Source organism: Haemaphysalis longicornis, unplaced genomic scaffold, assembly GCF_048455015.1.
Source record: "Haemaphysalis longicornis isolate Haplotype H1 unplaced genomic scaffold, Haemaphysalis longicornis Haplotype H1 scaffold_18, whole genome shotgun sequence".
NCBI classification, from domain to species: Eukaryota; Metazoa; Arthropoda; class Arachnida; order Ixodida; family Ixodidae; genus Haemaphysalis; species Haemaphysalis longicornis.
In genome coordinates, this window is record NW_027526282.1 from 6,287,344 (window position 1) to 6,359,432 (window position 72,089).

The 72,089-nt window shown below is 48.8% G+C and overlaps 2 protein-coding genes across 2 annotated transcripts in view; one reads left to right on the forward strand and one right to left on the reverse strand.

Annotated features, from left to right (window-relative positions):
- Positions 1–1,646, forward strand: part of LOC144166548 (uncharacterized) — a 10,434-nt gene extending 8,788 nt beyond the window's left edge. Inside the window, exon 4 of the mRNA XM_077696047.1 lies at positions 1,197–1,646. Coding sequence (XP_077552173.1) covers positions 1,197–1,203 — 7 coding nt within the window. The 3' untranslated portion in view covers positions 1,204–1,646. The remainder of the gene's footprint in view (positions 1–1,196) is intronic.
- Positions 1,647–22,839: 21,193 nt separating this feature from the next.
- LOC144166549 (receptor expression-enhancing protein 5-like) lies at positions 22,840–49,656 on the reverse strand. The gene is made up of 5 exons (XM_077696048.1): positions 49,517–49,656; positions 39,319–39,412; positions 37,442–37,580; positions 33,704–33,951; positions 22,840–23,216 (listed from the first exon to the last, which is right to left on the reverse strand). The coding sequence occupies exons 1-5, from the start codon at positions 49,629–49,631 to the stop codon at positions 23,210–23,212; spliced, it is 603 nt and encodes a 200-aa protein (XP_077552174.1). The 5' UTR covers positions 49,632–49,656; the 3' UTR covers positions 22,840–23,209.
- Between the last annotated feature and the right edge of the window lie 22,433 nt (positions 49,657–72,089).

Sequence of the window (72,089 nt, forward strand, 5' to 3'; positions counted from 1 at the left end):
TGGAGTAGAACTGACATGATCTGCTATTGAATAAGTCTGAGTACTTGCACATATTCCTCCGTTGTCTCATCGACAAAAGAACGTTACAGTACACTACTGTTATAAACTCAGTCTTGGAGGTAGCTCTCTAAGAATGAATGTTCTTCATACTGTTACAAAAAATTTGAAGCTGTGGCTGCTTTTGCGCTTCAAACATGCTCCTTGTCCGCTCTATTCACTGGGACATGTTACGGCGCTTTGTCATGCATTAAAGTGCCCTTTTGCCAACCTTCCACTTACATGTGTGACCAATGTACAGTTCACTGTACTCTGTAACAGATTGATTGATTGATTATTTGAATAAACTTTACCAGTTAACACGCTCATAACTACGCTTCGTTTTTATTGAACAGTCCTTGACTGCCGGGGGGTACTGGAGAACTCGTTTCTGAGGGAAGGTCTCATTGAATTACGCGGGAAAATCGAGTGCTGGATGGGGACCCGGACAGTGCGTGGACGATACGGAGCTGATGATAGGCCCTATGTTTTTAGCGCTGGCCGATTATGTGTAACTCCGGCCCACAATGCGTCACTTCAGCGAGAAATTGGAAAGTTTGTGAACGTTTATTGCGTTTTTTTTTTGTGGCAAAGAAAGTTCTTTGGTGGCTGGAAGGATCAACGTCCACCGCCAAGCACTAGTTCTCTCAAACAGGACGAAGTTGTATTTTGGTTGCGTGGCCGATTTAGTATACGGCCTTATCTCTCGCGAAAGGAGTGCTTTCAGCGTAAGTTTCATTCTTGAAACGGCTTCAGCATTATGAATGAGTATATTGTAGTTAGGTTGGTAAGCCACCCTTCAGACACTTAATGATAAAAGACGTTCAGTATTCGTTTTTCAACTTTGGCAAACCACGCTGTTCAGTTTTATAGCGTAAAGGTTCCGAATTTTACAGAATAGATGTCTGCATACAAAATATTTAGTATCGGACGGGGCTAGTTCCAAATTTCAATGGCAATGCGTTTTACGCAGGTATTTCTGGCACTGTCTGCAATTGAACTATATCGGCCTAGGGCAACAGCAGTCCTACTTTTGTGTTGTAAACAACCGGTCGGAATATTTATCTGTACTCAATTTTAGTTTCAGCCCTCCCAGTCAAATAACTTTAATAACGTCACAAACGTGTCGTTGTAGCCTGTCTTTTTTTTTTCGTTTTCAGGAAATAAGGTGACCACCGGGTTCCGGAAGATGGCGGAACGCATTCGTTTGCTGCTGCAAGAAATAGCCAAAGGCCGCCAGACCGAGCTCCAAATTATGCAACCCGACGTCTTTATAGAAAATTTTCATTTCAAAGCGACTGTGCATGATATTGGTTGGGTGCAATGCACCAGTTATATTTGATAGGAGTGCATATTTTTTAATACAGCGTGATGTACTCGTCTTTTGTTTCCGGCGCAATATATTTTGATACCTTCGTGAGGTGTGCTTCAGAGAAAGGCTTTCATAGGACCTCTGTAAACAAGTCTTTTGATGTACGAGCAAAGTATTTCCTTCGAAGTACGAGCGTGGCCTCGTTATTCCTTTGCACTAGGAAAGTGACAGAAAACAACCTGTCACCCTAGCGGCTTCCCTATTAAAGGGCCACATTCGTAAAATGTTTCATATGTGTTAGCCAAATTCTTCATAACATGTTAAATTAATTATGTAAAACGTTTTAATAAATTTTGTAATAAAGCGTTTCAGCATTATGGTTGAGTTTCAGCTGTGGGTAACCAGAACTAGTTCAGTGTTTATTTTTGTGGGCTCGCTTGTTGGTCGTAGATCGCTAACGGTCGATGTAAAGTGACTGCCGGAATCAGGCGGCGCAGCGAGATAACGGACGCAAGTAGAGCTAGGTGTACCGTCGTCAGGGAGCCACGCTGAGGTCTCGAAAACCGCGCGGTTTAAATAGACATAACCGTTCGAACCTCGTGAACCGCTGGCGCTTATCATACACCTCCCCGTTGTTTGGCGCAAAGAAAGCTCGGTACATTTGAGGAAAAATCTGCGTATAACCGACCACCCCCGCGTTGATGTAGTTAGGAATGTTCGTTGGGTTGGTCTTTACGATAGTAATAGAAAAAAGCGGCCGCACAAGAACAAAATGGCGCGTTTAAAATGGCACAACGGCTCCAGCCGTGCAAGGAAGAAATACGCGTTCGAAATGACACAAAACAGCTCCATCATACGAAATGAAAGCAATCACCAAACAACAGAACTCCCGCTGCTGCAGTTTCCGACAGGTGGCGCTCGAGCACTGACTCCAACCTTACGCAACCAAAGTCAAGTTAGCGCACTAAGAGATACTTGCCTACGACTTCTCGACATACTCAAAAGGTGCGCAAGTTATGAGTGGGGTTGTTCTACCAAGACGCTCCTTCGCCTACACCAAGGTCTCATTCAATCTAGGATACTATACGTCCTACCGCACCTCTGCCCTAGCAAGACCCAAGCTAATAAGCTCGAGGTTTTGAACAGGCGGCGCATAAAAATAGCCCTTGGTCTTCCAGCCCAGACTCCCAGCTTGAACCTCTACACGGAGGCTGGCATGAACACCCTTGCCGACCTCACCTCCGGCAGGCATCTACCACAGCAGCATTGCCTAGCTATGACACCAGCCGGACGTTGCATAATAAAGCAACATCTCAAACAGCAACCGCAAGGACCCGGAAGGCAGTTCCCGCAAGCACCGTGGACAGCAGATGTGCTCGCATGTGCTCCAATCCCTGGACACCGCACCGGCCTTCATGACTGGAGGGCCGAAGAACAAAAACTGGCCGGAGCATCTTTGGCACTTAAATGGCTAGACGAGGAGTATAAAACCGCGGTCAGGGTTTTCACCGACGGCTCAGTTGACCCAGTCATTGGGCGTGCGGGTGCTGCCTTCAGGTGTCCAGAATAAGATGAAAAGCGTAAAATACACCTTTTCGACAACACGACACCTGAGATGGCCGAGCTGATAGCCATTCCGCGAGCTCTTCAGTGGCTCGAGACGCAAGAACGTTTCAAAGAATCGGTGATTCTTACTGACGCGATCAATGCCTTACGCCGTCTAAAACGACCTGATGAAACTTCCGAGGTTATCTTAAATATCCGGCAGCGAGTCAGCACGCTGCGGACCCGCGGACGTCTTGTGACCTTTTTCTGGATACCGGCTCACGCGGGAATCTCAGGCAATAGCAAGGCCCACGCACTTGCGCAACAAGCCGCAAGGGACACATCAACTGGGAAAAGCTGCATCACCCGGCCTTACCCCTTCTCTTCTGAGCATAGGCATTTTCCTGAGCTTCCTTCTGTAATAGTGCCATCATCTGCATCTCAGGATGAGCAGTCGGATGAAAACTGTGATAACACAGCGGAGGAACCTTCACCTACTTCGAGCTCGGAATTCTACACCCGCCGCAATTTGGAAAGGAAGTTGCAACTACGAGCGGCTCTAGGAGTGAAGCGTCCAGTCATACCTCAGCATTGGCCCCGGAAATGGCACACGATCGTTCACAGGATTAGAACTGGCTCGGCAAGAACCCCACACTTTCGTCGCGCTGAAAGATTCGGCAGCCCAGATGACCCCGAGTGTTCGCGGAGCTCAGCCAATAATAACATTGCACACGTCCTGTGGGACTGTCCTCGTTTTGCCGACATTCGACAACAAGCCTCCAAACCGTAGGATTGGCAATCCCACCCAGCCTTAATGATTGGCTTTATCCAAGCAGTTCCAATCAGAGCAAATAACGGCGCCTGCTCGCCGCCCTACGAAACTTCGTTGAGAACTCTGGCCTTCACCATTTCCTTTTATTCACACCCAATAGAATGTACCATTGGATGTATCCTAAATTTTCCCTAACTCCCATTAACTAATCCCTCTCCCCTAGGCACCAAAATTCGCTAAATCGTAACATGGCGTCTTTGTATCCCTTGTACATAAAATAAATGCGTGTTACCACCACCGCCACCGAAAAATTGCGCCCACCTCCCCTCGAGGGGAACCCTGTGTAGATGCGACGCATCGTGGGGTTCACTTGGTGTTTCCGTTCGATTGATTCTGAAATCGCGTGAAACGTGTCGGGAACGCGTATGATTATTATGTTTTATGATTATTATTATGTTTTATTGGCCAATCTTGGTCAATCTCTCTAAGTGGTATGCTTGGGGCTTCGCTGTCGCAACGACCTTTACTCCATCATTGTTGCTGTAAGTGGGAGCTTCTTTTCTTTTATTGCAAGTGTTAATCATTGCCCCATCATACGTTGTATCGGTAGCATCTTGACGCAGTTTGAATGAGTCAAGGGTATAAGGCGCGTTCGTAGCATTTGATTCTGTCTCGGTTTTGTGGCGCAGTGGGAATAGCACCATGTACCTCGCGTTCCGCCCACAGGGTCGTTGGATCGAAACCGGGCGCCGCTGTTATCTTTAAATGCAGATCATTTCAATAACTCACGATGTCACCCGCGTTGACGTCCGTAGTAGTCCGCACCATCGTTGTCCGCACCCGTCCCCCTACACTATATAAAAAAAATACTATCCGGCGCCTGGTTTCGATCCCTCGACCCTGCGGGCGGAACGAAATGTACATGGTGCTCTACCCACTGCGGCACAAAGCCGACACAGAATGGGAGGCTACGAACGCGCCTTATATCCTTGACTCATTCAAACTACGTCAAGAAGCTGCTCATACAACGCATTCACTACCACCAACTCCCCAAACACTAAACGTTAACGCAATACACTCACCCCCTATGCGACGCATTTACTCGAGTCCCCCTCGCGGGGAGATGGGACCGCCAAAAACAACGCGTTGTGGACTGCGCAGTAAGGTGCCGGCACGTGCGAAAACCGCTCGCGCTGTTCGTTCCAGGCAGGGGGCGCGCGAGCACTGCGAAGGCGGGAAATTTGAACTGCTTTGGACAAACCTCCGTTCAATTCATCAAGAGAAAAGTGAGACACGGAGGCGAAGAGCGTGATGGGTAGTAGCAGTAAGCGGATAACGGTGCCACAGGCCGTTATGGCGAATCACTGCTCTGCATTTATGACAGCTTTCACGTTGAGTGGAACGGCTTTAATTTTTTTTATAGTGTAGGGGGATGGGTGTACATACAACGCCGTATGGAGGGACAAGGCGAGTAAATGAGATGCAGTCGCATCTAAAACCCAGTTGATTTCCCCGCGTGATTCAAAAACCGCACGAAGGAATAGCAAAGGTTCCACATTACTGTTGTTTCAGCCAGGGGCATATTTTTGAATACCTCTTTTAACCTCACGTGCAATGAAAAGTGTGTTGCCGCATGGCTCACTGTAATGGTTGACCTTACCACCTCGCATTTGCTGTATCCCCAGAGGGCTCTATGCTTCATTATAGCTGCGTTCCGTCTTCCTTTCGTCTTAAGGTGAGCCTCATGCACCTGTGTGTAATCTTCGCTGTTGTTCAGCCATACACCTAAATATTTATACTCTTTCACCAATGGTATTTCTACTTGCTGCACTGATACTGTTTTGTGCTCCTCGCCGTCATTAAAGACCATGATCCCCGATTTTTCTCTGCTAAAGGATAGCCCTAGGTGCGTCGCTTCTTCACCGCATATATCCATCAAGCCCTGCATACTTATTCGGTTGTCCGCCATCAACAATATGTCGTCTGCATACATTAGTCCCGGAACCCGTTGTTCCACCACCTGCCCGTTTTTTTATGTAGGATAAGTCGAACCCCAGCGTGCTGACTTCTAGCTTCCTCTGTAACCCCGCCATGTAGATCATGAACAGCAGCGGAGAGAGAGGACATCCTTGTTTCAAACCCTTGTAGGTGTATACAGGCCTATTGCATGTTACCCCCTCCCACACTATTTGCACTTGGTTCTCCCGGTATAGCTCCCTGAGTAAGCTAATGAATTCTGCCCCGGGCTGCACCGGCGACGCCTATCGGTGGTACCGATGTGCGACATCGGGTTCGAGATAGCGTGCATGTGCGTGTGCACGTCCACGCTGACATGATCAGCTTGTCTTTGTTGGCGGTTTTGGCCACCGCTGTTACAGAGAGAGAGAGAGAGAGAGAGAGAGAGTAAACGTTTATTAATACGACCCATGTCCGGGTCCGCGCTCAAGGAGGTTGAGATCAAACGACCTCCCCCCTGATGGTGAGCAGGTGCTGAAGGAGAGTTGTCCACGAAGAGGTTTTATTGCCGAGGTGGGCAACCCCGGCCTCCCAGGAGGAAATGTGATGAGGTAGTGAGCGACGTTGCGGTGTGTGGGCTTTGAGACAGGTAGGATGCTTTGGACGCCGGGAGGGCTGTTAGAGGCACCGCTCGTGAGTCGCGCGTCGCTGCTGCGTCATATTGTTGCTGTCGTGCGTCTGCACTCGGATGAAAGCGCCGCGTCATGGTTCTGTCAAACTGCTGCGTGCAATGTCGCGTTGCGGGCGCCGAGTTTATGCGCCGGTTTTGGTAGTTGGTCGATGGCGGCGACGGTTGGATTTCTTAGAGCGGCTTTTATCGTTCACGCGGTCACGCTTTGAGGTCAATGAGCGCAACGAACGGAGAGGGAGCGGAGGGTCGTGCAGGATGATGCTGCGTATCTCGCATAGACGGAAAAGAGCTGCTGGAGCACAACATCTTTATATTGATAACTGTATTATTTGATAAAATGTATCAACGTGATCAATGTAACTGAGATAACGAAAAGTTTATTTGTCTAATCATTCCATGGACCTTCACAGCCCTTGAGCGAAAACCGGAATTCATCAGGCGTCGTATTAAAAAAGCCCTTGGACGCCTTCAGGGAAATAAAGGCAGTTGGAGCAAACCAGAGGAAGGTTTAGAATTAGGCGGTGACACTGCGAATTAAGGAGGATGAAAAAGCGAATTAGGATTAATACTAGTGCATTAAGAGACATCGAAGTGAAATAACCGAACAAAAGTGAATTAACAAGACACGGGGATTAACAAGAATTAGTGCGAGTTAACAAGGGCATTAAATTAGGCGGATTTCTGATTAAATCAAGGTAACTTCAAGTTAATAAAGATGAATTAAACTTAACTGACAGATGTCAAGGTGTTCTAAGGTGAAACCAAGGATTGAGCAGGGAGCAGGCGGTCATCTATAGGCAACTCCAAACAAAGATGGTCCCGAGCCCCTACCTAAAGCACAAGATGTACCCGGAGACATACCCTGATGTCACCTGTCGGGTATATCGCAAAGCTCCAGCAAGACTCGAGCAAATCGTCTGGGATTGCCTCGCATACCCGGACGAATCAAAAACAAGAACGATGCCATCTGATGCCACCTGCCTTCGAAGAGGCGGTGCGCACTAATGACCAAAATGTTCAACTCCAGGCTGTCCAGTGAGTCATCGTGGCGCTGGCCAGGCAGGAGGACCCCGGCGACCCGGTGACGGGGAGCGGAGGACACCTAGCCCGGTTGGCTGCAACTGCGGTGCCGACTCCGGCCAAGTCATGAAGACCTAGCGATAGGACTTCATTCGCAGGCCCCAAAGAAGTTTTTGCAATCCCATCCAAGCCTCTTAAAAATGAATACGAAGCGAATTAAATTGTGATGATGATGATGATGATGATGATGATTGGTGTTTAATGGCGCAAGGCCAACGAGGGCTAAGAGCGCCAGAGAAGTTATTTAATGGTTGAAGAGAAGCGATTACCACAAAAAAGGTAGGCATAAAAACGTGTAAACCGGATATAGTAAAACCAATTAAAGATAATGGTCATGACTAGTGTATAGGGCCAGATTTGATTATGCATGATAGGAAATGAGGTTTAAAAACTTAGCATCTGACAAATACTTAAACACGCGTTTCACAGAAACCATGGCATTGTCACCCAGAAACAACGATGGGTGTAGCGGAATGTGTTGTCTGTAGAGTTCTCTGAAGTGTTTGTGTCGTGTTGTGTCGAGTGCCTTACATTGAATGAGTATGTGAACTACGGATAGGGCCTCTCCGCACCTGCTACACACAGGTCTTGAAGACCCTGTGAGCAGATACGAGTGTGTGACATGTGTGTGCCCTATCCGTAGCCGAGAAAAGACAACTTCTGTGTATCTGTTGCGTGTGTGGGTAGTGTACGGTCCCAAGTGTGTTTTCATTACGTCTAGTTTGTTGTCTGTCTGTTCACTCCAGTGCGTCTGACATGTTTCGCGAAGCTGTCGTCTGATGTGTGGCTTTCTGTAAGTGTAGGGTAATGTTGTTATGTCTACAGTATTCAAGAGTGCAGCAGCAGCAGCAGCCATTTGTTCTGCGGTTTCGTTCCAGGCTATCCCACAGTGGCCAGGAACCCAGCATACTGTTATCTCGAGACTTGAGGTGTATGCCGACATAAGGGCCTTAAACACAAGACTTATTACATAATTTTTTGAACGTTTTCTGGACAAAAGTGCACGTACAACGCTAAGAGAATCTGTAAACACTATGGATGTTGAAATTTGATGTTGTACGATGTGATGTAAAACAAGTAAAATGCTATGTGCTTCAGGCGTAAAAATGCTGTTTTGAGAGTTCATTCTTTTACAGACACTAAAGTTCGGCCCGTGCGCAGCACAAGACACAGCCGTAGCTGTCTTTGATGCATCGCAGTAATACTCCGCGCTCTGGTGCTTCTCCTGCAGGAAGAGGAAATGCTGCTTAATAGCTAATTTTGGTGCACTGTTTTTGTTGAATTGCAAAAAGGACAGGTCACAACACACAGCCCGGAGTTGCCACGGCGAAATAAAATCGAAGATGGGTGTCTTGTGGATGTCTGAAAATGACACTCCCAACTCTGAAGCTTCTGCTCTCAGTCTGAGAGGGAAAGGCATGGAAATTGATGGATGGTTTAAAAAGAGTCGCTATAACATGCATCCTGAATGGTGAAGTTAGAAGGATGATTTGTCGTGGACATGATTTTGGATGCATACAACAGGTGAGTGTATATAATCTGGTAATATAGGGACCACTTGTGACGCTCTGCATAGAGGCTTTCAACGGGGCTAGTGCGAAAGGCACCACAGGCAAGACGAAGCCCCAAATGCAGTACCGGGTCAAACATTTTAGTGTCGTTTTCGTCGCTGACCCATACATGACACTGCCATAATCCAAGCGAAATCCTACAACTGCAGTATAAAGGCGTAGGAGGAGCTGCTTGCCAGCACCATACGATTGGTGTGAGAGGATTTTTATAATAACCATTTTTTAGGCATTTCTGTTTTAACTGCTTCAAGTGAGGGATAAATGTGAGTTTACTATCGAATATTAAGCCCAAAAACTTCTGTTTCCCTCTGACAGGGACTACTAACTACCCCATTAATAGAGATATCAGGGTCAGTAGGAATCCCGTGCTTCCAGGAGAACACAACACAAGTACTTTTTAAAGGCTGCAGTTTAAACCCATTTGTGTCTGCCCAGCCAGCAAGTTTGGTCAGCCCAAACTGGACTTGGCGTTCACAAATGAGAAGTTACAAGACTCGAAAGATATTTGGACATCATCTACATATATAGAACAGGAAATGGTTGGTGGCAATGCCTTCCGGGCAAGTTAATATTAACAATAAATAGTGTGCAGCTCAACACACAACCTTGAGGAACGCCATTTTACTGCGCGTATGCTTTCGAAAGAGGACTCCCAACCCTCAGTCGAAAGGTCCTATCCGACATGTAGCTAGCGAGGGTGTTCAGCATGTTGCCGGAGACACCAAACGACTTGAGGGCACTCAAGATGCCGTACCGCCAGGCCGTGCCATAGGCCTTTTCCATATCGAAGAAGACTGCTATATAATACTGGTTGTGGATGAAGGCACCTTTTACATATGATTCCAACGCAACCAGTTGATCGTTGGTAGATCGCCCCGCCCTGAAGCCTGCCTGGCAGCTCTCGATAAGACCATTGTACTCTAAGAAGTACATGAGTCTCCTGTTGATCATCTTCTCTAGAAGCTTGCACAGGCAGCTTATGATGGCGATGGGTCGGTAACTGGTGGGAGAAGGAAGGTCCTTCCGCTCCTTCAGGAACGACACTACAATAGCCTTCCTCCAAGATTTTGGAATGTGCCCCGAAAGCCATATTTTATTCTATAGCTGTAGGGGTGGTTCAAGAGTGTCTGGGTTTAGGTGTTGTAGCATGATGTATGTAATATTATCTGCGCCTGGAGCTGCAGGTCTACATGTGCTCAGGGCAGCCCTCATCTCACAGAGTGGGAATTCAGAATTGTAACCAGATTTTGACCTGTTATTGTCATGTAGGAGCTTCTTTGCCCAAGCGGTTTTATGTTTCAGGAAAGTGTTTGTGTAGTGTGCAGAGCTGGAAACGTGTTGACAGTGTTGTGCAAGTGTGTTAGCTTGGTGTTCGAGTGTGTCCCCTATTGTAATGACCAGGGTCAGGCTATGTGTATGTTGTCCTTTAAGTTTGCGTATTCTTGTCCATACCTTGTTAGTGTCTGTGTATGAGTTGATGGAAGTGAGGAAGGCTCGCCAATTCTCCCTTTTCGCCTCACGACGCACACGATTCCCGAAGGCCTTTGCCCGTTTAAAAGAAATGAGATTATCCTAAGTGGGGTACCGGCGTAGGACACCCCACGCTTTGTTCTGGGCCTCTCACGCCTGCCTGCAGTCCACATTCCACCAAGCCCTCCTTGGGTTGCGGGACGCACTGGAGGCCTGGGGAATGGACTTTTGGCAAGCGTTGAGGATGTGCGCCGTGATGAGTTGGGCGGCTTCCTCCACGTGTAGGTGTTTATGGATGTGTGGTGTAGTTTAAATGTTTCTGTGCATGTGCTCCAGTTTTCATTAAACCTCTTATGGGAAGATAGACTGCTTGGGCCTGTACCCATATACGTTAGTGAAGTGGGGAAATGGTCACTACCATATGGGTCCGTGCCCACACCCCACTCAAGTCATGGAAAGAGAACTGCAGAACCAATAGCCAAGTCAAGATGCGAGTATGCATTGTGTCCTAAGTTATGGTATGAGGCTGTTTTTAGGGGCGAAGCTCCTAAAGCCATGGGTTTGTCCATCCCTTGTGTCTCGTGGTACGTGACCGCCGCATGCTTTCGGAGATGTCGCAAAGTGGGCCGCGTTGCACGCGCAAGAACCGGCTGCAACCGGCAGCGCAAACTCGGCACCGGGAGCGCGAGCTTGTCTGTGTTCGCCAACGGAGGCGCGAGCGCACGTGCACTGCGAGGGGGAGATCACGCAAGAGATCACGCCACGAACGCAGGCAGTCGTTCTCGGAGATCGAACGAGACGCAAGGACCTTTGCTTGTTTCCTCTCGTCTTGTTCGGGCACAAGTTCACCCTAAATAAAAGTTCTTTCTTTACCGTTGTGTCCCATCCTACGTGACAAATTGTGGTGAGGTGCCGGGTAGTCCTTGATGGCGCGGGGTCTTTCACCAGGTCTGGGCCTGGGAGCATTGACTCCGAAAATAAAAGTTGATTTGTACAATGCACGCACACAGTCTTACGTCTTTCTTAATGATGTAATGGGCGAACTTTCACGGGAGAGTTACGGTTACCGATGATCTCCCCCTCTCGAGCTTCGCCCCACTTATCAATTATTCCGTGGATATGGCGTGATTTTTTTTGTTGTTGAAAAGGCATGCTCTAGAGGATGTTAGAAACTTCTGTGTCAGGTGACCTCGGGCATCCGTTCGGAAGGAGCCCCAAAAAGAGTTGGGCGCATTAACGTCACCTGTGAGGATATATGGCTCGGGTAGCTGGTGAACCAGTGCCTCGAAATCGGAACTCAGAAGTGCAAAATAAGGAGAGATGTAAATGGAGCATACCATTATCAACCTATTAAATATTATCGTACGGATCCCTACAGCCCCAAGAACAGTGTTTAAAAAGACAGGGTGGCATGCTAATGATTTCTGGGCGACAATGGCCACACCGCCCGAAGAGTGGGTGCAGCCAACCTTTCCTTTCTGAATACCATGTACTTATCTAAGAAATTGTCTCTTTGGAATTCAGGTGAGTTTCTTGGAGACACATGATACTTGGCTGACTGGCATGCAGCATCTCATATACATCGTGAAGTTCTTTAAACAGGCCTCGGCAGCTCCATTGGATGATGTTTTCTGTTCCCATTATTTACATTTAAGAACGACTGGAGTGTGTGTGTATGTGTGTGTGTGTTCATGTGTCGTCTTTCAGGGCTGTTACTCTGGGATCGGGCTTTTTGGGCCTTTCTGTAGGCTTGGACGTCGCAGGCCGCTCCTTGAGCTGCGTTGCAGGCAGGAACGGCCCGACATCCATCTCCTCTACAGATGTCAGAGGGGTGCCCGACGGGCCGGGCACCCTGGAATTGGACCCCCTTCGGGGACTCTTCGTTGGAGGCGCCGCCGCTGAGGTCGTCGGGGGCGCCAGAAGTGACAGAAGTGGCGATGCGGTGGCGGTGGGAGCCGATGCGGGGCCCCCGGTGTCCATCCCCTTGGAACCCTCTAACGCACTGGAGGACGGAGAGGCAGTGGCGGGAGCAGCATCGGTCCCAACTGAGACGGTTGGCACCACAACCACTGCTGCCTGAGCAAGCGGCGTGGTGACAGGTTGGGGGGCCGGGGGAGGGACCAGGTCAGACTCGCTGAACTGGGTCCCTGTGCAAACCAGACGCCGCTCAGCCTCCCAGCGAGCTGCGTCGGCGTACCTCCCCAGGGAGAAAGAGGCGAACCTCTTTCTCGCCTCTTGAAAGGTGATATTCTTAGTGACCTTGATGTTGATGATCTTCTTAATTTGAAATTTTTCTCATTTTCGGGAGTGTACTGCATGCGGCCCCCGCATTTCACACAAGTGAGGGTGCTAGATGGACAATTGTCACTCGGATGATCTTGCGCCGCGCATGTTGCACAAGGTTTTCGACCATGGCAAGGGTTTCTACCGTGCCCAAACCACTGGCTCTTAAAACAGCGCCGCGGGTTTGGGATATAGGGATGGGTGGAGCACCGGATAAAGGCAGCATTTATAGACGGTATTCGTTGAAAAGTTTAGCGATCAATTTCTTCGCTTGGCAACGCTGGAAACGGCCACAGACATGGCCGATGCGCCACGGGCACGGCGCGGCTTGGGCTACTGCGGCCGCACGCCGAAGAAAAAAAAACCGGCCTGCGTCATCTGCTCCGTTCCAATCCGATTCTAAACGGTGGCGTCAACAGAGATGTTATTAACTGCACTCACATTGAACTCGAAGCAATACTTTGCGTTCGGAAGAGTTTACAACGTGAAACACAGTCACGTGTTTCACAGTCGTGCTTAGTATGGACAAGTACCGCCATCCCGCGGAGCCCGACGTAACGAGTGACAGCGCACTCGCACGGTTGCATTTCTTTCCTCCATGCACGGTTTCATGGAGAAGAGGGGTGCCTGATCTGGGGGCCGTGCGCACAACGTCGCCTAGCGACAGACGCTTGGCCACAGATATGGCGGCGCACTCCTATGGTTGCCTGCATGCAATCCACGCAATTGAATACCGGCTATATGTTGTGGAAGAACTGCGCGGTCGAAAGTCAAGATGATGTGCCTGGTGGGAATCTCCTTGTCGTCTCTGCGGATGGTGATGCGCCTCACGACAGTGACGCCCTGATCCTTCACTCCCGCAAGGAGATCCGCATCCGTTTCATTCAGAAGATCTGGCTCGGATATAACACCTTGCGAGTTGTTGAGGCTCCGATGGGGTGTGACCCTGATGTCTAGATCAGCCATTCTAGTCTGAGCTAGAAGCTTTGTGGACTGCTGCTTGTCAGTTACCTCGATGAGGAGTTCACCAGACCTTTGTTTTTTGGCCTTATACAGTTTTCCTATTATGGCTTCAAGAAAATTTGCGATCAAGAGGACTGACTGCGATGCAAGAGGGTGGGCTGGACTGAGGGATTCCATGACAAGAAATCGAGAAAAATCATCCGGTTCAAGAAAGGTTACCGATGGCAATGGGGGAAACGATACTTCGGTGCGGCCCCTTATCAGGGACCGATCATCTTTTGGGCGTGTTTTTGAAAATACTATATAGCATAGTATAAAAGCAGGGAACGGGGTACTTTCTTCTTAAACCTTACCCTGATAGCGTAAGAGGTAACGGAGCTCCGTACCTGGTAAACAGACAGGGAGCCCATCCGCCGGAGCTCGACCTGGGCTCCGAGGGCCACCGTTTGAGGTTCCTACCCTTCACCTTAAAAACACATCACCACGGTAGGTTACAGCTTATGTTGGGGGCTCGGGGTCCATGGTGTCGCCAATACCATCACCAAGATTACTTACTCAAGGTGCCCCGTGCGGGGTAAATTATGAGTATTCAACGCCACCAACAGTGAATTGGGTAGTGAATTAAGGTAGATAAAATGAATTATTATGAACCCAACTCAACTCAGATGGACCAAAGTGAATTACGAAGGCAAAGCTGATGGAGAGCAATCAATGCGAATCAAGCGGAATCAGAGTCAAAACACCTGACCGAGAGTAAATTAAGGTTGGTCACTGAATGAATTAACGTGTATGAAAGTGAATTAGGCTGAATTAACTCGATTCAACTGTAACCAAAGTGAATTGAGATAGGCCGAAGTGAATCCTTAAGAAAGACAAAGCAAATTAAGGAGAATTATTCTTAATTAAGAATATTCATAATAAACAAACTAGGGAACAAAGTAGCCCGTGTTAGATAGACTTGAATTAGCAGATAACAATGCCAATCAAAAACGCTGACTTAATTAGAAAGTAGACATAGCAAATTAAGAGGAATCAACGTGATTTGTAAGGAAACAAAGTGACTTAAACATAATGCATGAGGAATTAAGATGCAAAAAAAAAGTTAATTAACACAAACCCTGATGGTTTAAAACCGTCTAAAGTCAAGTATGACACAACACAGTAAATAGACAATGAATGAGAATTAGAAGAAAATAAATAAATTGATTCCTGTTATTCCTATGTGTACTTTCAAATGTGAAGGTCGGCGGAACGATTAGACAAATAAACTTTTTCGTTGTCTCAGTTACATTGATCACGTTGATACATTTTGTCAAATACAGTTATCAATATAACGATGTTGTGCTGCAGCAGCCATAGAGTTTCATACAATAATAACTAGAGGGGAAACTGGCGCCAGTGTCAACGCGAACATGGCAGCGGCGCTTACGCTTCAATGGGAATGATGGGTAGTTGTGGAACCGGATTGCGTAGGATCGAAACAAGCTTCTGGCTGCGCAAATTGTGTTTTTGACAAAAAAAACTCTTAATGTCTGGTTCTCAGTTTACAAATTACATGGCGAACAGAAAAGTTGGTGACGAAAAACTGGTTTTGTACGAAATAAAACGCCGCGTTAAATAAAAAGCAGACGCGGAGTCGAGGAGGTTTGCGGAGCAGGTTTGCCATTTGCCGCCAACTACAGCAGGACGCGGACTTCTTTAAAAACTACTTGTAAAAAGTTTCGGCGCCGGTGGTTTATAATAGGAAGCGAAAAGTTTTGTGCTCATAATAAAAAAGAAACCGATTACCTTTGGAGAAGTTATTCTTGCCCGAATTAGTGACATTCATCAAGCTGCGTTCCTATCAACCGCCGATACTGCTGGTCTACGTTGTAGGAGCCGGCGTTCGCACGGAAGGTGTGGCTGTTCCAAGCGATTCGCAACCGTCGTTAGCTTCGACAATACATTGCTCTGCCGAATAAGCAGCGCCGCAACTCCTTATTCGCAGACAACTTCGCCGCACAGAGCGCCGTCATTTGTGTTTTCGTGCTCGCTGTGCCGGCAACGAATTGATAACCCACCCAATTCGCAACTCTAGTTATAAAACTTTCTACTCAGGGTGGCGTCAGTGCGCGCGCGGCATGCAGTTCAAGGAGAAACGTATCTTTGATAGCTTCTTCCAACACACCGCATAGGCAAATGCGTTCATGTAAATCCAAAACGAAAACGAAACTGCCTGCAATCCATAGTAACTTCCGCAAGCAATTGAGCGCCAATCCGAATCCACAACTACCCATCACGCCCATTGAGGCGTACGATCGCAGCGCCAGTTTCTTCTCTAGTTATTTGTGTGAAACTCTATGGCAGCAGCTCTTTTCCCTCTATGCGAGATACGCAACATCATCCCACACGACCCTCCGCTCCCTCTCCGTTCATTGCGCTCATTGATCTCAAAGCGTACTTGACCGCATGAACTATAAAAGTCGCTCTAGGAAATCCAACCGTCGCCGCCGTCGGCCAACGACCAAAACCGGCGCATAAACTCGGCGCTTGGAACGCGCAATTACACACCGCAGTTTTACAGATCCTTGACGCGGCAGTTTCATCCGAGCGCAGACGCACGACAGGAACAATGACGCAGCAGCGACGCGCGCGCCTCACGAGCGGTGCCGCCAACAGCGCTCCCGGCGGCCAAAGCATCTAACAGTGGTGGCCAAAACCATGGACAAAGACAAGCCGCGCACATGCACGCCATCTCGAACCCGATGTCGCATCGGTGCAGCCCGCGGCACGCCGATCGAGTGTTACAGACAGGGCTATTGCGATCTGTACTGTGCATGTGGTTCGGCCTTTACGCCGACCGACGTCGGAGAGGGCGAGTAACCACATATCGCCGCAACGCGCGCGTAAACCAATTCGCCGCAGTGTATGGCTCGACTACCCTTGACCAAGCTTTGTGGCGACCAGGTCAACTACATTTTAACTCATATAAACCAAGTAATGTTGGCACTTTCGAAGTAGACGAAGGCAATCCAGGCACCTAGGTCAAGAGACGAATAGGAAGAAGACAAAGACTAGTAGCGAGGCGTCAAGATGGCTGCTTTGAAGAACGATTGTCTGTAAATAGTGTAAATATATTGGCTTTTTCTATATGGCCTCCTCCCTTGTCTCCCTGGACGTTTTCCACATAGTGCCGAAACCCAGGATGTCTAACGACACGGAGAGCTGAGCCATAGAGCGGAATACAATTATTCCACCGCATTGCTCACCCCGAAGCCAGGAGGAGGCGTCGAAGCAGGAGAACCGGCTTCTACTTTCCCAGAAAAGCCTTGTTGAATTTAATAAGAAGATTATCGCCGCAGTTATGCCCACATTAGAGGAAACCAAATACGGCGGGCACGCTGTTTCGATTGCCAGGCTCCAGCACAGTGCCGGCCGACTTGCTGCAATCAGCGGGAAGCTGGAATCCCTTGCATGCGGAACACGAATGGAAGGCCAAAAGGACGATGCTTTGGAGTCCGTGAAAGAAGCGTATAGAATTATTCGCTGCCTCGAACAAAGACTTGACGTGCGAAAAGCACATGCGCCTCGGGACCGACAGCTCGTAAAAGGAGAAAGAATGCAACCGCTACGAAAATATGAGTCGAGTCATACAAGTGGCAGTAAAAAGCCTGGGGAGGAGACCGGAACTCAGGTGAAGCCCACGACTCTAACGACATTGATGGAGATTCAAGTAACAGGTAATCAAACCCAAGAATCTTCAAGCTTGGCTACATCCCCAGGCCCAACGACGACATAAGCCTCTGTAAATGACCAGTCGGCTGAAACGGCCCTTGAAATACGACAGACAACTCTGCATTCGTTGGTCAGAACTGAAGACGATGTTACACTGGGAACACCACACCAGCGGCAAGGAGTAACACAGGAAGAATCAGGGTGTAGGTTAGAGACTGCGTGTCCTTTGGTTACGTATCAGGACATATCGGGGTACTATAAGTGCCAAAGAATGATCTATCCCCCGGTCATGCATCCCTAACCAAAGAGCAGGAGCACTGCCTCCGGCTCCTCCAAACAAATATGTTTCCTCATCCGTCAAAACTTCACTTGCTCCATCCCACTCAGTACTTCCAGCTGTGCAAATTTTGCGATTCCCCGGTCACCCTGTACCATATGGTATGGGAGTGTTCGGCAAACCCCAAAATTCCAAGAATCGCGCACCCTTCCCGTGAGCAGTGGGAGAAGGAGCTGTCCAGCTCCGGTCTCGATTCCCAGCTTAGGCTGGTGGAAAGGGCCGTAGCGGCAGGGGTCTCCAATGGAGTCCTGGAATGAGGGCCCCACACCACATTACGATGCTCCCAATAAAGTTTATCCTCCTCCTCCTCCTCACCTCAATATATATGCCGGCTCCATCAGCAACAGAAGAACACACCCTGCAAGAGGGGTTAGCTTCAGACGGTGACATCGTCAAAGTATACAAGACTGAAGTGCATGAACACTCCCCTGCGCATAAAGTCGTGACATGTCCGGAGCCTGTATGCAAAACGTTTTTTACAAGAGCCAAAATCTAAATCTAGACGACGGTGAAACACGGAGCAAAGTAAGGACAACTGTGCCAGTCAATACGGAGTCGTCCTTAAGATACAAGTTTCACAGTGTTTCCGACATGTCTGAACATGGCTAGACTGCGCACGACATATCAAGTCAACACAGAATACTCACCGAAGAAAGCAACAAATCCGTTATATTAAAAAAAGCTGCTCTCAAGCCCCAAGATGTGCTGTCAGCTACGATAGAGCCAACGAAAGTGAAGCCGCTACCCCACTACGAGGACAGGGTCACACGCCGCAGAGTACTTAAAGGAGTACTGACACTAAATTTCTCGCTTTCAGTTTTTATGCTGTAAAGAATACCTATTGGCCCAGTAATTACGAAACTCGAACCGAAAGTCGTCAGCCGCCAACACAGAATTAATTATAGCACGTTTATTGCAGCCAGTTTCAAATTCGGTCGCCGCGCGGGAAAATGGCCGTTGGAAGGCCAGCCTGCAAGCGGGCCAGTCTGACGTCACCGTCACACTCTCACCAGTGACGTCAGGGACGTTCGCTGCATCGTCTGCTACGATTGCACATGGTCCGCACTCGCCCGAGCAGTCGACATGTCGTCTGAATCATCATACTCGGACGAGTCGCTGCCACCCGACAGACAGAGCAACTTTAGTTGGCCAGGCGATTAGGCCGGCGATGTCTTCACCGTCATCCGTTTTTTAATATCACTGCGGCTCGAACCGGCGCAAACCGTGATAGCAACAGCTTGTCGCCACTCTTCTAATCAATCTGATCGCGCAAAAGAAGTTCCACATGCGAGAAAGTAGATGTTAGTGTGTTGAAAATTGTGCTAGGAGTTGTTATCAGCGCTGAATTTAAAAGCGGCGTTCAGATATATGCCGCGATAGTAAGCCTACGCTGACTGGCAGCGGTGGTTCGGTGCTCTGACCCAGCACTGCCGGCACCGCGGTGCGGCGAGCGGCCGAAAGATGGCCGCACCTGCGCGCTAGAATCAAAACAGTCCACGGCAGATGTCTTGGTCACCGATCGCTGAAACGGCAGTCATCGCCAAAATAAAGCTCAGTATGCGAAAAAGGGGATGATAGTGTGGTGAAAAGTTGTGTAAGGGATGGTCATTCGCAGTTGTACAGATACCGGCGATCAAATATTCGCCACGATACTAAGCCTGAAGTTCCCAACACCCAAGCTGACCCGAGCAACGCCGAGCCCGCCTGCTTGGGCGACAGTTCTTGCGGCCGCCGCCGCGCACGAACTCAGTCCTCGTTTAGCACCGCATGTCGTCGCGTGGAAAATAATGCATCTTGGAGTCGTCATCGATTTGCTCGGACAGGCTTCCACGAGCAGTACTTCGCATACCGCGAGCTTGCCATAGCACAACTTGGGCGAGCTCGGCGACGCGCGGTGCCGGCACCGCGCAGTTTTCGGCACCAGTGCAAGGGAATACCGTGCGCCGGCCACGAGCTGAAGAGCAAAGACATCGAACACGCAAAGTGCGCACAGTTTACAAGCATTGCTCACACAGCTACACCCGTACGTCTACTGCCCAAACGAATACCACCGACAACAGCAGCGCAGGATATTGTTTCCGGTTCCCAAAACGACTATATGACGACACCCTGAACCGGCCAGACACGGCCGCCGATGTTTCATCACGCCGAAAGCGATTTCGCTAGTGCTGCCGATTTGTGGAAGCTCGCGGCGGGGACAATCAATCGATTTTAGATGTGATTCTGGCCTCGTATCGCTGCAAAAATTTCTGTGAGGCATCTGTATAAACTAATGAAGCCAATTATATCATTTTTAGGCGTCACAAGCTGGTGTCAGTACTCCTTTAAATGCATTGCCCAAAACAACGGACCGCATAACCGTGACACGGCAGCGTCACATCAGGCTGGGGACAACTGAAAAAAGCTTCAAATCTTCTCCTAGAAAAAGAGCAACGTGGGATACCCGCGCCATCATAAGGACATCGAGTACCAACCAAGCCTACAAGGGTCTTCGGAAATCAAAGAAGCGGGGAGGAGTAAGTGTAGCCACCGAATGTCCCAGATCCCAGAACGTGAATAGTCAAGATTCAAACCGAAATGTCAAGCGCAAACACAGGACTTCGATGAAGCGACTATCTCAGAAATTGGTCGGCACACAAAACTATGCTGGAAGACATGCCTGTTACTCAATACCTAATGTAGTCTGTCATGCAGAAACACAGGTCGATAGTACGAACAAAAGCAAAGCCTAGAAGAAAACGAAGGCAGAAGATCAGAAAAAAAAATTATTGCAGACACCGGCTGGATGCAAACGACAGACCGACCTATATATTCGCCCAGGACTCGGTTACGCAACATAACGTTTGTTGGTACAGTCTAGACCACTTATAACAATATCCAAGTGCCAAGGAAATCCCATCGTTGTAACCGATAATTGTTATAAGCGGGTTGAGAAATTAAAAGACGGAACAGAGCTCAAAACATTTTATTCGCATATCACCAAGGTCGTACTTACTGCTAATTTGCGGAAAAGAAGCCGCAGTCGGTCACCTTTGTTTGCCACGTATGAAGCTAGCGCAAATCTTTTCGAAGAGTATCTATAGGAACTTCACCTAGCTGAGGTAAATGTCCTTGGCGGAAACAAAGACCCCGAGGGACTGTGTTACGCATTGGGCCTCGTACGAAGACACTACCTGAGTAGGCTGTGCAACCGCGTCATCAGAGTCGTCACTCTTGAACTTTTGGTGCACAATATAACCGGATTCAATCATTATATCCAATATCGTGGCACTGGAGCATCGTAATAAGCGGTTTATTTTACCATAGAAAGAATACAAATGTTGACGGTGCCATAGCTGTTCATCGTTATATCCGATATATTGTTATAAACGGTATTGTTATAAGTGGACTCAACTGTAGTACCAGCACCGATTTCGCTTTTCTCGCTCGCACGAATTGTTGTCGAGCGGAAGAGTTTTCGAAGGCGACGAAGACGATGCAGGCACCTAGCTCAACAAACGAATAGGAAGAAGACGAAGACGACTAGCGAAGCGTCAAGATGGCTGCTTTGAAGACGGTTCTCTGTCAATAGTGTAAGTATACCCGCCGCGGTGGCTCAGTGGCTAAGGCATTGCGCTGCTGAGCACGAGGTCGCGGGTTCGATTCCCAGCCGCGGCGGCCGCTTTTCTGATGGAGGCGAAAAGCAAAAACGCCCGTGTGTACGAGATTTCGGCGCACGTTAAAGATCCCCAGGTGGTCAAAATTAATCCGGAGCCCTCCACTACGGCGCGCCTCATCGCCTACGTTGCGTCGGCGCGTTAAACCCTACAATCAATCAATCAATCATCAATAGTGTAAGTATATTGGCTTTTCCTAGACGACGGCCTTTTCCTTCGCCTCCCTGTACGTCTTGCACAAACAATTTCTATTGTCACAAAAGTACGTATATTTAGTACTGTCACAAACTCGAGCATACGATGTCTAAAAGACTTCGTTTTCTTTTTAGCTAACTGGTCTCTTTGTTAACGCTCCTGGTTGTATCATTGTGTCTAATTTTGAACTGTTCCCAGCATTTGTATTCCTTCTAAGTTACTTCTCGGTTACGTTACTTGTCCCAGTGCTTGTATAGTGTTTTGCCTGTCCAAATATAAGTCATTTTTATGTGGTTCGTTCAAGGCTCTGACTCATTCTTACCGCTCTGGTCGGCGAAAGCCGCACATCAGACGGCCACTCCTTCATCACCTGCGTCCTGTAGATTCGGTGGGGTTGTTTGCTCGGTGAGTCGACTCCCCACATCTTCTAACAGCGCATCCAATTAAGGAAACGGTGGCAAGTACAGAAACAACTAAAACAGTTCTTGGGACGTAAAAACCGTTAAGGATTAGTATGCATACTTGGTAGGCACAAACCCACCCGCTACATTTGGCGTGAACTGCCTTGCTCCCATAGTTGCTCGTTGCTTCGCATGTTTGCCAGATTGTTTGGTCCCTGTATTTTACAAATTACTTCGTTTTATCGCATAATTATAGTAAAGTTAGCTTATTCATCAGTTTGCTGTCTTGTTACGCGACCTGACCGCCAGGTAACATCACTGCCAGAGGTCTACATCAACACCGTGTGCACGAACGTTTGCGTCGGTGTCTGGCGGGCTCTGACTTGGGCGGAACAAGCACTTAGCAATGCATTCGGCGTACACCGGAGTACGCCGGTTCCTTACGCGCTTACGCCGGTTTACATCGTTGCACGAGTACGCCTGTTTTACGCGTGTATGTGGTTGGGCCGTTAGGCTATTTAAACCCCATAGTTTTCGAAGCATCAGCGTGACTTGCTGACGACGATACACCAGGCCCTACTTGGGTACGTTATCTCGCTGCGCTGCCTAACTACTGCAGTCGCTTGACATCGATCGTTACTGAGGTACGACAACAAGGCGTCGACAGAAAGTAGCACTGAAATAGTTTTGCTTGCCTGCAGGTGAAACTTAATCGTTATTGCTGAAACGCTTTATTACACATTTTATTGAAACCTTTCACATATCTCATTCAACATTTTTTGAAGCATTTGGATAACATATATAAAACATTTTATGAATGCAGCCCTTTAATTAGGAAGCATCGAGGGTCACCGGTCCTTTTATGTAACTTTTGTAGAGCGAAGCAAAAACGAGGCCCCACTCGTAATTCGCAGGGAATACTTCGCTTGTACTTTATAGCCATTGTTTGCAGAAGTCCTATAAAAGCCTTTCTCTGAAGGTATCAAAATATATTAAGCAGGAAATAAAAAGACGAGTACATCACTCTGTAATTAAAAAAATATACACCAGGCTCAAATATAACTGGAGCATTGCACCCCATCAATATCATGCCCAGTAGCTTTGAAAGGCGATAATATTTATAGACGTTGTGTTACAGAATTTGGAGCTGAGTCTAGTGGCCTTTGGCTGTTTCTTCCAGCAGCAAATGGATGCGTCCTTCGCATCTTCCAGTACCCGATGGCCGCTTTATTTTCTGAAAACGAAAAAAAAAGACAGGTCACAACAACACGTTTGTGGAGTATTGAAGTTATTTGCCTCGGAGGGCTGAAACTAAAATAGAGAGCAGATGAATATTCCTACCGGAGGTTTACGACACACAGTAGGACTGCTGGTGTCCCAGCCCGAAGTATTTCAATTGCAGACAGTGCCAAAAATACCTGTGTCAAAAACATTGTCAATGAAATTTGGAACTAGCCCCGTCTAATACTAAATATTTTGAATGCAGACATCTCTTCAGTAAAATTCGGAACCTTTATGCTATAAAAGTGCACAGCTAGGTTTCTTTTAGTTGAAAAATGAATACCGAGTGTTTGTTATCCGTAAGTGTCTGAAGGGTGGCTTGCCAACCTAACTGCAGTATATCTGTTGCCTTCTGACTCATTCATAACGCTGAACCCGTTTCAAGAACGAAACTTACGCTAAAAGCGCTCTATTTCGCGACTTATCTGCATAAGAGAGTAGCCGTATACTAAAACCGGCCATGCAACCAAAATACAACTTCGTCCTGTTTGAGAGAACCAGTGTTTGGCTGCTGACGTTGATCATCGCAGCCACCAAAGAAGTTTCTTTGCCACAAAAAACGCAATAAACTTTGAAAAACTTTCCAATTTCTCGCTGAAGTGACGCATTGTGGGCCGGAGTCACGCATCATCGGCCACCGCTAAAAACAAAGGGCCTCCCAAATCATCAGCTCCGTGTCACCCGCGCACTGTCCGGGACCCCATCCAGCGCCCGATTTTCCCGCGTAATTCAATGCGAACTCCCCTCTAAATCCAGTTCTCCAGTGCCACCCGGCAGTCAAGGACTGTTTAACAGAAACCAAGTGTATTATCAATGTGTCAACTGGTAAAGTTTATTCAATCAATCACTCAATCATTCGGTTACAGAGTACAGTGAACTGTACATTGGTCACACATGTAAGTTGCAAGGTTGCCAAAAAGGCACTTTAATGCCTCAAAAAGTGCCCTAACATGTTCCAGTCAATAAAGCGCACAAGGAGCATGTTTGAAACGTAAAAGCCATCACATTTTCACATTTCTTTTAAGAGTTTTAAAACATTGTCTGAGAACATTAATACTTCGAGACCTGTCTGCGAGACTCTGATTATGACAATGCTGTACTGTAACGTTCTTTTTTCAATGACACGGAGCAAATAATATTTGCAAATACCCAGACTTATTCAATATCTGATCCTGTCATTTCTACTGTCATGATTTCAACTTTTTAAAGTTAAAATCATCTGACTTTACTACCTACTAAAAGTAAGACACATCCATACACGTCAATTTTTAAACATTAAGTTAAACATTAAGTGTTAAATATGAAGTGATGAAATAATTTAGAATATTTAAGTTATAAATATGAAATAAGTGGTAAAGGCTAACGCTGGCCACGCATTATAATGCAAGGGATACGATCAAACGAAACTAGACACTTTAGAGTCGAACAATTATGTTGTCTCGCAGTGGCGTTGGTCGGCGCCCACGATTCTGGGACATAACAGTGTGTGTGGGGTTCTGTGACGTCAATCCTGTGTGATTGACGTCACAGATTTTGTGACACTGTTACGTCATTTCGCCGTCAAATCAGCCGGAAAATGACGGAGTATTTGCCGCTGCTTCGTCGGTTTTTCCTAATACTACCGCCATTCTTAATATCTGCTGTATTGTCACCCTGAACGCCAACGAAGCACTACGTTATCGCCGAGCAGCATGAAGCCTTAACCGCGAAGACAGAAGAGGAAAACATTGATCAATAGTGACCGGCGAGCTCGGCTGCCATTGTCCCATTTCGCATAACAGGCGATGCCAAGTAAACCTAGCTCATTCGTCACCTCGCACCAGTCCAGTCCTCAGTACTGCCCGGGAGAATATCTAGATTATTTTTTAAAGGTTGCGATAAAATGGGCATAGTTTTTACCGGAAGAAAGCCGCATTTTTAATAAATCAAACTCATTTTGTTTTTAAGGCGCCGTGGTACAACGTCACAATTTCGGGAGACAAAATTTATCGTGCTGCCAGAGGTGTGGGAGCCGAAAAGAACTTTGCGGAATGCTGAGCAGAACTCGTGGAAGAATTGAAGGCTTTGACGCCTAAAAGGGACGAACTGGGACAAACTGATGGGACAAACTATAGGATAAGCTGATACAGCGAGCGCAGCCGTTACGTTATCCCGATCTCTAGAGAAGAAGGCTGACATTTTCACGTATTTTGAGCAGCAATGTGCTACTTTCGTGGGATCAGTTTATCCCTGTCGTTTATGCGAAACCAGTATAGGCCCCCTGCAACGGACAAACCCTGCTTAAGTGCAGCAGTGTTCACTGGCGAAAATTCACGGCCAGGCTGAAGCGACGTTCCAGCCGGCGAGCGACTGGCCGCATGCTGCCGGCTCTCCGGAGCAAGCCTGCGCGCAACGCTAGGTGGCTAGAATGGCTTTTAGCAACGCTTCGCCCTCGCAGCAGCCATACGAGAAGCGCGCCCAGCGGAGCTCGACCGGTTCTCCTGGCTGACCGGAGGAAAAAGCACCCGGGCTGCTGCAATGTAACTTCGGTTCATGGCTGTTCGCGCGATCAGCTAGAAGATACAACCTCGTCTGCGACGAAGCTATTTGAAAAGTTTCTAGCTACTTGACATCGAATTTCACGGGGCCAGCAGTCATGTCTGACTTGATTTGGTGGCACGTACTGTACATTTAAAGTAAATTTGGCCTAGGTGAAATTTGAGTGCAGTTGGCTGTTAAGGAAGGTTTCTGAAATTTCACTGCAGTTGGCCTTTAAGGAATGTTTCTGAAATATTTAGCAACCAATTCTTATTCCGGCTCGTTTCCGAGCCTCCAGAAGTGCTGCATACGTTAAGAACGCTTTCTTAATTGGTAGGAGGCAACACATGCTTGCCTTCTCTTAATAATGAGACCGTGCAACAGTTATTTAACTTTTTTTCTATATCCTAAATGCTCTTAGACCGTAGCCAGCAAACACATCTAGACTTTGAATAGGAGGCCACAAAGTACCTTAGCCAGAAATTATTGCTCTAAGCCAATTAAGAGCTTGCCAAACTAAAATTTCTGTCTTTCCCGTTCATGAAGCGCTCAAATTACGTCCCTGCAGCAATGCAGGAGGTATTGGCCGGCTCTCTTTAAGTTGGGGCGATAAACGCTTTCGACAGCTACTTTAGAAATAAGAAAAGCCAGAAAGCCACAATCTTCATATAAAAAAGCTGCCTGTAGCGCACTCTGGGGCATTGAAACAGGAAAGGCGGATTCTCAATCCGTTATCACCCACTTCCTGCAGCGTGTCATGCCAACAGACCATGAGGTTGACACTGCCAAAACGTAACGACAGCTCTGACGCATGCATCGTGATGATGGTCGGGTGAAAAATCAGTAGCATGCTGTCATCTTCGCCCACTAAACTGTTCGTTAATCTCGGCTCTTGTTAGTATTATATTACCCACTATGCCTCCTGTATGTAGGCGCCAGTGGTTTGACTTATTGCTATCGTGGGTATTGATATCGGACAAGACGCCTATTCATAGGCAAATCTAATATTAGAAACAGGCCCTGATAAGAAGGGTCTTTTCACACTAGATATGACGCCACGTGCTACCAGGGTTCGAAAGTGGCGCTGCTGCTGCTACTGATGCTGCTGCTGCTGCTGCTGCTGCTGCTTGCGATGGCAAACACCGGTGAAAAAAAAAAGAAGTGGGTTATACCCCTGTGAAACGTGCCTATTTAAGTGCACTTACACAGAGTGCACTCGGCTAAAATGTCATTCGGGAGCAGATAAACGGCAAACGCGAATGGCACTTTACAAGGAAGGCACTTTAAGCTGAGTGCGGTCCCCAAACACACTTTACCGGGGCCAGCTCGCCGAGTGAGTAATCTCGTGAACAGAAGACCGAAATTCGGAAAAATCAACATAAAACCACGAGCGTTTAGATGATAATAAGTAACTTTAAATGTAATTATAGATATATTGCTTATTTATTTTACAAATATTAAAGCAGCGACGAAAAATAAGAAAATAACCTCTCTCAACAACGTGCCAGCGCCGCCTGGTGGGTGTTTTGCTCCATGGTAGCCGTTCTCTGCGGCGTTCTCGTACTTCTCGTAGGTGGTTTCTTGAGGCCCTGTGATTGTGTTCCTGCTTCAGCCTATTTCTGTTGTATGCAACGCTTTCAGATAATTCCCTCCAAACAATAATGCTGCTTTCATTCACTGCGCAGTGAACAACAGTGAAGATATCAGCGCTGGTGTTCAGTCGCCGTCCGGGCTGTTTTTTGTCGTCTTATGCGAAGCGCCGATTTCGATTTTAAACAATGCAAACACTACGAAATGTTTACATTGTTCCTCACGTGATAAAGAGGGGCAATTTCAAGTAATTTTGCGTAATATTTACGCCGGCTATCATCACTGACATTACGGCTGTAGCGAAAGGGAACCAGTAAACCAGACGTCCGGCTATCAGCGATGCCTACGAACGACTGCCGCGAGAGCCGCGCTCGTGGGGCTAACCCCCGCTGCCTGCCTCGTGGCGCGCTTCTTTCTCTTTATTCAACATACTTCCGCGGCCCCAAGTTGATCAGGGGTTTGCTTCAAAAAAGCACAGCCGCTGCACTGGACGACGTATTTCCCGTCGCGATGACAGGCGTAGGGAACACGAGCGCACAACTCCGTCGCGTCCGGGAAATAGTTGAAGAATGCGCCAAAGTTGCCAGAAGGCCGGCGGCGAATTGTCCTGTACGAGCACTACGTCCCCCACTTGGAGCCTGGAGGGAACCTGCGCTGTTGCCTCGTGAGCGGATCGGAGCAACAGGAGGTACTCTCGTTTCCATCGACGCCAAAGACGCTCCGTTACGATTTGACGGTGCCGAGCTCGTCTGCGTAGCTCGCTGCACGTGGACAGCGGTTCTGGAAGGCCGAGTTGCTGAGGCAGGCACGTGTTGCTTTTTCCCAGCCAGAAGTGCGCTGGGGTCAGCGGGTATGGCTCAGCCGCGCCTGCCGAGAGATACGTAAGGGGCCGGCTGTTAATTACTGCTTCGACTTCGCAAAGCGTCGTCTGCAGCTCTTCAGCAGTCAGGCAACTGCGGCCGAGGATTCGCCGTAATGTCTCCTTGGTGAGCCGAATTAAGCATTCCCACCAACCACCCCACCACGGAGCTCTTTCGACGTTAGATTTCCAGGAGATGTTGCGTCCGCTGCAAAAATCAAGGACGGGGTCTTCCGGAGCCGAACGGAGAGAGCGTGCGCAGTGGTGGAAGGCTAAGGCGTTATCCGAGTAAATTGTCGATGGAATGCCGCGTCTAGCGATAAACCGCCTGAAAGCAGACAACAAGCTCGATGACGTCATCTGAGATGTAAGCTCAAGGTGGACGGCTCGTGTCACACCACAGGAGAAAACGGCGACGTAGGCCTTTGTATGCGCAGAATTCTTCGTGCGACATAACAGCGGTCCACAGAAGTCAACACCGACAACGTCGAACGGACTGGATTCGGTGATACGATCTCGGGATAGAGGCGCAACTGGAGCTGTTTCTGGTGTGAGTTTGTGTCGACGACAAAGCAAGCATCCGTGCAGCACTGTCTTCACCACTTGACGACCCTTGATAATCCAAAATCGGTCTCTCAGTTCTGTGAGAGTGCTGTCAACACCCGCGTGCAACAGGCGCTGGTGGGTTGCGATGATTAGTAGCCGGGAAAAGTGACGGCCCGGCAGGATGACGGGGTGACGGGTGTCGACCGAGGATCCTAACTGCTGTAGGCGTCCGCCGACACGCAGGATTCCATCGTCGTCCAAAAACGGCCGTAGTAAAATGAGGCGAGTTGCAGTTCCGGCACGCTGACCACGTGACAACGCTCGTATGTCCTCCGGAAAAGCTTCGTTTTGTACGAACCGCAGCCAGTAGCGTTCCGCTTTGAGAACTTCATCGCTCGTCAGTGGTCCTTTTGCTGAATGCGTTAACTTTGGCGTATTTTCGAAGAATCGATGTATCCAGGCAGTTACCCGAAGAAGCCTGGAGTACCGACTGTACGACTTGATACTCAGCAACGGCTCAGCTGGCGTTGTTACTAGCGCGCATGAAGCTGTCTGTAGAAATGGCGGTTCACCGACGTCCGCAACTCCTTCCCTGTCCGTTGGCCTATCCTGAGATTGCAGTGCGAGCCAATGTGGGCCATGCCACCACATTTCTGTGGCTGCGACAGCGGATGCGGCAAGGCCTCGAGTAATCAAATCGGCTGGGTTATCCTTGCTGCGACAATGAGCCCACGTCCCTTGGCCTTGTGTCAGACGTTGTATCTCGGACACGCGATTTCTCACGAATGGCGGCCATCGGCTCGGTTCCCCCGCAATCCAATGCAGGGCGATTTTTGAATCGGTCCAGAAGAAAGACCGAACTTCTGACAGGCACGGCAGCCGTTTCAGGAAATCAAATAGTCGGGCAGCTATCAAACAGGCGAGGAGCTCAAGGCGTGGGAGAGAGGTGGTTTTGATCGGTGCAATGCGGCCTTTGCTGAGCAGCAGGTTCACTTCCCATCTTCCGGTTTCCCATGATAACGACCGGACGTAGACTGCAGTACCATAGGCTCTCGGGCTTGCGTCAGCGAACACGTGGAGCTCTCGAGTGTCGTGTTCCGTGTGAAGGCATCGTGAAGGCATGCCGTGGCATCGTGAAGGCATGCCGTGGCAAGCAAATGCGTCTAAGGTCGCTGAGCTCGCCGCACCAGCTGTTCCACGCATTGAGTTGAGCAGTCGGCAGTGGTGAATCCCACGGATGCTGCAGTTTCCTTAAGTCTTGGAAAATGATCTTCGCTCGAACGGTGAAAGGGGCCAGAAATCCTAGAGGGTCGTAGAGCCGCGCGAACGACTGGAGCATTGTCCTCTTTGTCACTGGCTTTGTGGTTACAAAGGTGGCGACATTGTCCGCACTTAGCACGACACTGTCGTCTGAGCGGTCCCACTGCATACCGAGCACCTTCATGTTACAAGGGTCCCCTCCTTCCGTTTCGAAGGCCACGTTGTCTTCAAGGAATTGGGTTCGCAGGGACGAAAGGTTGGAGGCCCATTTTCTCAGTTCCATACCAGCACCCGCCAAAATGGATCTCGACTCGGCGTAGATACGCTTGGCTTGCTCGGCGTTGTCGACCCCGACGACAAGGTCGTCCACGTAAAACGCGTCGACCAGCTTGGCGACCGTGTCTGGGAACTGCTCTTTACATTCCTTTAGGTGGTGACGAAGTGTTGCGGCGAGTAGGAATGGGCTAGACGTGGCTCCGAATGGCACTGTTGTCATGCGCCAGTGGACTATCTGAGGAAGAGGGTCTTCTTCATTCGGAAGGTGCTCCACCCAGAGGAACCTTAAAGCGTTCCGATCTTCCTCGCGAATAACCATCTGCAGGTACGCTTTCTTTATGTCTGCCACGAGAAGGACATGATGGCACCGGAACTCAACCAGCAACTTCAGCAAGTTTGCGTCTAACTTTGGGCCTTTCAGTAGCACGCTGTTCAAGGATGGATGGCAGGGAACGTGGGACGACGCGTCGAAAACAACTCGAAGCTTGGTTGTCACAGCATCACGACGCACGACACCATGGTGTGGCATATAGTAGGTGTTCGGTTTCCCATCCTCTTTGTCGCAGGTCACTCGTTCCGCATGGCCCTCATCAAAGTATGTGCGGATGGTCTTGTCATATTGCAGTAGTAAATCTGGCTGACCGCGGAAGCGTTTGAGCTGCATACAGAGCCTCTGCTCTGCAAGCCGATAATTGTTATCGGAGACATCGAGCCCTGGCTCTCGAATTAGAAGGGGCACTTCATAGCGGTCGCTTGCTTTGCGAACTCCATGCTGGAACTGGAGGATGGCGGGGTCATTGAATCCTGAGTTTTCCGATGATCCCTGAATGCCGATTGCTTCCAGGCGCCCCATGGACGACAATTCAACGTCAGCGGCGGCGTCTTCATGGGGCGCTTCCCCGAGCGACAAAAACAGCGCGCTGGAGTGCGCGGTCGAAGGACTTGGGCTTTCAAGTTGGGCACCTTGCACAGTCCAGCCCAGAACTGTTTCCACGGCTGTTAGCGAGGGAGAAATCCGAGAAATTTGTCCCGTGGCCACCTTCCAATATGCGTCCGACCCGATCAGCACGCTTATCTGATGCTCCTGAAACGTGGCCGAAAGCCGGGCATCAGCCGCAACTTGACACTTAGCGGCCATCGAAGTGAGAATCTCTTCGCTGACGGGCGGGCTTGTGACGTTACAGATATTGGGGACTTCTAGGGCCTCGATTGTGATGCGCTGGCCATCGTGCTGACTTTTGAGCGTCAAGGAGACCCGGTTGCACGAAACAGGTGCGCTCGTGCGAGTGTTTCCGAAAGTAGCAATGGTAAGACGTTCGACCCCGTCGACGGGACAATCGAGTGCGCGGGACCCATAGCGTCCGATGAAGGTTCGCTGACTGCCAGAATCTAACAAAAAGCGGACGAGCAGCTGGCGGCCTGTGCCGATGCCCCATGCACGGCCTGTCTGCAGAAGGACGGGCGTAAGTCCTGCAGCACTGGTCGAAGCGGACGTCACTGCGTTGGCTGTGCCGATTGTCGCCCTGTCGCTGGGACTGGGATCTGGTCTTCTGCTGGGGGGTTCGAACCTTCCAGCCGGGCGTTGAATGTCGCACAGCGTCGTAAGGTGCCGACGTGAACAAAAACCGCATACCAGACTGTTCGCTGACCTGCACTGCTTTGCTAAGTGATTGCCCTTGCCGCATCTGAAGCAGCACTTGCTTGCCTGCAGACGCTTCCGTTTCTCCTCGGACGACATTGGCGCTCTGCAGTAGGCGATGTCATGGTCCCGAGCGTTGCAAAGTTCACACCCGTGTAGCCCCGAAGACGGCGATTGGGTACCGAGACTCATCGCAGTTGGCGGATCGATGCGCGGAGGCGAAGACTGCTGTCTCCCCTGGCCGCGGCGCGTGGACGGAACCGAACAATCGGATGTGCTCTCCTCTCGGATCTCTACCTGGACGCGGAGAAAGTCCAGGATCACCTTGATTTCCTTGGATCTGGCGGAAGGGGACGCGGACACCTCGGATGCGTCCTGGTGCTCCTCCTTCAGCCTTTGCCGGTACAGGAGGCCCAGGTCGTGCGGCAAGGTCCGAAGCAGTACGCGGTGGAGCACGACGGAGTACTGGTCCGGGGAGACGCCCAGGCCCTCCAACGCGTTTATGCGAAACGTGACCGTGTCGTAGAGGACCCGCAATTTGTCGGTGTCGGCCGAATTCTGCACCGGCTCCAATGCGAGCAATTTGTCCAGGTGGTCGTCCACAAGAAGGTCTTTCCGCCCAAATCTGTAATGATTTTAACAGCGATGTCGTAATTGTTTTCGGCCAGCCTGATGCCCTCGATCGCGTCCTCGGCGGGACCGGTCAAGTACGAGAGCAAGTACTTAAACTTTTCGATGCGTGGCAAAGCCGTGTTCGAGTGGATGCTGGACTCGAACTGGTCCCAGAACCCTTGCCAGCCGCGTCGGTCGCCCGAGAAGTTCGGTATCTGGAGCTTCGGGAGTGCGGCGAAGCGGGTCCCCTGCGTTGTCTCAGGGGTGCCCGGTCGAGGCTGAGAAGGTGCGCTCCCGCAAGGCTCACCAGACTCGGCTGTAGCTGCGCTGGCTGAAGGGGCCGGGCTCGTGACGGAGCGCACGTGCGTGCGAAGGGCGCAGATGCGCTCGTCGTAGTCAATGGCACCCAACACGTCCGCGTCAAATTCCTCTTCTGTGACAGCCGCCTGAATCTGGCTGTCCAGCTCGTGCAAGGCTCGCTGCTTGTCGAGAATTATGTCCTGAAGCGTCTGCAATTCGAGAGTCGGTGCCGCCGGGTTCTGCAGGAGCGCGTCGAGTGCCGTCATCTTCTTCGTGACGGTGGCGCGAAGAATTTTCGCCACCAGAGAATGTGTAGCGAAAGGGAACCAGTAAACCAGACGTCCGGCTATCAGCGATGCCTACGAACGACTGCCGCGAGAGCCGCGCTCGTGGAGCGAGCCCCCGCTGCCTGCCTCGTGGCGCGCTTCTTTCTCTTTATTCAACAACGGCCAAGGGCACTTTATTTCGTTGTTTAGCAGCGCGTAGCCTAAGTGCACATGGGAAGCCCGAGTGCACTCGGTGGAAGTGCGCCTAAATAGGCAAGTTTGACAGGGGTATTAGCTCGGCTTCGCCAGGATATCCGTAGCGTGAGCTAAGGTACAGCTGGTTATTCTTAGGTAACGTGGTTGTCTAGGATTTGTTGATTATCATGCTTATTGCTTGCAGAAAGATTTCCAATCCAATCCAATCGTGGCGGCGGGGCGGCTACGGCGCGCCAGCTGTGCGCTATGAGATGTCACTGCTCTTCGCGCATGCGCAGCACGGTTGTCCAGGAGCCACAAGAAAATGTTCACGATCAGCCAGTGCAGCTCACGCTACAAAACATGCCTGTAAGACTCACCCCTTGTGCGGCTTGCCGCCAGAGCTGGCCTTCTTCGGGGTCGCCCTGGCCGTGGACGCAGTCTCGGTGTTCTCCACGGTGAACGTGGAAGCAGCAGGGGGGTGCGCGGCCGAAGAGGCGCCTTGTGAGTAGCCACCCTGCGCCGTGCCTCCCCCGTCCAGCCACACCCGGTGCCGGAGGAGCTTGGCGTACACCAGCCGGGCGGGACAGAGGTGGTGTGGAGCGGCGCACGCGGCGAGCACCAGCAGCTGCTCGGAAGGAGACAGGGAGGTTAAGGCCCGAGTGAATCTCTAGTTCACACCGTCTAAGAAGGCGGGGAAGGCGATGTCGCAATTTCACTCGTGGCTACGGAGCAAAAATGCGGCGATACAGAGGCCCATTGTGGCGGCCGCGGGCTAGTGACCCGGTAATGTCCCAATAAAAAATTCATGCATCTCCACGAAGGGAATCATGACGAGTGGGGGTAGCACTGGGGATCGTTCTTGCCTTAAATGACCCGTGACACTGCTTAACGCTGCTAAAACGATTTCCAATCCATTCCAATCGAATACAATTCAATTTAATCCGATCTAATCTAATTCAAACACAATTCAATCCCATCCCATCCAATCCAATCCAATGCTCCTCGCGCATGCGGAGCATGGCTCTTTTGTGAAACATTTTTTTCTCCTTGTTAACCTTTTGTAAACATTTTGTTCCCAGATGTTTCCATTTACGCGGTGCTGTGCCGTAAGCACGGACGCTGCACGCCGGACAAGCCTCGGCCTTAAGGTGCTTCGCCCCTTAAAAACGTCGCGGACTTGGAAACTTCGAATCTAGAGCAGAATTCCGAGTTGTGTTCGTTTCGAAGGCGCCCATTTCGCATTCGTTCCAGTCGTGCCAGTCGTGTCCGTTGCGGTCCAGTTCTTGCGAGCCCTCTGACCAAAGAGCGTGCTGCGTCCCATCCAGTCATCTGCTTTCGGCCAATCGGGACTCGCTCGAAAGTGACATTATGAAACGGACGTGAAAAGGTCAACACTCGATGTTCCGCTCCTGAAATGAGTTCATAGCGGCACCTCATGGACCGAAAGATGGGGACCAAACTCATTCAGTGACGACGCCAGGCTTTGGCGGCGCAGAGAAATATCCGATCCCGGATCCGAGCAGTTTCATCTCCCGCAACAGATTTCGCTTGCTTAACCTGACACAATTGCTTCTGAAGTTATCTGGCCGTCCCAGGAAGAGATGTTTTCCCTCCTGCATTGGTTTTTACTCCGGGCTCGTGGCTTTCTTAAAGAAGTTCTGTTCATCAGTTCAGCTTGTTCTAGCTCGCTTATTTTTGAAATACTGTCAGTCTCGCTTTAAGGAGGTCATGAAGGCAAAACACGTTTGGTTCATTCAAAAGATTGCCTAGTTAGAATCAAACTGACACCCCGTTTAACGTAAACGTCACTGAAATAAGCTATATAATTAGGAAAAAACGGAATGACCATGCGACCCACTAGCTCATTTCCTGAAACAAAAAATTACTCCTAACTCCCCTCGCGGGAACCCCTGTGTAGATGCGACGCATAGGGGGTTCCGTTGTTGTTTCCGTTAGGTTGATTCTCGCATCGCGTGAAACGTGCCGTGAAACCCCTGCCGCGGCTATGACGCAACACAATTCAACCCAATCCACTTTAATCCAATCCAATACAAATCCAATCCAATCCAGGCCAAGCCAAGCCAATCGAATCCAATCCAATGACCCACGCGAGAGAGTGTTCGGTATCGGAGAGGAGAGGGGGTGAGCGGCGGAGAGCGAAGCTGGCGCGGCGAGGAGAATGGGGGAGGGGTGGACAACGCCGCCGCCGCCGACGACGACGCCGACGCCGGAGGGACAAGGCGAGCAAATCAGATGCTCTGCATCTAAAAAAAAAAAAAAACGTCTCGCCCGGGGAGAATCGAACTTCCCACCTCCACAACGTGAAGCCAGATTCTACCTATCGTCTATCCCAACAGATTGCGCATTCTTGCACAACAGTCCTTTGCATTAAAAAAGCACACAAAGGAACAGGAAAGCTTGCGATTAAAACTTTTTTAGCTGGGGGACAAGTTTTTAAATATCGTTTTTTTATTTTGCATACAGACAAAAGTATGTTGCCGAGCTACTCTGTGTCATGGTTGCCAGCATTATTTTTGGGAGGGACAGATAGGGCTCGTAGATCTAAAAATTTCGATTTAAAAAGTTCTAGAGCGTTATCAGCAAAACCGTTTCTCGTCAAGGTGCTTTAAGTCATGTCCGAAGGAGGAAGAGAGCAAAGGGAAAGCTGGGCGGCCGGCGGCGCGTGGACATTATCGGCCCGAGCAAAAGAATTTTTCTGGGCCACAGTCGGCGCTCCTCTTTATATCTTGCTCCGTGGCCGTGACGCCCGCCGTAGTGGAGGGCCCCGGAATAATATGGCCTTGTAAGGGTCATAAACGTGTGCCCTAATGTCAGCATGTGGGCGCTTGCGTCTTTCGGCTTCACAAAAAAAAAGCTACCGTTGCGGACAGGGTGGAACCCGCGTCCTTGGGTTCACCAGTCAACGCCTAAGCCACTGAGCCCCCGCGGACGGTGAATTGCAGGCTACTACTGGACACGGTAGATTTCTATTTTACTTTCACAGGCGTGCCATTACAAATAGAAAAAAATGTAAATGTAACACACCCGCAGACAACTTCGACAGGCTGCCCCATAACAAAAGAACACAAAGAAGAACTTTTAACCTTCTGTAGAAATAATCTCACAAGAAGGTTACCTGAGCTAATGAACAAACAGAAGTGTTCAAAATTGTATAAGAAATGACAATGCAAGTAACGGTAATAGTCAACAGTTCTAATCACTCAAATATGTAAGTGCAAAATTTCACATACACGCAGACACGTAATATCAAATTAGGATAGTGTAATTATCTAGTTATTACATTTAGTTTATTTCTGCTCTAATTTTCTTGGTCTAATTACCTGTGTCATTTGTTTTCGATTTGAAAGTGAAACATACAACTTCAATGTATTTTTTTCTACCCGTTATATATTGGTGGTACAGGAAGGGTCTCGACGCATCAGCCCGTTTAATAAAGAAGATAGTGCAAAGCTTGTGTGTACAGAAAAAAAAGAGCTTCTCAAGCCTTATCTTCTCCTCCACACCCCTTACTCCTCTTACCCTTACTCACTGGGGTGGACTGGACTAAAGAAGACTGGACACACACGACCCTTGTAGTAACGGTTTTTTGAAACGAAATACGCACACATATGTGGAAGCTGCGCTTCGCGCTGGGGAAAGAACTGCAGTCTGAAGCACAGGAGGGCGTTGTTGAATGCGTAGAAGGCGTTGTGTACAAAACTCCACTCCGGTGTAAGAGATTTTATCTTGGGCTCAACATTTCGTCGAGTGGTCGTGTGTGTCCAGTCTTCTTTTTCTCCGTGTGCCAGCTGCACTGAATTTCTACTGATTATGTTAAACCAACACGCCCCAATAGCCACACAGTGCATGGTACGTCTCCTACATCTCTCAAGCCTTGAAATTGGGTGATGATACCAAGAATATCATTTGATTTTCTTGGTTATTGGTTCGTGACGAGGCGGAAAAGAAATCGACCCAGCGGCAGCTTGACTCTGCGCCCGCCCGCAGTGAACTGGCAAGCATTGAACACAGCACATTTAAAAGAGTATCAAATGGAATAAGGCGCAAGTAAAGGAAATTCTTATACGATCTTACCTTTTATAGTTATTGCTCACCTTTATTAGGTATACCCTTCGGAATACTCTTTGAAAGCCGACAAAAAGCCAATCAAAGGTGTTGAGGGACGCGTAAATAATCCAGTATCCAAGCCATTTCTGTTGCAAGTCCGGGGATTGCCTGTCCATGGCTCGGAGGCTGTAAAGCAGGATTACATGCGCAGAATGAGTAGGATGAGAAAATATTATTTAGGGAAGTTTGCGCCAAAACATTTACTATTGCACCTTACGTCTTCAACTTCTTAGAAGGCCATTGACACGAGTATACGCAGCCATTGAAATAGGCAAGACGTCGCATGTCATGCCGCAATGAACATTTTGAAGATATCGTTAAGCACACTTCTGATTAGTATAACTTAAATATTCCTCAAAAACCACCCTAATATCATGGTCTCCAGTTGACAACAGAGAATAGCAGACTTTGGGTTATAGTTCATATTGCTTTGAAGCCGCTGCTTTTATTTTGCGAGCATTCCCACCAGGATTCCCGCTATAGAGACGCACGGCCATCGTCATTGTCCTGTCTTTATTTTCTGTCCCTGATTGGGGGTAAGAGCATCGTATACACCATTTGGGTTGTTAAACATCCTCCGGCAGAAAATACTTTCCTGTCTTTGAGGCATGCCGAGCTAGCTGGGGAGCTGCACAGCAGCTTCTCTACCTGCACAGCGCAACAGCAGAAGCCTTCAGCGCGCACTGTGTTCGTTGGAGATGTTCAAGGTACTCGTGGAATCCTAATTTCACAGCGCGCCAGGCGAGGAGGCCACCATGTTGGGCGTTCGTCCGAGGTGTCGCAGTGACTCGCGCCGTGTCTCGGAGTGCAAGATGCTTCGACGTCGGCTGCACCGCCTGTTTCCGCGCAGGCTAAAGGCCGATCCACACGGTGGGCCAAAACGATTATTTGAACCGCGGTCCGCGCATTACGTGATACGACGTCATGAGTTCGCGCGGGCCGCCGTTGCACCGAGCAACGCTGCGGCGCTCGCGGTCCATATATTCACCGAGGCTTTTCGGTCCAAAGTCTCGACGGCGAACCGCGACATCAATCAGCGTAATTTGACAGCGGCCGCGTCGCGTCGGCGGAGTCGGTTCCAGTTGCGCCAATAGACAACGGCGCGGGCAGCACGGCTGTTTCGAAGCGCTCGAAGGAGCCTGTCAATCATGCCCCCGGTGGGATAGGCAGCGGGCTAGGCTTACAATCGCGACGCATACTCAATCCGCGCGTTTACTAGCGAATTCGATTGCTTTTACTAGTGCGATGCTAGCCTTCATTATCACATTGTTTCACGCATGTGGACCCCAATTTACGGAAAGAGTTCGGTTCCAGCGAGCGGTGACGAGCCGTATGCAACCCGGGTCGCCCCGCCGTCGCTGCTCGTCGTGTCGCCTTCGTGCGAACGACGCCGGCGGATGCGTGATTGCGCCCGCCCGGTTGCATGCGGGTGGCTGTTGTTGTGGGGATGAAACGTTTCGTACAGGCTTGTGCGTTACAACGACGCCTGTGTTCAACCTTCTAGCTTGCGAGTTCAGACTGTCGGCCATTCGCGGTCCGCTCGGACGGCCCGCCGTGTGGATGCACTCTGCTTCGGATCGGACCGCGGCGAACCGGGACGTCGATGGGACCGCGGACTCGGTCCGTCGTGTGGATCGGCCCTAAGCGGTGGCTCTCAACCACGCAAGTAAGCCACCAAAGCCGAAACCCAGGAGGCAGTTAGTGTCAGCAGTAGGTAGGTCACTTCCAAGTTCAAGCTAAGTGAGCATGCTTAAGTGCCCCGAGGAATTCTTGTTTCTTGGCCGTTGAGACTCTGCTTTGCATTATCGCCAACTGCCGCTACCCAAGCACGTGGAATTTTCAAGGTAACGACTGTCGGGCTTACCTGCCTAGTATGGGCCAGAACGTTGTAATGAAGTGAGTCATTCCCGGCCCGGCAATCTTCAAGACGTACAGGATGACGGTCAGGGCGGCGAAGGCTGCAAAGGAAAGTAAGCCGAGTGTGAGCCACCCTTTGATGCGGTTCCAGCAACGTGAAAGAAGGACTATAAACCTGTATACAACCCAAATAGGTAAGGAAGCTTCAGGTATATTCCGCACTCTCTATTCACGGTGCACGCTCCTGATTGTCTCCCGAGTTAACACTAAGGCACGAAACCCCTTAAAGAACTATTTAAACGGTCACTGTTAAAAAAGTGGCGATATACCGCCTTCAAATGGCATAGGTTATTTTTTTTTGCCAGACAAGTACGCACATACCTCTTGTCCCCTTTTCAGAGCTTTGAAGTTTCATCGTTAGCGCCATCCGATCCCGACAACGGAGTGATCTAAACTTGCCCATTTATACAACGATACCTTTATTAGGGTCATTCAGCAATTTTCTCCTGGAATTACTCGCAACTTATCAGCTGGGCTCATCCTGCGTTCATAGGAACGCTTCGTCACTGGAACTTACGCTAGCATCAACATTACGACCCCGAGCTCAGAAAAAAAGTGACAGAAACTAACGCTAGGGCTACCTCACCGGAAGATACGAACTGTAATAGGTCTTCCACGTTTTCGACGTTAAGGAGCGTCAGTGGCGGCTAATTGACGCCGCAAGCTCTCTTTGGCAACCGATCGATGTAGCCATTGCAGACTTTTGCTAAAATACGGTTAAGAGGAGGCTTTGGTGTAGCGGCGCAACAGGGCAGAGTTGGTGCGAATAAAACGATGACGTAACATCTAGGTTAAAGGGACACTGCACTGAAATTGTCACACTTTTTTTTGTTCACATTGCATTGACTGAATAACATGGACACTTTTTGCATCGTTCATCCGGTCCATAAAGCAGTATTTAATCTATAAACCCTGAAAGTCTGCGCCGGTCGCAACAACTAAAAGCACTAATGCGTATACTAGGTGCGATGTGATTGGACGATATTCAAGATTGGAATTCAATCAACTTTTCGGCTCGTTTCAGTGCAACAAACTATAGCTGGCATACGACGTTATCGTTGGTTGGGCATTCTCGACATCTCAGGAATGGGCATGCTGCGCTTCTTGCGTAACATACACCTGCCAGCACCGCTTAGAATAGTAACATTCCCTAGCTGACGCATACACTCAAATAAAAGGTTGTGGCATTCACTAAGGGATCCCTAACAAGTTGCTTGTCACACTATCACAAGGTACTTTAAATGGAGGTAGTAAATGCAGAACTAGTCAGGGTTACTAACTGAAGCAGACAGGAAGCACCACTACCTTCACCAGTATCCCTATACCTAGCGATAACGCCGTTCAGAGCTACATGCGCTTACTTACTGGCCATGTGTAACCTAGTCAGAAGCCCGATCTTAATATAATGTACACTACCTTCCTACACCCAATTAAATTTCCTAACCATGCAGTTGCTAGTGGCAGAGCCTACGTAGCGTACCGCGGGGTAGCAAGGTTTGTGAGAAGTTAGAAAATACGGCCGTTGCTACTTTTCTAGGACCTTTTTATTAAGCGTGTAGGCTGTGGCTGAAGATCGTCCGCGTTGTCAGGCGCGCTGAACTACGAGGCGCTTCTTCCCCACCTTTAGAGCTTGCCTTGGTCGTACCTACGTCGTAAGAGGCGTGTTCGCTCCAAGCCGATTGTCACCTAATTCGGCGCTGTGCACCGCAGGCTTACAGTGCTTATGGCAACATCACGCCAACGAGAACTTGCCAGCGTGTCAGTTTCAGTCTGCCTGCGATTGCGAACTCGGAAAACAGCGAATGCAGCATAGAAAACATTAACGAAACGAAAAAAAAAATAAACTAAAAAAGAATGTGCTACCAGGGATACCAACCTGCTCTCTGCGAAGCACTACAACCCCTCAACCACAAACCACACGGTGTCCGGGAAGGAAATATGAAGTATTGTCCGCGAGGGCCGCCACTGGAGAGGCCGGCGCTGCGATCGTTTTGACGTCACTAGTAGGATCCCCGTTCCTACCTTGCCGACCATGATGCGTTGTAGGCTTGCAGCGCGTGACATTTCCTTCAGGACGCGTCTTCTAAGTGTATTTTCGAGTTTATTTTCGGCGCGTGAAGTAATTATCAGTCCGTGAAGCGTATTTGTACCTCATGGGGACTTGATAACCGTGTCAACAGTGGTAGGCTGCCCGCATACGACTTGAGCGTGGTGGTGTATGCTGACGCATGCCAACGAAGCCGGTGTTAGCGCAAGCTGCGGCTTGTTTCCCGATCAACATTGTAGGCTACGACGATCGCCGCTCTAAACTTCTAGACTTCGCTTGTTGTTCGCAAGAAATGGATGAAGCAGGAAATCATGAAGCGTTCACTTCTCGCAGAAGCGATCCACACACAGTCCGCCGTGCCTGCCCACCGGCGGCTCGAACCGATGCAGGTCGCGGCACCAACACCTTGTTCCCCCTTTTAAAACCAGATTTATCGCGGATAAGGAGTTCCACATTCGCGAAAGTGGATGTTAGTGTGGTGAAAAATTGTGCTAGGTAGTGCTATTAGCGGTGATTTTCGAAGCGATGCTCAAATAAAAGCTGGCAGGCCGAGGGCGTCAGTCCTGGCACCGCCGGCCCGTCCACGCACGCTGCGGCAGCGGCAGAAGGGTGGCGATAACTGCGCGCAAAAATTGGCCTAGGCCGCGTCAGGTATTTTGATCATCGATCTCTTAAATCGCAGTCATCGTGGATACAAACTTCGACATACGTATGGTGAAAAGTTATGGTGAAAGTATGGTGAAAAGTATGGTGAGAAGTTATGTTGGCGACTCTCATTCGCGACTGTAACAATAGCGGCGATGAAATATCTGCCGCGACGCTAAGCCTAAAGTTCCCAACATCGAACTCCGCGCATCCGAAACCGGCAATGAGCTGGCTGTTGGAGAAGACTCTCTTGCGCGCAAGCGTGCTGTTCTGGGTTCCCCTAACTTATTGGGGGCCCCCAACGCTTGGTTCCCCTATTTTAAAATTCCCCATTATCTGACGATGTGTTTCGCCGCGTACACAGCCGCGCCGTTGTGAGCAGTCATGAGTTCTCGAACGTGATGCTAGAGAAAGGCACAGGCTCATTGTAAACAGTCAAAAGGCGTGTTGCAATTATAAATTTGCATGACGTAGCCTTTATTAAAAATAAACATAGGCACGTCTAAACTCGCTCGAAGACGTTGAAAACTGGCGTTAGTATCATTCATACATTGCGAAAAGTAAACATAGCAGGACAAGTAGTAGTGATAGTTGATCAAATCAGGGCATAAATATAAAGAAAAAACCGTGGAGGGGAAATGCAGGAGGCAGATGCAGATCGTACCGGCCCTTTTAAGCATGTGCGGCGAAGCAATCCGCTCACCCTTCTCACATAGTCATTATTATTACTTAGGCAATGCGCGCAGTACGCTAGGGGATATCACATCTGAGCGGCATGCTTCCGTCCCTGTAGCAAGGTCTATTTTCTTTACACACATGGTCTCGTACAGGTCACGTCACAAGTACAGTAATCCCGCGTTATAACGAAATCGCTTTACTAGAAATATCGCTTTATTCGAAATTTCTTCTAGTCCCAACCCAAACACATGGATTTCGGACCGCATTACTCGAAGTGCACGAAGAGTGTGACCTGCTTAGGGCGAAGAGGCGAGCGGGGGCATCTCGGAGTGGCGGCGACCCAGCGGCGAGTGAGGCTGTCCACATGTCGGGTCATTGCAAGCCGGTGTTTCCCCGGCGATTTTCGCGAACCGATCATGCTCGATTCGCACCATCAGATTTTAGACAAATGGTCAAAATGTGTAGTAACTTCATTGAATTTTGTTCCTGGACATTGTTCAATGGCGTGAACGCGACGGTGCGTACAACGGCACTCGAACCGTAGAATTAGAAGTGTCGTCCACAACAGGGCGCCGAAAAACTCTTGTTTTGCAAACATCACTAGTGCACACCTCGAAAAAAAAAATTGGCCAGTGATCACGCAAAGCCCCTAGTGCAAAACCGGTCTGTTTTCATGATTGCGCTCTGACCCGGAATGAGCAGGTGCCCGTTTTTTGAGCTCACAAACACAACTTCAGAGTCAAGCCATGGATGGCATTTGCGGCGTTTCCCAGAACGCAAATTTCGTAGCGTTCCGTAACGCCCGGGCGCCGCTATAAATGTTGGCACGGCTTTTCCTCCAATTCGCTCTCCAGTCTGCGAGGCGTTCGGGCGCCAGTCACATCTCTTCACGGCGCCCAATCACGGCGACCAGAGCGTCATGCAAGCCATCGTCAAATTGGAGCTGGAGTTGGTCGCGCTCGGTCAGAACTTAAAAAATTCAAATCTCACTGCCTTTTTTGCACCCGAATTAATATTTTGCTTGTCTGAATACATTATGTTTTGATTATTCGCATTTATAGCGCAATTAAAGCTCAACTGCTTTAAGTTTTCTTGACAGGATGCTTATATCGAAATACCGCTTATAGCAAAATTTTTCGCCGTCCCGCTGACTTCGTTATAACGAGGGATTACTGTATTTTATAATGAATTAACAGCGTACTTTTCTCGGCACCAGTTGCATCGTCCTTGGCGTTAGCTGGCTGCGTACGAGCTGTCGGTGGCGATGGTCGCAAGTACCTAGCCGTGGCGGTGTCGCCGGGAACAAGCTAGTCGCTGATTGCTTGCCCGGATTATTCGGTCTTTAGACAACTTTTTTCTGTAACTTGCATGAAAACCGCGACGAGGGACACGTGGTGGCCACAACAAAAAACGAGCGGTCGCATAAGCATAGGAAGTGTGTTCAAGCAGACGACACCACAGCCCCGCGTCCTACAAGTGACGTCACTCCTAGGTGGCGCCACGGTATGTCCTAATGGCCAATATATCGTATAGGCTGTTTTCTCTTACTTTCGGCATTCCCAGCGTTTTAGATGAGTATTTCTTGAATAAAGCTTGTGCATAAGTGTTCCCCAAATCCCCACGGATGTCGACTGTGTTCCTTAAGTGAAAGGAGCAATCGAAGATGTGTGGTCGCGCTTCTGACTGCGGTGTAATTTTATCGTGCTGAAGTGGTGCTTTTAGTTTGACGATTTACAATAATATTTTTGGTTGATTTTATTTCCGTATTGCCTATTTCATGTTTGCTGTCTTTTCTCCCGCCTTCCATTCAACCAACACTTTCTACTACCGTACATACCCTTCTACCGCCTTTAATTGACCTTAGATTTTCAACTAGCCTACCAGTCGCACAGGCATATGCACCTTACAGCTCTAGTGAAGACAAGTCATCTAAGCGTCGCATGTGCGCTGTGTGGAGCTACTTTCACTTCATAAACTTTACGATCATAATTGTCCGCCAACAAACAAAACGAAACCCCATTCCTTCGTGAGCAAACCTCGTCATAGATTAGTTTTAACCGCCAGCGGCAGGCCGACTGACTTGGCGGAGGGTCGGAAAGCCGCGCAGTCAAGCCAAGCCTGCCACCAGTACGCACCAAAAGAAACGTCATAGGAAAGCGGCGAAGAGGCCGCAGAGAGAATGACAACACTTTCAGATTGATTTTTCTATTAAATTATGCGGCGTAAACGCTTCCAGAGTGGGCGAAACATGCACGAGGGACTGCAGACTTCAATTTCTGCAAGTATTTTCACAATGATTACAAAACACTTCTTTGTCCCTATAAGTCAATAAACCCGAAACTTTGCGAATGGTGAAATGATAGCGTTTACAAGCAGCAAGGACACAAACTAGATTTCGCACAATAAAAGTACGATCACAGAGGAGCTCTGGATTTCCCCTTTCGGGATGGCTTTGGTACAAGTACGAATGGCAATAGCTCATGTAGTGTACAAGGCTGCCGAAGCGACGGACCCGGCCGTCAACGCGCGCTCTTTGAAAAGAGATTGCGCTCAATGTGTGATATGGTCGGCTCTTTCGCCTTTTTATGGTCCGACAGTACAAGTGATCTTAGTTACGGATAAAACTGTGTCAGAGAAATGAAATAGCCCAAGGAGACTGTCAATTCCTTACATGACTAATGCTACCACATTACGAAAGTCACCAATATAAAAATCCTAATGTCACAATCACATGCAATACTAACCAGAATTCCCATATTCACCTTTTCCACGTGATATGATCTGATCTGCTATGTAATTCCTCGGCGCACTTTATATAACTTTAATGATGTTTTGAATGTTGGAGATCGTGTATCTGTAAGCTTCGTCTTCAGAGTCATGAATCAAAGCGCGCACCGTCTGAAAGTAAGCGTGTACTGGCCTTTCATCTGCCCGAAACTGGAATGTGAATGTGTCGTCTGGGGTCCCGTTACTAAGAATGGACGTCGGGAAAGCCGCAATAGGATGTTCTTTGTGTCACATCCGCCATGGATGCCTCGGTTTCGTCGCGTTGAGGCGTTACGGCACAATGTGTCGATATATTACTCAGGAGAGCATAATGTGCGAGGTAGAAAGGTATGCTGTGTAAGGGTGGTCACGTTGTGACAATACAACCCACTTTTTTCTGGCGTGGACGGGCTAAACTGGCGAAACTTGCGAAACGTGTCTGGAACAAATGCGCACTTGCGGGAGTCTGGTCGCGGTACCCGCCGCCGGTAGCGTAGCGTACACTACGCTAAAACTCTCCAGTGGGCCTAGAGTATCCTTGGGCGCTTCCCTCCTCTCCCAATGGGGAGAATCGCAGGAGCGCGAGCGGTCTGCGCGGTAGGGACGACTGACCGGCACTCAGCGATGTACGGCACGCATTTCGGCCACTCATGGCCTTTGTTGCACCTGCAGTCATCCGGCGAGCACCTTGTTGATTTGTACATGCTATGATTGCCTTAGAGAGTTATAGTAGAGTGGAAAACCGGTCCCGAACCCTACAAGGTAGGCGACCGGCTCCACTGCGCGTGCGCAATAACGGCAGAACTGGAAGCGCGCATTTCCAAGTGCACCGGGTACCTTACGGGGCCGGTTCTCTGCTGTAGGATGGAGTAGAGAGTTATAGCATAGCGGGGAAGCGGACCCGGTACGGTACCCTGCACATATGCCATGTGCATATGCAGTTTTTCCGCGTCGGTGCAGGCGCAGGAGCGCAGGTACCGTACTATGGCCGGTTTTTCGTTCTGCTATAGCTCTCTTGATTTAGAACACAGTTGGTTCCGTACGTAACGTGTGTGCCGTGAGATACGGAATTCGAATTGGCCTACGCGTGCGGTCACAGCGAGGATGACCGAACCCCACCGGAACTAAGGTCCCTGAAATTACTAAGGTAGCGCCATCTTTAGATCTCGCCGCCTTTCGCCCTCGCCAGCGCTCCTTTCCTGCTTCGTTTTTTGCCATTTTCTGTTTCGCCGGCGAACGCCGCGCGCCATTGGCGAACGGCCAGTGACGTAGTACCTCGTCCCCGCGTTATTTGTTTTTTCTTCTCTTCGCCGCCACTGCAGCCACTGTCCATTTGAATTCGCCATTTTAGGCTCAGCTGCCTCAGAGCAGGCCTTATCGAAGCCGACAGCGTATAACAACCGATAATAACCGAAGAGTCAGCTGCTCGTTCATACAAGTGTTGCGTCGGCGTCACTTTATGCAGCTTCGCGATGCCGAGTTGTTCCTTCGGCTGCTCGAATAAGGTCAGTGCAGTCGCGGCCAGCTCGGCTGTAGCAAGCTGTAACTAACTTATCAAAGCTTACACATGAATCAATGTTAGCCGTACAGCATAAAAATGATTCACAATTGCGCTTGTTGGCGCACTTCTGGCCTTGGAATACGGTAGTTATTATAGAACTGGGCACTACAGCTAATTGTAAGCTGAGCGCATTCTTTAACTGCGCGTTCTTTGTGCGAGCCTGTTCCAGATATGCCCGACAGGGCCTTACTCGAAGTAATTGTGAACGCCAATCGCACGAACATTGCTATGCCACGGACGCACTGCCAAAAGTACAGCCGTCTTGGGCGAGGCCAACAAGGAGACGCGAGAACTTTGACCTTGACAGCAGCCTATTACGACGTGAAGGTGACATATATTTTGCAGCAGCGTCAAAGCACCGGAAAGTGCACGGAATAAAGGTGGCATGAATGTCAGTATCTAATGCGGGACGCATACTGAGTGCTGCCTAATGATCTACAACTAACACAAAAAACGCGAACGCAAAAAAGCCAGCGCAGCGCTCGAACTGCCGCGAACCAAGGTCACCGCGAACCATGCGCAAGCCCTCTGTGCAGCGCTTGCACGACCACAACTTAATCACGCAAATGCAAGAACGGAATTACTGTAACAGAGCAATTTGAAACGTCCACGTTCAATCTTTTCGCGTTCACGAACTATCCTGAGCCCGCTGCACACGTAAACAAACACCGCGCTGTCCGTATGCGCCAGCGGCATCCATCCCGCAAATATCCCCTTCTACACAAAAATATACAACAAAACAGCCTCACTTAGGGCATGTTGGTAATACGGGGCTCTATACTATTTAACAGAGCAGTTTGAAACGTTCACGTTTGATCCTTTTGCGTTCACGAACTATTCTGAGCATGCCGCGCACGTAAACAAACACCGCGCTGTCCTAATGCGCCCGCGGCATCCACCCCGCAAATATCCCTTTCTAGACAAAAATATACGACAGAACACCCTCACTTAATGCGTGGTGGTAAAACTGGGCTCTAGAAATACTATTAATGCTACCAAAGAGCGATTGTGGCGCGAAAACAAGAGCAAACTGCAAGAAAAACTGCAGCGAGCTGCCCGAAGCGTTGCGCGGGCGTCTGCTCTGAGGAAGCCAACAAAAATGGCGGCCCCGCCGCGGAGTTAAAGGGACCGCGGCGCCGCGGGTGAGGGGAGAGAAAAAAAGAGGAGGGCAGCGGAAAAGGAGGGAGCATTTGGCGCTAACTTAGTAATTTTAGTGACCTTAAACCGGAACGAGTGCACGCGCATTGTGCGGCGGGGTGGCAAATTAGCGGAAATAAGCCGCTTTATCGGAACGAATGCGCATGGACCTGGTCAGGTCCCGGTACATACGGTACACAAAGAACGTACAGAACACACTGCATGCTAATACTCTGATAAAGATTCACACAAGAGTGGTAAACCGGTCCCGGTACGCGAACCGGTAGGCGAGCGGCGCTACTGCGCGTGCGGAGAGGCGGAAATACTGGTTGTTGCACATGCGCAGGTGTACCGGGTACCATTTCGGGAGCGGTTCTCGGCTCTGCTATACCTCTGTTAACAATGTACCCTCCGTTTGGGACCAGCGTTTAGAGTACCACGGAGGGAAAGCACGGCTCAGACGTGTTGTATTTGGGAAGCAAAAGAAGCTAGGCAGTGGGCGCAGCTTCTTCCTCTTTACAACTCGGTGTTGGCTTCTGCCTGCGCCCACAACCCACTCCCCCGTCGGGTTGCTTCGGTTGTTCGGGCAGTCTTGGGCTCCTCAGTTTTTTGTAGCCTTTACCAGCGTACGAGTTGTGGCATGTAACGCCGTTAATGGTCCACGGACGAGCGCCATTGATGCCCGGTTAAGCTTAGTGGAGAGCTGTGAAGCTGCAGCCGTGAGCCCAATTTTTATATCATTGTCGACATGCCCATTGTTGGGTATGCACTCGTCCTATTTCGGGATGCTTATACGCCGTGGCTCTACCAAGGGCTCGCTGTGCAGTGCAGTGCTGTTGCCATATCGTGGTTGTCCACGTAATGAACCGTGGTGTTACGAAAGTTATCGCTTCCCCCGCGGAGTGACCGGCGTGCGTGATGGGAGAGCTGAACAAGCCCGTTGTCTCGGCTTGCTGGAACCCGTAGTGGGTAGTCTCTCTGTGGCCGGTGCCGTACGGAATAAAATCGGAGTTATTGTAGCCTAATGCTCGTTCAGTCTCCAGCTGCGGAGTAGCTGGGCCCACAACGACATGGGCATACACACACGTCCCCTCCAACTTGGAAAACATTTTCCCTCTCGAGGCGTGAATGCTTGACATATTTCCACATCTTGCTTACAAAGCGCATATTTAATGAGGTGGCTGCCTGTCCGTACCGCGCAAGCACCACAAGGCGGCTTTGACTCCGTAGCCTGGTTTTCGTTCCCTCAAATGCCTCGCGATGACGTTCGAGTTGCAGCACACGCAGAAAAGCCGGTGGTCCAGCACTCACCGTAGACGAGCCACTCTCTCTTTAGCTTAGCCTTGGCCTCGATCTTGTCAAGCACGTTGGAGAAAACGCTTCTCTCCCGAAGGACGCTTGAGAGCTCCCGGTGGATCTCCGCCATGGCTCAGCCTGTTCTTTTTCTTCTTCGCTCTCACTGCGTGTCATTTTCATGATGATGATGATGACGATGATGGTTGCCATACAAAATGGCATATACAAAGTTCCGGGGATTGGCTTACAAGACTTGGATTTAGTCAATGAGTAAATCCAGTTAATTGACAGCAAATCAGGAGAACTGCAGTGGGGAGATTTTCTGAATGGCAGAGAAAAAAATAACGATAGAACAAACTAAGACACTCCGCCAAAGGAAGGCATTGGTTCAGCTCTCCGTAAATAGCGGGCTGCAGCGTATGCACTGCAAGATACGCAAAACGTGCCTCTACGGATGCGGCTTATACTATCTAAAGACAACACAGCGATCCAGCCATATGTACAGTTGAAACCCTTTCCAAGCTGCCCCTACTTATGAATGGCTAAGTGTAGTATCTGGGGTTTTGGTTTCGGTTTTGATGTCAAGTGTTTCTACCACCAGGGGGCTAACCCCAGGGTATACACGCCTCGAGCTGCGCGGTCGCTGCGCCGCCTGCCGCCGCTTTTCCGCGGCGTTTGCGGGATCAGCGCTGCGTGGTTGATAGGTGGTCATGCAGTGTTTTGGTTCTCTTTCGCCCCTCTTTGCCTTTCTGCGCACTAAACAACTTGTTATGGTGACGTCTGTAAGCAAATCGCACATTTAGAGCACACAAAAAAAAAACAAGAAGAAAATGGCCGCGTATCTGCTTCTTTCGTTGCAAATGTCGTCAAAAGACGATAGTCTCTATCGACGTTTGCCGTGTAAATGCCTCCCTTCGCTTTCCCGCTCACCTCTCATGTTGTTCCTGTTGCGTCGCGCTCCTCCCAAGGTAAAGACGCCAAAGGTTTGCTTAAATCATTTTAAATTTCCCGCGTTCCACTGCTCCAAACCGGGTTTCTCGATGCCAACGCTGCCGTACGGCGAAGACGCGAGTGAATCGAGGAGCCCTACTTCAACGTTTATAGAACCGCGTTTCCCTAGTCCACATGCGCTCCAAGCAGAACGTGGAACCTATCTAGTGGAACCTTTCGTAACTCTTGCCACTGGATTTCTTCAAATGCCGCCAGAAGCTATATGGCGCGGGCGACAGCAGGCGACGGCGGAGTGATATTTTTTTCTTCAGTTGATGAACTATTTAATCTTGCCAAAATCAAACATGTACAATTTTTTATAAAGGAATGCTGCAAATATCACTTCTGTATCAATTTGTTGTCTTGTATATGCGTAATATCTTGTTGTTCTTCAACAATATTGACAAGTATGAACATTACACCGGACTTAGATGGGCACATTTAGCTGTGACTATATAAGACTATTGCGCAGACATTGTTCTACTTTGGCCGGGTGGCTGAATCGAATCACAGACAGACAGACGGACAGACAGACAGACAGACATACAGACAGACAGACAGACAGACCAAATTTTCTGGGTTAAAGTAGCCCAAGAAAGACTATCGTCTTAAAAAAACCCAGCTGCGTCTTGGTAGAGCGCTCGGACGCTAACAAGAGCTACCGGGGAGGCGGTTCTGCGCGCTTTTTGGTCGCTCTTGTGTGTGTCAGCGACGGCAGCAGCATATCACCACTGTCACCTTCGAACACGTCAGCACAAGTCAATTCTCTTTATTGTCGCCTTGTTTATACCTAATATTGGCACTGTAAGAGGTTGGTTCGTTTTTCAGCGCAGAACAAATGCGGCTTTGCTTCGAATACGTACGTCGTATAGGAAACTATGCTTCGGGAATGTGATAACCCAATAGCTGAAAATAACTTGTGCCTTTTATGGGAATATAAGCCACGCGAAAATGTTAAGTAGACTCAAAAGCTGTGCGTTGTCAAAGATGAAACCACGGAAAAATGAACGGTCTGCAAGTCAGGAATAAATAGAATAGTCGTACGGGAATGCAGAAAACCCAGTGCAGCTTCGGAAATGCTATACATAAAGACGCTTGTTTAAGCAAGGTAGTATTCACGAGACAAACCAGATGCGAAATGCAAGACATAGGGGGGGGGGGGGGGGCAGGTAGGAGGAGGTGGGGGACGCTCAACTATCGTTCTTTACAAATGTGTGCGGAGCGAAATCAACGAATGAAGGTTTTAGCAATCACACACACAAGCTGTGTGTTCACTTTCCGTTTGTTTCTCACCTTCAACGGACGGCTGATCACTCGGCGGTCGCATTTTTTGAAGAATACAGGGTAGGCAGTTCACAAGCGATGCGAGGTGTGGTTGGAAGAGTTGATTGATTTGTAGGGTTTAACGCGCCGACGCAACGATGAGGCGCGGGGTAGTGGAGGGCTCCGGATTAATTTTCACCACCTGGAGATCCTTACCGTACGCCGAAATCTCGTACATGCGGGCTCGTTGGAAGAGTGTGGTATCTGATAAGGCCCTCTGATTTCGGTTTATGTTAGATCCTGCAGTCTCCCTTTGTCATATGACGATGTTTCGAAGAAGAGTTTAGTCGCGGACGCGGATTGCTCTATGCGCCAGACTCCGTGCTTCTCGGGGAGGATAAATGTAACGATGAATCTTTGCTAGCGGTCACCTCGCGACAAGACGACCAAGCATTGACTTTGTCGTCATGTGCTGACTCCGGAGTATAATTTTTCATTATTCCTCGTACTTCTGCCGTAGAATGTTCGTGAAATTTATGCCGCATTGGCTTGTCCAGGGTAGCGATCAATATCTGATATGTGATATTGGCAAGCGTAACTTGCGTGCTGTCAGGTATGAGTGCTCCGCTAGATTATGTAAGCTCACAAAGCCGATTTACATCATAGTGTGTATGGCCGCAACATCACCATCGGGGGAAACACTGCCTACGGAGACACTGCCACTAAATTTCAGGGCAGCAGAATTACAATCAGCTGCCTGCATATGCCGGCTTCGGGACGCCGGCCTGTGACACACACCTGGCGCTCATACAGACCGAATGTACCACACTAAAATCCCGTCATAGACGTTTATGCTTTTGTAAACACACCACGCAACAGAGTGCCTGCTCCACATTATTCAGTATATCGAACGCGTACAAACGGTAAATCGCAGTCTTGTTCGAGCCCCAAAAGCAACGGCGACAGGGGGGAGCCAGCAGGAGACTACCGCAGCTTCTTTCGAAACGGGCCGCTAGGGGGATTTCAGTGGCGCCCCTACAGGCCGCGCTCGAGGCGTATATATGACGTCTCTGAACAAATTATTCTCTCTTCTGGCTTGACTCTTCGACTTGAGCGTACGTCTCCTGCTTCGCCCCTCGGGGCCGTCGGCGATGCGACCCCACAATGGCGCAGCCGACTCGAGAACCGTCCGAAATGTGAGCGCTCGACATTCCTTCAATAGTGCGTAAGCCGCCCAACAGGCCGCAAGTTTTATTTTCAGGTAGTGAGGGCTGAAACAGCCAGCCGAGAGCGATAACGAGTTAGGCCTACGCGGTCGACCGCATCGGGAAGAAGATGGCGGCCGGTGGCATCGTTCCAAAATCGGCTTTCATCGAGCGACGGGCAGCAAATATATGTCCAGCAACAAGTCACCGTGAAGCAACACTCCAAGATATCGACAACTGTCACCAGGTATTTCTTGCACCAGGTTTATATAAACTTCAGAAAGCAAAGTTAAGCGGCACCACTTTGTTCATCATCTTGTCAAGATGGCTGACATAGCCGCGAAGCCACCTCCATTTCTGCCGTTCCCGGGGAGCGAGTGGCACCGCTCATTCGAAACATACCTTATCGCAGCAGGCTCTAAAAACTTCACTCCGTGACGCAAAGCAGCACACTTGAAGAACTTTTTGGAAGCAGAAGCAAATCGAACTGCGCATATGATCGAGTCAGCCAGACCAGCGGGCGTAAGCGCCGGCAACGACTATGAATACAGTCGAATCCACTTATAACGATACCGCTTATAACAATATATCGGATATAACGATGGACAACGATTGCACCGGCCGATTTTGTATGCTTTCTATGGTAAAATAACCCGCTTATTACGATGCTCCCGAGCCGCGATATCGGATATAGCGATTGAATCCGCTTATCGCGCGCGCCGAAAATGCGAGCTGCCGAGGCTTTTGCTGAACGTGAGGCTTTTGCTGAACGTGCACAACGCCGCACGGGGAAGCCAGGAACCTGACCTGAAGATAACACTGCTCATGGCCACACAGTTTATCTTCGGAGCATGGTGTGGAGTTCGCGCCTCCACGGTGCGAAACTGCTTTCGGCAGGCTGGCTTCGTTCGGCGACGTCACGAGGAGGAAGCATGCGAGGAGGAAGCGATCCCAGGGGAGGCCACGGAAGCACCCGACGATGAAGGGGTGCCACAGTTATGGTCGGCGCTTCACGAAGACGCGTCGGGTCTCGACGATTTTCTCCATGCCGACGATGGTGTGGAAACGTCCGAGTGCCTCAGTGACGAGGCGATCGTTGCGAGTGTGCGTGCTGCAGCGGACAGCGGTGAGAGCGACGACGACGACGACGCGGCTGAGCAGCCTACCCAGGTACCGTCATCGCACGAGGCCCAACGAATGATACAGTCCCTACGGGACTTCATTTTCGCGAAGGACCTCCCGCTCAGCTATGTGGAGCAATTAGATGCTCTCGAAAAAGATGTGCGTCAGCTTCGCGTGAAGCAGTCAAAGCTGACTGACTACGGCTTTTCTGCAAACGAGTAGTTGCACTACCTCACTTGCATGCTAATAAAATGTTTTATCTCTCTTGTGGCTTTTTTTTTCTCGACCCGCTTATAACGATTATCGGTTATAACGATGAGATTTTCTTGGCACTTCGATATTGTTATAAGTGGACTAGACTGTATCTCGTTCAGGGCCCCGAGGCTCACTTTGACGTCTCGACATCACAGCGGGCGAACCACATACAGTTCCGAAGTTTATGTCAAGCATAAACTGAATCAGCGGTCGGCTTCGCGCGCCGTGTGCAATACGTGGGTTGACCGTGCAACTTCGGCTCCGACGAAGCTGCCTCACTCCTGGATCAACCTCTCGTGGGACTTGCGTGCTATCGCACCAGAGACCGTCTGCTCACAGAAGGCCCGGCGCTCACGTTTGACAAAGCCATCCAAGTCATCCTAAACGTAACTGAAGTCCAGGATCTGATGCAACGATATCGAGCAGCCAGAGAAGAAATAGTTCAAGCGATCGACGGGACTCATTGAACTCGACCGCTTCGATTTCCACATCGTGAATTTCGATCCGCTCCGTTTAGAACCAGCCACCGAAGTTCACCGCCGACAACTTGTGGCCGTTGCGACAGGACATGGCATCCACTTCAACAGTGCCACATCCGTTTTCCAAGTCGCGAGTTTCGCCCTACAATTTCAAGCAATAGACGTGCATCACCGTCACGTCCGGGGCTTGGGTCAGCCCGGACCAGTGCTCGGCGTTCTCCTGCAGTGTGCCGCCGCCGTGGTAGGACGTGGTACCGTCTTCAACAATGTCCCGCTCTTGGGAAAACGTGTTTCCGGTGCGGTAAAATCGGCGACTTCAGGGATGCTTGCCGTACGCCGCGTTCTGCAACCACGCATCTGTCGCCACCTCGTGTGAAATGACACACCCGGCCACCGTTGCGAAACCTCGAGACCCCACCCGACGACGATGAGGCCATAGTCGTCAACCAGCTTGGCCAACACGCAAATTCATCACGGCAAGAATTCTACTCTGATGTCAGGGTAAATGGCCCTTCACTCTCCCTTCTGGTAGACACAGGCTCAGCTGCCTCAGTTCTATACAAGGAAATTTTTCAACGTTACTTTGCTGCGCAGATAGCACTTGAAGCTCCACCACTTATTCTTAAAAGGGTCCTAAAATACCTTCCGCCGATGCATGGATGTACATGTACCCAAATAAAGCAATGTATTTGTAATCTCCTCCCGCAAGAATTTTGTTAAAGCGATGAGTATTAGCTGAGAAATCGTAAATCAAAAACCGCACATTATTTGTCGCTCCGCGTTTCCTCCTCCTTTCGACTTACTCTCCGCTGTTGACTGCGCGCGAGCCTTGCCTCACATGATGCTGCGCTCCGCAGCGGTGACGTAATTCCGCTATTGCGCTGCTCAGACTGTCGTCTGCTACGGGTGAGCCTCATTTCACACCCGATTTCTATGACACCCCCTCGCGCTCCTGTCACGTGATCATAAAGGTTTTGACGTCAATACCGAAATTCACGTGACAAAGATCGTTTCGTCACGTTCTTGCTTTGCCCAAAACAAATCGTGCCGTGCGCGTTTTCTCTACGTTGGCGTCGGCGTTTGTTTGACGCCCCATTTTCTTCCTCTAAACGTCAGTGCCATCCGCGTGTTACGTTGTCAAGGCCGGTTATTTAAACCAAGTGCAGCGTCGATCTGCAAACGCTAGACTTCGCGTTGTGTGCTGTGCTGGGAGCTCACGGGTGTAGCCGGCGTGCTGAGCCCTCGTCGGCGAAACGGCGACCACAACGACACCGATCCATCTCGTGAAAAATCGAGGACGAAGTTTGCCACCACTAGTTCTGCAGTACCTATCCTACAAGTCACGTTGCCACCAGCAATGACATGCAACAACGTGCCAGAGATCACCACACGAACAAACGCCGTGCTGTGACGTGGCGAATACAGTGAGGTTCGATTGTGTGCATCGGAGCGTAGAGCTCGACGTAGTTACCACATTAGGCTTTTGCGGTAAATGCGCTAATGAGATGTGGAGGAGTGGAGGGTGTGTTGTGTCGTATGTACCGATTACTTTGTGCTGTCGCTCTTCATGTCGGCGCACTCGGCGGTGAAGTGCGATGCTTGCATGGGCAGCGATTGTTGCTGGCAGCCGCTGCAAGCATCGCGGGGTTGCGCTGGTCAGTTACGATCGCTTTGGCGTTCGGTTAGCGCTCGAGGTTCTTTCGCTCAACGGAGCTTCCAGCCGCGTAACATGCTGCGCGTTGCGGGGACGAAAGATGGCAGCGGCGGTGGCGAAAGAAAGGGTACACAGACCATGGTGACAGCAGGACGCTTGTTTTCTTTATCCCTCGCCCATGCACTTATTCTATTCCAGCATGAAGGCTAGACTTCTGCCGATTTACTAGGACGTCGTAACTTAGCTTTAGGAACGACAAAAAGTAGGTTCTGTAGCTAATAACAGGTTCGAATTTCAGATTTACAAAAAGCCAGCAATTATACTAGACTAAAAGGCCACTTTACAAGTGCCCTTTTAGGGATACTATGAATCAGACATGAGGAGGAGGGACCGCAACAAGCTAGTACGAAAGAAGCCGATAAACGAACGAACAGTAAGACGTAAAGAAGAATTCAGGATCGCGCTGCAGAACCGATATTCCGCCCTTAACGAGGAAGCCGAGCTTACGACACAGGAAGCCAGCGACAACCTTACACGCATCATCACGGAGTGTGCAATAGAAGTCGGGGGCACTATGGCTAGACAGGATACTGGTAAACTTTCACAGGAGACGAAAGATCTAATCAGGAAACGGCAAACCATGAGAATCTCTACCGCAGCTGACAGAATAGAACTAGCCGAGCTCTCGAAGGTAATAAGCGTAAGACAGCTGACATATGGAAGTATAATATGGAGATGATAGAATACGCTATAAAGAACGGATATAGCCTGAAAGCAGTGAAGAGACGTCTTGGCGTGGGGAAAAATCAGATGTATGCACTTAAGGATAAGCAAGGGAATGTCATCACAAATAGGGATAAAATAGTCACAGTGGCCGAGGAGTTCTATAGGGATCTGTACAGTAGCCGGGACATACAGGATAATGCCGAACGAGACAGTAGTTCAGAGGAGATAGACATCCCACCAGTAACGACCGAAGAAGTAAGGAAGGCTTTGAAAGAAATGAAAGGGGGCAAAGCACCTGGTGAGGATCAGATAACAGCAGACCTCTTGAAGGATGGCGGAGAAATTGTACTTGAAAAACTGGCAAACCTGTATACGCAATGCCTAATGACCGCAATGGTACCGGAATCTTGGAAGAACGCGAACATCATCCTATTTCATAAGAAAGGCGACATGAAGCACTTGAAAAAAAAAATCAGGCCGTCCAGCTTACGTCGTCTACAAGGTACTTACCAAGGTAATCCCTAACAGAATTTCTGCAACCTTACATTTCAGTCAACCTAAAGAACAAGCAGGGTTCCGTAAAGGTTATTCAACAATGAACCATATTCACACGATCAATCAGGTGATAGAGAAGTGCGGTGAGTATACTGATCCCCTATATATAGCCTTCATAGATTACGAGAAAGCATTTGACTCGGTCGAAACCCTAGCAGTCATTCAGGCATTACGGAACCAGGGAGCAGATGAGCATTATGTAAGAATACTAGAGGATATATTCAATGGGTCCACAGCTACCATCATCCTCAATAAGGAGAGCAGTAAAATACCTATAAGGAAGGGTGTCAGACAAGGAGACACAATCTCTCCCATGTTATTCACAGCATGCTTACAAGAAGTATTCAGAACGTTGGATTGGGAACAGGTGGGAGTAAGAGTTAATGAAGAATACCTCAGTAACCTCAGATTTGCTGATGATGTTGCCTTGCTAAGTAACTCGGGGGACGAATTGCAAAGCATGCTTTCCGCACTGGGCGAACAGAGTAGAACCGTGGGCCTGAAAATAATATGCAGAAAACTAAAGTAATGATCAATAACCTCGGGACAGCACAGCAGTTTGAGATAGGTGGCCAGGCAGTGGAAGCGGTAAGCGAATATATCTACTTAGGCCAAGTTGTGACCCCAGATCCCAACCATGAGGCAGAGATAATTAGAAGGATCAGAATGGGGTGGGGTGCATATGGCAGACATTCCCAGATAATGAATAGCAGCCTACCATTGTCGCTGAAGAAGAAAGTGTATGACAGCTGCATCTTACCGGTACTCACCTACGGGGCAGAAACTTGGAGGCTTACTAAGAGGGTTCAACTTAAATTGAGAACGACTCAGCGGGCAATGGAGCGGAAAATGATAGGTGTAACATTAAGGGACAAGAAGAGAGCGGAGTGGGTCAGAGAGCAAACTGGTGTTAAAGACATATTAGTAGAAATTAAGAAGAAGAAATGGACATGGGCAGGGCATGTAATGCGAAGGCAAGATAACCGCTGGTCATTAAGGGTAACAGAGTGGATCCCTAGAGAAGGCAAGCGTTGCAGGGGGCGGCAGAAAGTTAGATGGGCAGATGAGATCAAGAAGTTTGCGGGGATAAATTGGTCACAGTTGGCACAGGACCGAGGTAATTAGAGAATAATGGGAGAGGCTTTTGCCCTGCAGTGGGCGTAGATAGGCTGGTGATGATGATGATAATGATGATGAATCAGGCATGTTATCTGAACAACCTTCGCTTAAACCTGTTCGCACTTACCCCCGCCTTTTAATATATATATCCTCCTGTGGGCATTGAAGGGTCCACCAAATGTGCATTCTGCTCTTTGTTCTCTTGAATTTTATTTCAACCTACACAAAAACCGCTTTTGGCCTGAATGTCCAATGAGTCGAAAGGTCCAATTCGTCACGTGATCGGCGAGACAAAAGGTGCAATCGAGCCTGAATGTCCAACGAGACGAAAGATCCACCGAGTCTGAATGTCCAACGAGACGAAAAGTCCAGTGAGACGAAGGGTCCAACAATACTAAGGGCCAAGGCCCCACTGTTTTATTCAAGACATGCATTTGTTGTGAAGATTAAGACGATAGCGGTAGGTTCAAGCGTGTTGTGCCAAATGTTACGCTACGTTAATAAAATGAGCGTTGCGACAGTGCAGGTAGTCGTGTACGGGCCTCACGTTTGCGTCAATATAAAGCGTTGCACGTGAACGTGCCGTACCGGATGTCTTTCGTCAACCTCCTCAAAATAGTTCCACCACAAAACAAACAAGAAAGTTTGATTGTGATTATGGAAATCTATAAGGCTAATCTGTTTGTTCGCGGCACAGGGTACCATCATATGATTAATGGTGTGTGAAGACTGAACCGGAAATCACAAAACTTCGCCAATTACTCTTAGGCCAGAAAAACGAACTTCTGCTCAATTGATTCTTTTAGCAACGTAGGGGCTATAATTTCGATGTAGCTGGAGCACTCCTTAATGGTTGACTAGAATTAACATGCACATAAAATTATCTGACCCGCTACGAGAATAAATACTTCAATTCGAGCAGCATCGGCAGCTGGCGCTCTCTCTTGTTCACTCCTTTGTTTGAAGTATAGTTGCCCATCCCTGGGGAGTATGGGAACTGAACAACCGGGTGGCAGATTAACCGTTCGTCCGCTCACATTTAGTCCCTAAAGGGTGTAATGATTGGGGCAAAGTCAAGTAGTCCCCCACAAGACCAACTTCTAGTTCTTTTTGCCAAAGCATGCATGCAGTCTTTTTAGGCTGACCATGCAGAAATAACGTTTTCAGGAGGTTGAAATTTTGAGCGCAATTGGCCTTTGAGCCTACCTGGACTCCCCATCCTACAGGACGGAACAGGCTCCCATGCAGTACTACAACTTCAATGCACCATGACTCAGCTAACCAAATTCATCCACCACACCAAGCACAAACGGGCAGGAGTGAAGGAACCAGACATCATCCGACTTAAGCTTTTCTCATAAGGCACGTTATGTACGGCACACCTTACCTGTCTCTCAAGCCAGCCGAACGGCGAACATTCTGTACTTGTGACATGACGCCATAATATTGATCTCTCCAGGTGAACAGGATATGCCTTTTCGTATGCTGTGAATGATCTCATGGCGCCTTGTCACAACCACAGACACTTACGCACAGAATAGTAATAGAAGTAAAACGAGAACAAAGCAACAAACGTGAACAAAGAATTGTAAGCCTTATTTCGGAAAGTGGGGTAACCTGGCACAGAAGACGACAGCTTATCTGAAACCAGATGACCGGTATCAACAACAATGAACCGCAGGAGTACAGTATTATGATTTGTACTAGCTGCTATGTAATTATTTCTGGCCATTCTAAGCTATCGACAAAAGAGGTTTTTTGATCCTCTGCTACCTCATTCGGCCCCGTCCCACCGTGAATTGTCATCGCTGCACCCAGACCATCATGAGGGGAGGGGAAAAGCCAGAGCAGCGGCCCTCGACAAGCGGTATTCCAAAGACTCCTCAGCAGTGTACACAGATGCCGCCCCATACCAGCGTTACCGAGGAGCAGCGGTTGCAGTGGTCACCTCAAGGGATCAACCACTCACCAGTCTCACAATCAAGACCGGTTCTATCCAGGAAGCGGAAGAAGTGGCGATTGCCTTGGCCATAACGGAAACCACGGCGATTACGATAATCACCGATTGCCAAGCGGCATGCAGAAGCTACGCGGCTGGAGCAGTTTCTTCAACAGCACTGCGCCTCCTGAGCAAAACTCCTCCCTCTCGCAAGGTCAGAATCGTCTGGACCCCTGCCCACTCCGATCTCCCGGGCAACGACACAGCCCATGCATTGGCCCGCGCTCTCACCAACCGGGCCCCAGAGGAGGAGCAGAGTCCAACGCCGATTGAGACTTTCCAGGAAATAACCGAATATTATAGATTAGGTAGAAGGACCTTTCCCCCCGCCCAACGCAGTTTGTCTAAAATGCAGGAAAACACATTAAGACGAATTCAAACAAACACGTTCCCAAATCCAGTACGATTAAACCATCTATTTCCCACACAATACTCCCCGGAGTGTGCTTTTTGCGGCAATTCAGGCACCCTCTACCACATCGTCTGGGAGTGCGACCGAAACCCCGACCTACCCCATATTCCCAACCCTTCCCGTGAGCAGTGGGAGAGCATGTTGTCCAGCTCGAGCCTCGACGACCAGATGATCTTGGTTGACCGAGCGGACAGAGCCAGTACAGCCCATGGACTTCCGGACTAGGAAGCCACCCCACAATTTATTTTTGCTCATTAAAATTTCTTCTCTCTCTCTCTCTCTCTCTCTCTCTCTCTCTCTCATTTCATTTTGCATATCCCAGGTGGCACGACTGATCCAAGATCAGCTTGCCCGTCCATAATGGCTGCCATTTTACCATAGTCAAAGATCGATATTATGTATTAGCAGAAAAAACGGGTATCTACTGTTGTTGCTCCCAGTGTCAAACAAAATAGACCACAAAATGCGACCTCCGTGTGAAGTTTGAGCGCGAACAGAGCAGCGATACGCTCAGGAAATTTTCATTTCCTGAGCGTATTTTCATTTCATACGCTCAGGAAGTGTTCCATTTATCTTTGTAATACATGTCCTGGTGCTGAGTATATGCTGCTGAGGGCATCATCAAATTTCTAGTGTTGCGGACAGATGAAGAAAGGGAATCGATGAAAAGAAGACGGTTTTTGAAAAGTGAATACTATGATAATTCCAAGGCTTGAAGTTAGTATTTGGGCTTGCTCTTGTGAGAGTGTGAAGCACAATAACGTCGTTTTTATAAGTGGGCACGAAATTTAGACGAAATATCAGAAGGGAAGATATTGAGGTCGGATGTTTTATCTCAATAACTGATTAATATGTGAAATCTGGATGACAAATATGACACATCAAACGGGCGCCTTGATGAGACCGAACTGAGAATATACAACCTTTATCTGCATCGACCGCTTCTTACGGGCTGCGAGCAGTTGACGGACACTCAAGCGCGTACACGGTGAGTGTCAGGCGACTGTCGGAGCACCCTCCTTTTTTTGGATTGACGAACACGTGACTGTTTGCTTAGCGCTCGCTTGCCTGCCATGGCATGAAGGTCGGGAATATTATTTTTTTCGCTGATACTAGCGCACACCAACAAAACGAGAAAAACCCTGACGGTTTGCCCGAATGATAAAACAGGTCCGAATAAAAAAACTGGAGTCATATTATTTCGGCACCCTCAGCAACGTACTCGCGACCAAGCTTGCTTTTGTCAATAGCGTTGCAGGCACACTCATATTTTATGGCGTAAATCCGAGGTGCCAGGTGTACATTTCACTTCAAATTATCGTGTTAAAGTTATTGCATGTGAAAATGCAGGAGGTCCCACAACTATATTGTGGTAGAGGGCATTCAACGTAACTTCACAGTGCTCCAGACATTCATTTAATAGTAAGAGCCTCAATTTCCAACGAGACGAAAGATCCACCGAGACGGAACATCTACCATTAAACCTTTCGTCTCGTTGGACCTTTAGATGCTGAATCCACTGAAACAAAGTTAACGTAATGACTTGCAGTTTCAGTGTTGGAATACTGAGTTCGCAACCAATTTTACAAATTAATTGTGAAACTGCCACACTTCTACTGCACTATTGTTAGTCACAACAGTTACCAAGGCCTGAAAGGAACTTTACATGTTTTTGTGTGTGTCAGCAGCAGCTGAAAATGCCTTGCTGTAAACAAACTTTGTACCAAACATTATGCTTGCATTATGGCGCATACAGTTGGGATGTTTCGTTGCCGCTGCTGTACATCACAACTTTACATTAATCAGGCAGAGTTAGAATGACAGCAAGCATACCCCACATTTGTTTTTATTGCGATAGTATGCCTGTTTGCATAAATACTATGTCACAGGTATGTAAAACGAAATATATTAAATATAAAATCAGCAAATGTACAAAAGGCCATTAACTGCGAAAGTAAAATTAGAATTCAATAAGTACATTTGAAACACAAGAAAAAACAATATTTTTATGCAAAAAGTGCAATAAGAGCAATATCTTGCAGGTCGGTAGTTTATTGTTTATGTGACTGACTTCTTGTTTGTACCCGTAATTCTGCCTTAACAGTGTGAAGCATTCATTACGTCTGTCTAAGGTGTAGCTTATAAGCCACTTAACTGCTCTCGGCAATGCTACAGATCTGTGAGACAGGATAGTTGAGCAGACACTAATTTATTTGAGAGCAGGCCTCAAGTACGTGTCGGTGTACAAACATTCAAATTCAAATAACATACTAAAAGACAAAAATAATATATACACAGGTAAATATTCCAATGTGGAGTAATCATATGGAAATCAAAGATCACAAGACCACTCGCACTTTGTTGTACAGATACCAGGACACTGCACCTCTGTGCAATTATAAATCACGGGCATTGCACAAAGCCTCCACAAACATTGTTACAGGCGTTAACGTTTGCGCGCCGCAATCGCAAACGGATACGCCTCGTTACACGACAGTTACCGTGCTCGCTAATGAAATGGGCGCGCGTGTTGCTTTCCGCTGTACTAAAACTCTCTACTGTCTGTACAGTGACGACTGCCTCATCGTCGACTCATGGAACCTTTTCTCGTTGTCCGAAAGGTAGCCACGAAAAACGGCTGCGATCAGAGACGTCAGTGACTGCTTTCCACTCGCACTTTTGACATAGTGGGCCATGAGCACCCTGTTTTGGGCTTCAATGCCGTTATTTGTCGTTAGAACAACGTAAATCCAAGCCTGTGAAACATTACCCACAGCTCCTTCACACTTAGCCACACCGCTTCAAAGTAGCTGCGAAATTTCTCGTTGCGCCAGTACTCTGAGCTAGAAGGCGTCAGCTTCCCGGCGCGCAAGGCCAGCCGCGCACTCTGAACGATCGACCGCCACGCACGAACGCGACGCCCGAAACCACGACACGACGGAAACAAGGGGAAAATCATTCTCTCTCCCTCGCTCGCTTATTAACCTGACAGAAACGTTTACAGCTCGACGCTGCACTTGCTTTAAATAACCGGCCGACGCCGACGTAGAGAAAGCGCGCACGGCACGATTTGTTTTGGGTTAAACAAGAAAGTGACCAAACGGTCTTTGTCACGTGACGTCCGGTCTTCACGTCACGACCTTTAGGATCACGTGACAGGAGCGCGAGTGGGTGTCATAGAGAATGTCGCATCGGTGCAGCCCGCGACACGCCGGTCGAGTGTTACAGACAGGGCTATTGCGATCTGTACGTAGGTTTTACCCGTGCATGTGGTTGGACCTTACGCCGACCGACGACGTCGGAGATGGCGAGTCGCATCGGTGCAGCTCGCGGCACGCCGATCGAGTGTTACAGACAGGGCTATTGCGATCTGTACGTAGGTTTTACGCGTGCATGTGGTTGGGCCTTTACGCCGACCGATGACATCGGAGAGGGCGAGTAACCACATATCGCCGCAACGCGCGCGTAAACCAACTCGCCGCAATGTATGGCTCGGCTACCCTTGACCAAGCCTTGTGGCGACCAGGTCAACTACATTTTAACTCATATAACCCAAGAAATGTTGGCACTTGCGAAGAAGACGAAGGCGATCCAGGCACCTAGGTCAAGAGACGAATAGGAAGAAGACAAAGACTAGTAGCGAGGCGTCAAGATGGCTGCTTTGAAGACGACTGTCTGTAAATAGTGTAAATATATTGGCTTTTCCTATTTGGCCTCCTCTCTTGTCTCCCTGGACGTTTTCCACATGGTGCCGAAACCCAGGATGTCTAGCGACACGGAGAGGTGAGCCATGGAGCGGAATACAATTATTCGACCGCATTGCTCACCCCAAGCCAGGAGGAGGTGTCGAAGCTGGAGAACCGGCTTCTACTTACCCAGAAGAGCCTTCTTGAATTTAATAAGAAGATTATCGCTGCAGTTATGCCCACATTAGAGGAAACCAAATACGTCGGGCACGCTGTTTCGATTGCCAGGCTCCAGCACAGTGCCGGCCGACTTGCTGCAATCAGCGGGAGGCTGGAATCCCTTGCATTCGGAACACGAATGGAAGGCCAACAGGACGATGATTTGGAGTCCGTAAAAGAAGCGTATAGAATTATTCGCTAGCTCGAACAAACACTTGACGGGCGAAAAGCACATGCGCCTCGGGACCGACAGCTCGTAAAAGGAGAAAGAATGCTACAGCTACGAAAATATGAGTCGAGTCATACAAGTGGCAGTAAAAAGCCTGGGGAGGAGACCGGAACTCAGGTGAAGCCCACGACTCTAACGACATTGATGGAGATTCAAGTAACAGGTAATCAAACCCAAGAATCTTCAAGCTTGGCTACATCCCCAGGCCCAACGACGACATAAGCCTCTGTAAATGACCAGTCGGCTGAAACGGCCCTTGAAATACGACAGACAACTCTGCATCCGTTGGTCAGAACTGAAGACGACGTTACGCTGGGAACACCACACCAGCGGCAAGGAGTAACACAGGAAGAATCACCTAAATATATATGCCGGCTCCATCAGCAACAGAAGAACACACCCTGCAAGAGGGGTTAGCTTCAGACGGTGACATCGCCAAAGTATACAAGACTGAAGTGCATGAACACTCCCCTGCGCATAAAGTCGTGACATGTCCGGAGCCTGTATGCAAAACGTTTTTTACAAGAGCCAAAATCTAAATCTAGACGACGGTGAAACACGGAGCAAAGTAAGGACAACTGGGCCAGTCAATACAGAGTCGTCCTTAAGATACAAGTTTCACAGTGTTTCCGACATGTCTGAACATGGCTAGACTGCGCACGACATATCAAGTCAACACAGAATACTCACCGAAGAAAGCAACAAATCCGTTATAGTAAAAAAAGCTGCTCTCAAGCCTCAAGATGTGCTGTCCGCTACGATAGAGCCAACGAAAGTGAAGCCGCTACCCCACTACGAGGACAAGGCCACACGCCGCAGAGTACTTAAAGGAGTACTGACACTAAATTTCTCGCGTTCAGTTTTTATGCTGTAAAGAATACCTATTGGCCCAGTAATTACGAAAATTGAACCGAAAGTCGTCAGCCGCCAACACAGAATTAATTATAGCACGTTTATTGCAACCAGTTTCAAATTCGGTCGCCGCGCGGGAAAATGGCCGCTGGAAGGCCAGCCTGCAAGCGGGCCAGTCTGACGTCACGCTCTCACCCGTGACGTCAGGGACGTTCGCTGCATCGTCTGCTACGATTGCACATGGTCCGCACTCGCCCGAGCAGTCGACATGTCGTCTGAATCATCATATTCGGATGAGTCGCTGCCACCCGACAGACGGAGCAACTTTAGTTGGCCAGGCGATTAGGCCGGCGATGTCTTCACCGTCATCCGTTTTTTAATATCACTGCGGCTCGAACCGGCGCGAACCGTGATAGCAACAGCTTGTCGCCACTCTTCTAATCAATCTGATCCCGCAAAAGAAGTTCCACATGCGAGAAAGTAGATGTTAGTGTGTTGAAAATTGTGCTAGGAGTTATCAGCGCTGAATTTAAAAGCGGCGTTCAGATATATGCCGCGATAGTAAGCCTATGCTGACTGGCAGCGGAGGTTAGGTGCTCTGACCCAGCACTGCCGGCACCGCGGTGCGGCGAGCGGCCGAAAGATGGCCGCACCTGCGCGCTAGAATCAAAACAGGCCACGGCAGATGTCTTGGTCACCGATCGCTGAAACGGCAGTCATCGCCAAAATAAAGCTCCGTATGCGAAAAAGGGGATGATAGTGTGGTGAAAAGGTGTGTAAGGGATGGTCATTCGCAGTTGTACAGATACCGGCGATCAAATATTCGCCACGATACTAAGCCTGAAGTTCCCAACACCCAAGCTGACCCGAGCAACGCCGAGCCCGCCTGCTTGGGCGACAGTTCTTGCGGCCGCCGCCGCGCACGAACTCAGTCCACGTTTAGCACCGCATGTCGTCGCGTGGAAAATAATGCATCTTGGCGTCGTCATCGATTTGCTCGGACAGGCTTCCACGAGCAGTACTTCGCATACCGCGAGCTTGCCATAGCACAACTTGGGCGAGCTCGGCGACGCGCGGTGCCGGCACCGCGCAGTATTCGGCACCAGTGCAAGGGAACACCGTGCGCCGGCCACGAGCTGAAGAGCACAGACGTCGAACACGCAAAGTGCGCACCGTTTACAAGCATTGCTCACACAGCTACACCCGTACGTCTACTGCCCAAACGAATACCACCGACAACAGCAGCGCAGGATATCGTTTCCGGTTCCGAAAACGACTATATGACGTCACCCTGAACCAGCCAGACACGCCCGCCGATGTTTCATCACGCCGAAAGCGATTTCGCTAGTGCTGCCGATTTGTGGAAGCTCGTGGCCGGGACAATCAATGGATTTTAGATGTGATTCCGGCCTCGTATCGCTGCAAAAATTTCTGTGAGGCATCTGTACAAACTAATGAAGCCAATTATATCATTTTTTAGGCGTCACAAGCTGGTGTCAGTACTCCTTTAAATGCATTGCCCAAAACAACGGACCACATAACCGTGACACGGCAGCGTCACATCAGGCTGGGGACAACTGAAAAAAGCTTCACATCTTCTCCTAGAAAAAGAGCACCGTGGGATACCCGCGCCATCATAAGGACATCGAGTATCAACCAAGCCTACAAGGGTCTTCGGAAATTAAAGAAGCGGGGAGGAGTAAGTGGAGCCACCGAATGTCCCAGATCCCAGAACGTGAATAGTCAAGATTCAAACCGAGATGTCAAGCGCAAACACAGGACTTCGATGAAGCGACTATCTCAGAAATTGGTCGGCACACAAAACTATGCTGGAAGACATGCCTGTTACTCAATACCTAATGTAGTCTGTCATGCAGAAACACAGGTAGGTAGTACGAACAAAAGCAAAGCCTAGAAGAAAACGAAGGCAGAAGATCAGAAAAAAAAATTATTGCAGACACCGGCTGGATGCAAACGACAGACCGACCTATATCTTCGCCCAGGACTCGGTTACGCAACATAACGTTTGTTGGTACAGTCTAGACAACTTATAACAATATCCAAGTGCCAAGGAAATCCCATCGTTGTAACCGATAAATGTTATAAGCGGGTTGAGAAATAAAAAGACGGAACAGAGCTCAAAACATTTTATTCGCATGTCACCAAGGTCGTACTTACTACTAATTTGCGGAAAAGAAGCCGCAGTCGGTCACCTTTGTTTGCCACGTATGAAGCTAGCGCAAATCTTTTCGAAGAGTATCTATAGGAACTTCACCTAGCTGAGGTAAATGTCCTTGGCGGAAACAAAGACCCCGAGGGAGTGTGTTACGCATTGGGTCTCGTACGAAGACACTACCTGAGTAGGCTGCGCAACCGCGTCATTAGAGTCGTCACTCTTGAACTTTTGGTGCACAATATAACCGGATTCAATCATTATATCCAATATGGTGGCACTGGAGCATTGTAATAAGCGGTTTATTTTACCATAGAAAGAATACAAATGTTGACGGTGCCATAGCTGTTCATCGTTATATCCGATATATTGTTATAAACGGTATTGTTATAAGTGGACTCAACTGAAGTACCAACACCGATTTCGCTTTTCTCGCTCGCACGAATTGTTGTCGGGCGGAAGAGTTTTCGAAGGCGACGAAGACGAGCAGGCACCTAGCTCAACAAACGAATAGGAAGAAGACGAAGACGACCAGCGAAGCGTCAAGATGGCTGCTTTGAAGACGGTTCTCTGTAAATAGTGTAAGTATATTGGCTTTTCCTAGACGACGGCCTTTTCCTTCGCCTCCCTGTACGTTTTGCACAAATAATTTCTATTGTCACAAAAGTACGTATATTTAGTACTGTCACAAACTCGAGCATACGATGTCTAAAAGACTGTTCGTTTTCTTTTTAGCTAACTGGTCTCTTTGTTAACGCTCCTGGTTGTATCATTGTGTTTAATTTTGAACTGTTTCTCGCATTTGTATTCCTTCTAAGTTACCTCTCGGTTACGTTACTTGTCCCAGTGCTTGTATAGTGTTTTGCCTGTCCAAATATAAGTCCTTTTTATGTGGTTCGTTCAAGGCTCTGACTCATTCTTACCGCTCTGGTCGGCGAAAGCCGCCCATCAGACGGCCACTCCTTCATCACCTCCGTCCTGTAGATTCGATGGGGTTGTTTGCTCGGTGAGTCGACTCCCCACATCTTCTAACAGCGCATCCAATCAAGGAAACGGTGGCAAGTACAGAAACAACTAAAAGAGTTCTTGGGACGTAAAAAGCGTTAAGGATTAGTATGCATACTTGGCAGGCACAAACCCACCCGCTACATTTGGCGTGAACTGCCTTGCTCCCATAGTTGCTCGTTGCTTCGCATGTTTGCCCGATTGTTTGGTCTCTGTATTTTACAAATTACGTGTTATCGCATAAATATATAGATAAGTTAGCTTATTCATCAGTTTGCTGTCTTGTTACGCGACCTGACCGCCAGATAACATCACTGCCAGAGGTCTACATCAACACCGTGTGCACGAACGTTTGCGTCGGTGTCTGGCGGGCTCTGATTTGGGCGGAACAAGCACTTAGCAATGCATTCGGCGTACAGCGGAGTACTGCAGTTCCTTACGCGCTTACGCCGGTTTATATCGTCGCACGAGTACGCCTGTTTTACGCGTGTATGTGGTTGGGCCGTTAGGCTATTTAAACCCCATAGTTTTCGAAGCATCAGCGTGACTTGCTGACGACGATACACCAGGGCTAACTTGGGTCCGTTATCTCGCGGCGCTGCCTAACTACTGCAGTCGCTTGACATCGACCGTTACTGAGGTACGACAACAAGGCGTCGACAGAAAGTAGCCATGAAATAGTTTTGCTTGCCTGCAGGTGAAACTTAATCGTTATTGCTGTAACGCTTTATTACACATTTTATTGAAAACTTTAACATATCTCATTCAACATTTTTTGAAGCATTTGGATAACATATATAAAACATTTTATGAATGCAGCCCTTTAATTAGGAAGCATCGAGGGTCACCGGTCGTTTTATGTCACTTTTGTAGAGCGAGGCAATAACGAGGCCCCACTCGCAATTCGCAGGAAATACTTCGCTTGTACTTCATAGCCATTTTTTGTAGAAGTCCTATAAAAGCCTTTCTCTGAACGTATCAAAATATATTAAGCAGGAAACAAAAAGACGAGTACATCACTCTGTAATTAAAAAAAATATACACCAGGCTCAAATATAACTGGAGCATTGCCCCCCATCAATATCATGCCCAGTAGTTTTGAAAGGCGATAATATTTAGAGACGTTGTGTTACAGAATTTGGAGCTGAGTCTAGTGGCCTTTGGCTGTTTCTTCCAGCAGCAAACCGATGCGTCCTTCGCATCTTCCAGTACCCGATGGCCGCTTTATTTTCTGAAAACGAAAAAAAAGACAGGTCACAACAACACGTTTGTGGAGTATTGAAGTTATTTGCCTCGGAGGGCTGAAAGTAAAATAGAGAGCAGATGAATATTCCTACCGGAGGTGTACGACACACAGTAGGACTGCTGGTGTCCTAGCCCGAAGTATTTCAATTGCAGACAGTGGCAAAAATACCTGTGTCAAACACGTTGTCAATGAAATTTGGAACTAGCCCCGTCTGATACTAAATATTTTGAATGCAAACATCTCCTCTGTAAAATTTGGAACCTTTATGCTATAAAAGTGAACAGCTAGGTTTCTTTTAGTTGAAAAATGAATACTGAGTGTTTGTTATCCGTAAGTGTCTGAAGGGTGGCTTGCCAACCTAACTGCAGTATATCTGTTGCCTTCTGACTCATTCATAACGCTGAACCCGTTTCAAGAACGAAACTTACGCTAAAAGCACTCAATTTCGCGACTTATCTGCATAAGAGAGTAGGCCGTATACTAAAACCGGCCATGCAACCAAAATACAACTTCGTCCTGTTTGAGAGAACCAGTGTTTGGCTGCTGACGTTGATCATTGCAGCCACCAAAGAAGTTTCTTTGCCACAAAAACGCAATAAACTGTGAAAAACGTTCCAATTTCTCGCTGAAGTGACGCATTGTGGGCCGGAGTCACGCATCATCGGCCACCGCTAAAAACAAAGGGCCTCCCAAATCATCAGCTCCGTGTCACCCGCGCACTGTCCGGGACCCCATCCAGCGCCCGATTTTCCCGTGTAATTCAATGCGAACTCCCCTCTAAATCCAGTTCTCCAGTGCCACCCGGCAGTCAAGGACTGTTTAACAGAAAACAAGTGTATTATCAATGTGTCAACTGGTAAAGTTTATTCAATCAATCACTCAATCATTCGGTTACAGAGTACAGTGAACTGTACATTGGTCACACATGTAAGTTGCAAGGTTGGCAAAAAGGCACTTTAATGCCTGAAAAAGTGCCCTAACATGTTTCAGTCAATAAAGCGCACAAGGAGCATATTTGAAACGTAAAAGCCATAACATTTTCACATTTCTTTTAAGAGTTTTAAAACATTGTCTGAGAACATTAATACTTCGAGACCTGTCTGCGAGACTCTGATTATGACAATGCTGTACTGTAACGTTCTTTTTTCAATGACACAGAGCAAATAATCTTTGCAAATACCCAGACTTATTCAATATCTGATCCTGTCATTTCTACTGTCATGATTTTAATTTTTTTAAGTTAAAATCATCTGACTTTACTACTTACTAAAAGTAAGACACATCCATACACGTCAATTTTTAAACATTAAGTTAAACATTAAGTGTTAAATATGAAGTGATGAAATAATTTAGAATATTTAAGTTACAAATATGAAATAAGTGGTAAAGGCTAACGATG

Excerpts from the sequence above, each read along its gene's own strand:
- LOC144166549 (XM_077696048.1), bottom strand. The coding sequence starts at position 49,631 with ATGGCGGAGATCCACCGGGAGCTCTCAAGCGTCCTTCGGGAGAGAAGC. Across the intron at positions 37,581-39,318 it reads TTCTGGCCCATACTAGGCAG|CCTCCGAGCCATGGACAGGC; the intron begins GTAAGCCCGACA and ends CCTGCTTTACAG. Across the intron at positions 33,952-37,441 it reads GAAGGGTATACCTAATAAAG|CTGCTGGTGCTCGCCGCGTG; the intron begins GTGAGCAATAAC and ends CCTTCCGAGCAG.